The sequence below is a fragment of the Zingiber officinale genome, chromosome 6B, assembly GCF_018446385.1.
Source record: "Zingiber officinale cultivar Zhangliang chromosome 6B, Zo_v1.1, whole genome shotgun sequence".
Classification (NCBI taxonomy): domain Eukaryota; kingdom Viridiplantae; phylum Streptophyta; class Magnoliopsida; order Zingiberales; family Zingiberaceae; genus Zingiber; species Zingiber officinale.
The window spans coordinates 102,841,670-102,913,758 of record NC_055996.1 but is presented as its reverse complement, the minus strand read 5'-3'; the positions used below and the strand labels follow the sequence as shown (position 1 = coordinate 102,913,758).

Here is a 72,089-nt window from a genome sequence, read left to right as displayed (position 1 = left end):
ATCGAAATCCTTTAATCGACAAACTATTGCTAGAGTTTCTTTTAACTCACTATTCTTTGTTAATAGTTTTTTATTTTTAACTTCTAATTCGCAAAAATCTTCCGACAATATTTTGATCGAATTAAGCAATTGGTCAGGAGGTGGAAATCGTATCTGACTTACCTTGTCGACTGTTGATGCTCCCTCTGTTGAGCTGCTTTCTTCTGAAGACTCTCCCCCTTTATCGATGCTCATCTGCGATGAACTTTCTATGTCCTCAGGAGGGAATTTGGCTGTTAGGGTTGTCCCAGCAATTTCCTCGGTCTCGGATTCTTCTGACGATGTCTCAGTATCCATCGAGGAGTTGGATTTGGCTTCAAATGGTTCTTCGTATAGCTTCAAGAACTTTTCCAAAGTTCTTTTGTACTTTTGTATTTTCTGACTCTTTCGAGATCCTGGGCAGGTAGTATACTCAGAAGGCGCGATTCATCCTTATCGTTTGTCATGAATTCGTCACGTTGCTCGTCAGTCCATTGATGCTCCTCAAGTTCTTCTCCTTTTGTATCCTTTGGAGCTTCATAACCATATTTCATTATTAATAACATATTAAAATCGGTTTTAAAATAAACCTCTATTCGTCGCTTCCAAAATGCGAGCTCCCTCTCGAACGTTGGTGGATAGATGTTAGCTCCAGCCATCTCGTTGTTTCAGTCGACGGTTAGTCCTTCTGAGACGTCCTTGCTCTGATACCACTTGTTGGGGACCGTTGGTGGTCGTCTATCGGAGGGTTGACCAACACTGCACAAATTAAAAGAAATACCCTTCTCAAACTTTTAAAAGAACACTTGCATATAATTAAATAAAGAAAGAGACTAAAAGAAGAGGCTCATAGTTTTGACTTGGTTACAACCGAGGAGGTTGTTAATCCAAGGAATGAATCGCACACTAAAGATCTTCTTCAGGCAGAGAAGCCTTTTACAGCAATGACATACAAGAAATGAGAAGCTAAACTAGACAAGAGAAGCGCACAAGTGTAGAATTTGTTATTTCTTGTTCTATCTAGCTTCTTGGACCAAGGCTATATTTATAGCCTTGGTTGGGGCGCCTGGAAGCATTTCAGGTGCCTAGAAGGGGATAAAACTTTATCCCTTTCGCATAGATCATATTTGACCGCGATCTGGATAAAATCCAGGTCCGGGCGCCCAAACGAAGAAAGTCAACAACATTGACTTTTTCGATCCGGGCCCTCTACTCCGATTCAGCTCGCCTCGGTCTGGGTCTTGCGCTCCGACTCCACTTACTTGGGTGATCTCGGCCATCCGGAATAGGGCTCACCCGAACCAACTTCCGGCCTTCTCGAGCAGGCTTCCGCTTCGACTTCTCGTCCCTCATAATCGTCGTGTACTTCCTTCTCGTCCGCCAGCGTACTCATTTGTAGCTCTTCGTCCCTCGAACGCACCGAGCTCATCAGCTCTCTCTCCTGTGCTGACCTTCACGCTAGCTGCATCTCTTGCTCCCCGAGCAATCTTCCGCTCCGACTTCTCGTCCCTCGAAAACACCACACGCTTTCTTCCGCAGCGCCTCATCCCTCAGATGCACCGAGCCCGTCGGCTCTCTCCCGTGTCGTCCTTCTCACTAGCTGTATCTTCCACTCGACTTCCTGTGCTCCTAAGTTCTTGCACACTTAGACACAGGATTAAAAACACCATAGGACCTAACTTAACTTGTTTGATCACATCAAAACAACCCTGGGGTTCCAGCACCCTGCACCAACAAGTTCAACCCTCAACCTTATTTACCGGGAAGAGCAGGAAGAACCACATCAAGTGCCTTGAGTGTGAGAAAATGGGACACTATAAGAGTAGGTGTCCTTTGCTCAATAAGGTAAAGGAGGTACACCTTAAATCCACTAAAGTTCATTTAGAATCTAATGTGGATTATAGGAAGGGTGGTGCCAAGAAGAAGAAGTGGCACATCATTTTCTTCACGTGTGGTAAAATGGGGCATCACCACATAAAATGTCCAAGTAAGGGAGCGCTCATGAAGATGGATCGATTGAAGCAATGGAGGAGAATGAAGTCATGTGGATGCTCATGTCAAGGGGGGTGCTCTAATGGTAGGTAGGAAGGTAATCCCTAACTTAATCTTTAATTCTAATATTAATTCAAGTTTTAGAGACATGCATGCTTGAGATAACAATGTTGGTTATTTACCCATGTATAATTTTGGATTTAGGTATAATGATAGGAATAGGGTTAACAAGGTGGATAACACTAGGAAATCATACTCTAATATTAGACTTAACAAAAAATAATCCACTTTGCCTAAGGAGAGGAAGGTGGTGGAAAACCTATGTATTTATCCCAAGAAGAGGAGACGCATGCCTAAAAAGGGTAGGTCTAAGAATATCCATGGTGAATAAGTTAATTCTAGGATTAGAAACCTATAAGTGGAGAATAAAGCTTTAAGGGAAAAACTTGATAGGTTAGAGAAATCCCTTGAGAGATTCAATGTTGAATCTAAAGGATTATGTATGTGTTGGTCCCTTGATGGCTAGCAAGAGAGGGTGAATTGTCCTGTAAAAAATTAAAAAAAACATCATTCTCAACTTTTTAAACTAAAATAAGACACACTTGTTTAATAGTAAACTAATTAACAATAGAGAAAGAAAAGGCAAATCTTTTTACTTGATTTGCAATCAGAAGATTGCTAATACTAGGCGTTGAAAGCTTACTATCGAATCTCCTTCAGGCGAAGAAGACTCTTACAGCAGTTAAAGTACTAGATCACAAAGTAGAATAGAAAAGAAAATTGTTTGCAAGTGTTGTTCTAACTACTGAAATCAAGGTTATATTTATAGCCTTGCTCCAGGTGCCTGGAAGGGTTCTGAGCGCCTAGGTGTGGATAAACTTTATCCACGATGCAACAGATTGCAACAACATGATCTAGATAAATTTCTTTGGTTCGGGCACCCGGACCACCTTTGCACAGGGGTGCCTCACCAAGGTGTCCCGGCTAGACAAAAAATCGATCCATGCGCCCGGAGTAGCTCCAAGTGCCCGGACCATAGTCAACTCCTTGTTGACTTTCTGTCCGGGTCTTTCGCTCCGGCTCTGGCTCCGCTCGCTTGGGTAATTTCGACCATCCAGAATAGCGCTCACTCAAACCCATTTTCCAATCTTCTCGAGCAACCTTCCACTCCGGCTTCTTGTTTGTCAGAAACGCCGCGCACCTCCTTTTCATCCGCTAGTGTACTCTTCCACAACGTCTCATGCCTCAAACGCACCGATCCTGTCAACTCTGTCCCGTGTCATCCTTTTCATTAGCTGAGTCTTTCGCTCGACTTTTTGTGCTCCTAAGTTCATGCATACTTAGATACACGACATCAAACGACAGCAGGACCTAACTTTGACTTGGTTGACCACATTAAAACTACCACGGGGTACTTATAATTTTCTCTTTTGGATGCGAGCAATACAAGTTAAGTTAGGAAAAATCAAAAACAAGTAACAGTAAGGTAATAAGTATGAATTTTACAATTTAAAAAAATATGCAAAAATTGAAGATGTACCCTCCCCTAGACTTAACCTTTAATTTTTCCTCTTTGATCACATTAAAAATAGGGGTATAACTTGAAATAAATTCAAAATATAATCTAAGGGATAAAAATATAGTGACTATCATCCAGAAAAATCATGAACTTTAAATTTTAAAAATCTAGTTTTTTACCATTTATAAACCTTTTTAAAAAAATAATTTGAAAAAATATTTTTATTTGTGGGAAAATTCTAAACATTTTAATAATGGTTAAACAGATATATCCAAATCATAAATAAAATTTTCATGAAAAATAAAAATTAATTTAAGTAGTAATAAATTTTTTTCTACATAAAAACATATTCTTCTTTAAAAATTGTTTAAAAATATTTTTCAAGTTCAAAAAATCTTGAAAAAATTTATGAAAGTGTAATAGAGAAATTGTTTTATCAAAAAAAAAAAAAAATCAAAAATTACATGTTTAAGAATTTTTTATATTAAAAATTAATATTTTGATAGGAAATTCATAGAAAATTCAATAATGGCTAAAAAAATTAAAAAAATATTTTTTTTGTTAGAAAGCATGATGAAATTTTATAGAAAAATAAAATTTTCAAAAATAACTCTATAAAAAAATTTAAATTGAAAATTATAATTTTTGTTAAAAAATTCATAAAAAATCATCTAATGAACAGAAAATTGTAAAAAAATTTCTACAGATAAATAATTAAATCATCTTTCTTTGAAAAATTAATATTTAATTAATTTTGAATATAAATAAATGAAATAATTTATTTAGAATGTTAATAAAAAATACATAAAAATTTAAAAGTAAGACATGCATAAACATTTAATCTGAGCAAAATTTTGAAACCCAATATAGATTCCTTTCTACCGGGTTAATCAAAAATTTTCTCGGAATATATTTTTGTGATATTCTTCTAATTTGACCCTTATGATATCTAAAGTGTCAGTTTAGTCTTTTAAAATTTGGAATAGTTATATTCGAACATGTAGAATTTTTAAAAATTTTATTTCTACTTTTAATTTTTAATTTTTAATTTTTAATTTTTAGTTTGTAGAAATCTTCTAATTGACAAGATATTGTTAAAGTTCATTTTAACTCATTATTTTCTTTTACTAATTTCTTATTATCATTTTCTAATTGATAAGAATTTTTTTGATAAAATTTTAATAAATGTAAATAATCGGTCAAGAGGTAGAGATTTTACTTGACTTACCTTGTCGATCTCATAATCTGAAACTCCCCCTATAGTGCTGCTTCCTTATGACATTATTCCCCCTTCATCAATACTTTCAATGCTCATTTCGAATGAAATTGCTTTGTCTTCTTCTTCTTGGTGACTTGTAATCAGCGCAAGTCCGACGTGGGCTTCGATCTCCGATTCTGACGATGTTTCATCCCACGTCACCTTTAGGTTTCTGTATTTTGTCTGGGTTGACTTCTTGTTCTTTTCCTTGTTCTTTAATTTTGGGCAGTTGTCTTTGACATGTCTTTCTTCATTGCATTGATAACATCTTACTTTTCTTCTCATTTTCTTGGCCTGCACTTGATTAAAATTATTAGTTTTAAAAAAAAATTTGAACTTCCTTACTAGAAACGTCATTTCGTCATCGTTGAGGGATGTCTCAGAATCTGATTTGTCCATTTTTACCTTTAAGGAAATGTTGTACTTAGTCTTCTTCTTCAGATCTACACATCTAGTTTCATGTACTTCAAATGTAAAAAATAATTCCTTTAAAGTACTTACCTATAGGTCCCTAGAGATGCAGTATGCATCTACTAGGATTGACCATTCAGATGTTCTAGGGAAAGTGTTAAGTACATAGCTTAGTGAATCTCAATTTGTTACCTTTTCTTTGGGATTTATGAGTTCGGTGATGAGTTCTTTGATTCTCGAGTGAAGGTATTATTGGTGCGGTTAGCACTAACGGTCTAACTCAAGTTTTGATGAATGACAAATTAGGTTAAGTTAGGTTTGTCGTTGTCTAACACTCTGATCGAGTGTGCAGGCGAAGTCCAGACAGGTCGACGGGCTGACCGGATGTCTGGCACGAAGTCCAGCTAGGTCAATGGGCCGACTGGATAGCTGGCACGAAGTCCAAACGGGTCGACGGGCTGACCGGACATTTGGCACGAAGTCCAGCTAGGTCGACGGGCTGACCAGATAGCTGGCACGAAGTCCAGACGGGTCGAAGGGCTGACCGGACGTCTGGCAGGTAAGTAAAGGTAAGTCACTGGAGGGGAGTGACTGTGAGGACACGTTCTCGGGAAGGGAACTTAAGCGTCGATCCGACTTAGAACCATTTCGGGACTCTAAGTCAAGATCTTGACTAGATTTCGGTCTCAGAGAGATGAAATCTAATTAATACTCTTTTTGTCAAATTATAAACTGTGCTAACACTTTGTTTTACAGAATATACATTGCCTCGGACTAACCTTGTCTTGCAGGAGAAGGAGTTTCTGGAGAACGGTGGTCCGGGCGCTCGGAAGGGATTCGGGCGCTCGGAGGCAAGTTTTATCCCCATCACGGCGTCGACATGTGGAGCTCCCTGGTTGGGTCAGCTATGTCACACCAGGGCGCCCCGAAGAGCTGCGGGCGCCCGAGCATCCTATAAAAGAAGGGTCAGGGGTGAAGCTTCAAAAAGAACTCAGAATTCAAGATCCACTTCTCTGTGCTCCTGCGACGCTGCGAAAAGATCTCCGACTCAGTGCTTTCTTTTATTTTTTATTCTATAGTCGGTATTTTCTTTCTATCAGTTCTTGTACCTTAATCTTGTAATTCTATTTTCGAATTGATAGTGATTGCCCATCGAAAGCATTCTCGTGTGCGGGCCTTGGAGTAGGAGTCGCCAAAGGCTCCGAACCAAGTAAATCGTTGTGTCTTCGTTGGCTTGTCTTTTGTCTTTCTGCTGTGCTTACTCTTTACGAAAGTTTTCTGTTATCGATATTTACCCCCATCTATCGAACGATCATGATCCAACAAGTATGCAACGGTTTTGCCTTCTTCTAACCAGAGGTTGTTGATATGGTTCTAAAGCATATCCCGTCTCACGAGTTTTGCCTCCGAGGTTCCTTCGTGTAATTCTAAGAATTTCTTCCAGAGCTCCTTGGATGACTCATAGGCTCCGATCCAGTTTTGTGGTGGTAAAACACTCAGTAGATGAAATTTTATCTTGTCGTTAGCCACGAAGTTAGCTTGCTCCTTTTTTGTCCATTGATATTCTTCTTTGTTGTTCCCTTGCTAATCCTTCAGTGCTACAAAACCATACTTCATAATTTTAATAATTCAAAATTGGTTTTGAAGAATGCCTCTATTTTCTTTCTCCAAGTCATGAATTCCCCCTCGAACTTAGGTGAGTAGATGTTTGGTCCGACCATCGTCTTCTATGCTTCGGTCGGTGGTTAGTCCTTCTGAAGTGGTTGGGCTATGATACCATTTGTTGGTCCTTTGGCGGCGGGCAAGAGGGGGGTGAATTGTCCTGCACAAAACAAAAAAAAACAAAAACCTTCTCGACTTTTCAAACTAAAATAAGACACGCTTGTTTAATAGTAAACTAATTAACAACAGAGAAAGAAGAGATAGATCTTTTTACTTAGTTTGCAATCAGAAGATTGCTAGTCCAAGACATTAAAAGCTCACCATCAAATCTCCTTTTGGCAAAGAAGCCTCTTACAGCAGTTAAAGCACTAGATCATAAAGTAGAACAGAAAAGAAGATTGTTTACAAGTGTTATTCTGACTACTAAGATTGGGGATGTATTTATTGCCTTACTCCGGGCGTCTAGGTGTGGATACAACTTTATCCATGATGCAATGGATAGCAACAGCTCGATCTAGATAAATTTCTCTTGTCGTGGCACCTGGAACAACTCCGGGTGTGAGATACGGGAAATAAATAATAAAGGGTTATAAGAGAAATAACCTAATCGTAATTTATGAAAATTTTTAGATATTTTTCTGGATTTATACGGAGATCGTATAATATAATTTAAGGGGATGAATAGTTTAGATGTGAATCCTAGTATGGAATTAAGAGGGAGTTGATTAGGGATTAACTTAAGATTAAATCAATTCAACCCTAGCTTTTTATAGGATGCAACAGTGACCTAAAGAGAAACGTTGTCCCTCTTCTCCATTTCATCTCCCAATTTCACTGACTGTCCTAAGCCTTAACGCGCGCCTCCGCACCTGATCGTCTCGGTGCTGCTCATCTCGATGCTGGTCAAGCCTTTATCTCCTCTACTCCCTCACCTGAAGTCCACCCGTGGTTCTTCTCGTCAAATAGTCGCTCCTCGCGTGTCATCTTCGATCAAAAAGGGGTAGGTTGGAGCCCTAGATCCGCTGGAGTGAAGCTCAGGTTCCAACGACAAATCTTTGGGTTGTAACCGACATTCCAGAGGGTTGCTTTTTTTTTTCCTTCCGTGGCCTAACAACCAGTTTACACCGTCGACGGTATATAGTTTCAAACCAGCACCAACCAACCTCGTGTTAGTGTTAGTCTTTTAAGACCAGCACCAGCATTAGTGCTGGCTAGTGCTGATTTTAAATCAACGTTGGTGCTAGTTTGAAACCAGTTGATGCTGGTCTTTAAAGACCAACACCAATATGGTGTTGGTTGGTATTAGTTTTAGACTAATGTGGTGCTAGTCTTTAAAGACGAGCATCAACACCGATTTCAACACTGGTTTTAAACTAGTACCATGTTGGTGCTGGTCTTTCAAGACCAACATTAGTCTTGGTGCTGATCTTTAAAGACCAGCATTGGTGTTGGCTGGTGTTGATTTCAAATCAGAATTGGTGTTGGTTTGAAACTAATGTTGGTGTTGATCTTTAAAGATCATCATCAATATAGTGTTGGTTGGTGTTGATTATAAACTAACATGGTGTTAGTCTTTAAAGTCCAGCATAAACATGGTGTTGGTTGGTGCTGGTTAAAGATCAGCATCAACATGGTGTTGGCTAGTGTTGATTAAAGATCAACATCAATGTGGTGCTGATTTCAAACTAGTGTTGGTACTGATTTCAAACCATCATTTGTGTGCTAGTCTTTAAAGGCTAAATGCTTTTATGCTCGTCTGGGTTTTGCCCCGCCGAGCGCACATAGAGAGTCTTATGTTCGATTGACCTTCATCTAGCCAATTGTATGTTAAGAGTTATATATAAGGCTTAAATATGTAGAGCCTAAATAGCCTTTCGTCCAACCAAACTCTTCTAAGTCCGACTGACCATCAACTAACCAAGCGCCCTATTTCTCATTTTCATCATAAAACCTTAGAGTTATTATATTTCACCAATCTTGCAGCCGGTCGGCCCTATACGAGCATTCTACTTTGGAGCTACGCGGACGAGATTTAAGGACTCCAAGGCCAGGCGATCAATAAAACCAAATAATGAATATCACTCTATCTCCACTTTGACTACCACCTCATATTGACTTTGATATCCATGTCATATCCTGAATCCATTCGTCATAACCCGTATCACTAGCGTCCCCTTCAAGTCTAGTCGAAGGAGGTGTAGCCGATTGACTAGACTCAAGTTCTACTCTCGTTCACTCCTCTGTGATTATAAATGCTGCTTCTTTTTCGAGACCATTTATTTTTTGTTGACCCACTAATCCTGAGAGAAAGATGTTTTAACTCCCCAAAAGATCAAATGATATTAACATCCAAATTTCTCTTTTTAAAAAGGAGGGCATAACTATTGGTGCAATTTTTCTAGGTCAAGGTTGACCAGTTTGACTAAGCTTGAGTTTGCTCAAGCTTGAGTCTTGATGTTTGCGTTTTGATGTTTGACAATGTATGGAGATTGCATGAGCAATTGTCCATTTGGAGAGATTGGTCAAGGTTGACCAATTTAATGTGAAGAAAAGTCAAATAGGTCAAGGTTTACCGAATACTTGACTGGGAAGTCCTAATTAAAAGTTAGGTAAGGAAAGTCCTGATGAGTGAAGCTAGATAATTGAAAAGTCCTGGTCAGTAAAGGCAGGTAGTTGAAAAGCCCTAGTAAGTGAAGCTAGACAGTATGAAAGTCCTAGTAAATGAAACCAGGCAGTTGGAAAGTCCTAGTGAGTCAAGCTAGGTAGAAGGAAAATCCTGGTGAGCGAAGCCAGGTGAAAGACTTAGTGAGTGAAGCTAGGTAGGTGGAAATCCTGGTGAGTGAAGCCAGGTGAAAGACCAAGTGAGTAAAGCTAGACATATGGAAATCTTGGTGAGTGAAACTAGGTGAAAAGACCTAGTGAGTGAAGCTAGGCAGCGATGAAGTCCTGGTGAGTGAAGCCAGGCAGTAGAAATCTAGGTGAGTCAAAGTTGACCTGACACCTGGTTATTGAAAGTCTAAGTGGGTCAAAGGTTTAACTAGACACTTGGTGAAGAAGTCTTAGTAGGCCAAGGTTGACCAAATGCTAGGCAATGAGAGGTCTCAACAGGTCATGGTTGACTGGATGTTTAGTAGATGAACCTTAGACTTCGGTTAAGAAGTTAGGGTTTGATAATCTACTAGGTTAGTCGATTACCGAAGCTTAATCGATTAAGGGAATCGATTAAACAGTGCTTGCAAGTTCACAGAGAGATTCATAATCGATTAGGGTAATCGATTATGAAGGCTTAATAGACTAGGTCAGTCGATTAAGCTAAGATTTTGCGAATGCACAGAGAGTTTGGTAAGCGATTAAGCAGGGAAGCTTAATCGCTTACGGCTTATTCTTGTGCAAATAGAAGCATGCCTAATCGATTAGGCTAGTCAATTAGGCATGGGTAATCGATCAAGGCAATCAATTACGCTTAAAAACTAGCCATTGTGCAGGTAGAAAAGGTGTTCGCGTGCACTGTTCTCACAACCACTCTCTGATCTTCTTCACCGAGTTCACGCAGACACCACCGCCAGTTCTTGTGGCTTCTTGGAGACAAGTGCTACTACACTTCCAAGGTTAAGAGGCATTCCCAAATAAGAAGAAGAAGCAAGCTAGGGTTTCATGTTGTAAATCTTGTAAGATTTCATTTTGTATTAGCTTGTATTTTCCTCTTCTTGTATCTCTTTGTGTGTGAGCTTGTACGAGGCTTCGTCGCCTCTAGATTATTTCTGAGAAGTAGTGTTTTGATAGTTGATGAGTGAGTGAGGGTCGAATCCTTAGATTAGTCACCTCCTCTTGAGGTGGATACTAAGTAAATCCATATTGTTAGCATTGGAGAGCTTGTTTCGAGTATTCCGCTGCAAATCATCATCATCGAAGTGCAAGAAGTTATTCACCCCCCTAGCTCCGAAGTGACCCAACAATAACGTTAACCACTATATATTTCCTTCTACTTTCCTTAACCAAAATCCTCCGTTACCCATGGCCTGTAACTCTGCAGCTGATTCACTCCAACAACTTTGACAACAAGTGGACCAACTGCATCTATTGCCTGCTCAGAAAGAGATGGCCCTGGGAAAAGCGCTAGAGACTAAAGATTTAAAATGTACACAACGGAAGGATATAGATGGTTCCATGCCCGATAAGGTATGTGATAAAAACACGTTTCGTAAATATGCATAGTGGAAGATATAATAATAAATAAACTAATTTATTACATCACACACACACCACACTTATGCAAGATACAATCACACAGATAAGATTATAAAATAAAATAAAATTGAATAACAACTATTCTAGGTATATCTTATGAATGACCTATAATGAGAAGGGCATCAACCTTTTAGAACATTATTTAACCTTGCCTCTATCAATATCCACGCCGAGCTTTTTAAGACAACTCCAAGAGAACAAGCTTTACCTTCGGAAAGTACTAGTCACAAGTGAAAGAGAAAGATCAAAGAGTAAGAAGAAGCAAAAAGAAGATCTTCTTCCTTTGGGTGGCTCATAGCAATAAGAGGAGACCCTCTTGTTGTGGTTGGCAGCAAAAGAGAGGGAGAGGGAGAGAGGTATTAGGTTTAGGTTTCTAAAATCTAATCAAGCGAATAATGAATTGTTATTAATTCTCTCTTAACCATATCAATATATAGTCCTCTTTAATGAATTGGATTAGAAAGCCCAAATCAAATCATCATGCCTTAACCAAAAATTAGCCCATTTAACCCTTAGTTTGGTTCACAACTAAATCAAGTTGGTCATGATTAAATCAAATTGGTTCATGACTAAATCAAATAGGGTCCAACTCTTTCATAAGAGATGTGGCTCATCCATATTTCTATTCCGAAAAATATTTTCATATATGTCTCACATAGGGTGTCACGCCCTAAGAGTATACTTGTCTATCAAATCGAATGGTAACCCCTAGTGACAATATAGGAAAAATGGTATTGAATCAATTCAAGCTAATATAACACACCAATGAGATATAATAACACCAAATCACAAATAGCAATAATGATAATGCGTGTATGTATGCATACACATGTAAACATATTAAATTAACCAAAGCATAACCAATGACATAAACATTCAATACAAGAGGAAGCCAAACTATAAGCAGCGGAAAGTAAAGTAACAACTCATATAGAAATCCAAATTCAAAAATCAGAACTCGAGTGGGACTGGTAGTCAGGACCTCTGATTGGCACACATCGTTTATCTATTAACCTAGGGGATCAAAGAAAAACAACGAGTAGTGAGTATAAAAAAAATATACTCAGTGGATAGAATAAAATAGTGCATAGATAATGTGCTAACAAGATATCAAAAGGATGCAGTCTCAGGTAAAATACTTACTCACCAACATAAGTGTCCTAACATAATCACCAGCTAACCAAAAGTAAAATCAATAATATAACACTTCACTAACCTACTCAACCAAGTATAACCAAAAAATCAGAAGTGCATACAATACCTCCAAATTGGCACGAATAAATATATGACCAACATATAATAAGTATATAACAAACACTGACTGTAGGAGAACTATCTACCACAGATGGTCCCGTGGGCAGTCAAGGAAAATGACTAGTCATTGTCTGCGGGATAACGCTCTACCACGGATGGTCCGTGGGCGGACATGGTAAATAACTAGTCACTGTCTACAGGAGAACGCTCTACCACAGATGGTTTCGTGGGCATACAAAGTATATACCAATGGTCACTAACGACTCTCTCTCTCACCCATGCATGGGAGACAGGATATACTAACGGTCGCTGACGACTCTCTCAACCATGAATGGGAGACAATGGTCGATAAGATATACCAATGGTTGCTGATGACTCTCTCAACTACGAATAGAAGATAATAGTTGACAAGATATAGCAACCAAGGGGTCTAGTAGGATCCTCGAAATCCTGCACTATGGTATAATTCTACTAATGTATAGGCATGAGCCTATATAACAAGGGTCTACTAGGATACTCGATACCCTATGTTATGATATAATCCTATGAATATATAGGTAGAAAATAGTCCATCATGCCCCCACATTACTAGTCACCTAGCATTAATAGCTCGACTAATTCCGTGAAGTCCTCTCGGATATAATAAACAATGGGATCAAGATCAAGTAATCATAGGGGCTGATTCAAAGGGGAAAGCCTAGTGGAATATACTACCCTTCTTCTAGAGAGTGATTTCCATCAAGTGTAGGTTAGTATAATCTCACTAATATATATGCCCTCGCACTAGTATACAACTATACAATATATAGCATCAGTGACCTATAGGCACAAGTATAAGTATATAACTGTATAATAATATAAATTCATGAACATAAGCTATAGATCTAAATGACAACAAAGGTTTATTAGGATACCCAATATCCTATAGTACAGTATGAAGTAACAAACAAAAGTTTAGCAAAATGTTCGATATCTTATACTATAGTATGATCATCCTAACAATAAACACAAAGTCATATCATCTACTAAGGGGTCTAGCAGAATATCCAATGTCCTACACTAGAGTCTAGTAATATCATGCATATACATATAAACACAATCATGAATAATAAACAAGACTACATAACTATCAACAATATGTCAACATATAAGGATATAAGGACAATAATAAGGTATCAAACTCAGAAGGAATATAGCACATAGTTACGGTAAGTAAGTATCTGCGACCCAATCAAAACATGACAGTAAACAATCATGCACTATAATCAAAGCTCGCAAAAGATAAGCAAAATCTACCCACCTCATTGTAGATCATCTTCAAGTCAAAGGGTCCGCTTCGAACTTGAATCCATGAGTAAAGGATACAAAAGAATCTGTCTATCCGTATATCAATCAAATTACCAAACGTCCATAGTGTTGTCGACACCGCCAGTGCCGCCTTCACCACCGCCGACAGCCTGCCCCCGAGAGGCTACTCTCTGGTAAATTTTGAGTTAAGCAAATAAATTAATGTTTCAGTTAAGTTGATTAATATGGATTAATTAATTGGTTAGTTAGATTAGTTCTCATTAATCGATTAATTAAGTTAATAAATGGAATAATCAGATTTCCTTGATTAATATGTTAAGTTGATAGATTTAAGTTGGTTATGATTTATTATTTAAGGTTAATTAATTACTCAGATTAATTAATAGATTTTTAATTAATTGTGGCAAAAGACGAATACGCTCACCCCAGCGCCCCATTTGATTAAGTGGATAAGTTAGATAATTGGTTGTCATATGATGGTTAATTAAATTAATGGAGTGATTAATTGATAAATTGATGAGCTGATTAATTAATAAATAGATTAATTAATTAAGAAAGATGTTAACCTATAACCGATCAATTAATGAATTAGATGATTAAGATAGAATTAATGGAATCATTAATTGATTGATATACCTATATTGTTCTCTTCCGATGAGGACAGTCCACCTTAATGTCCAAGTCTTATTTCCAATTATTATAATTGAGACTACTAAGTCTATTCTATAGTACAACAGCTAGGGGATTGACAAACATTTGAAATCCTAAGAATCACAAAAATATTTGGTCAAGACCAATACCTCAAAATCCCCATAAATTTTGTATGCTACGTTAGTGTGGGCGTATACAAATTCAAACTTTAAGAGGAGATTTTATCCATTAATTTTACCTTGTCAACCTAACTTTATGACAAATAAAATTAATAGTTGATTTGTCTTTGATCAAATATTTGGTCAAAACTTTGAATTTAAAATAATATTGATTCCTCAAACAATATCATTTAAATTCACTAACACCTCAAACACCGTGAATATTGTATGTCATGATAGTGTGGACATATACAAATTCAAACATTTGTAAGATGAGGGTTTTACCCATTAATTATCTTGTCAATATCTCTTTATGACAAATGAAATTACCTCAAACACCGTGAATTTTGTATGCCACGATAGTGTGAACGTATACAAATCCAAACATTTGTAAGAGAGGTTTTACCCATTAATTTTATTTTCCTGTTAACTTGACAAATAAAATTACCTCATACACTGTGAATTTTGTATGCCACGATAGTGTGGACGTATACAAATCCAAACATTTGTAAGAGGGGTTTTACCTATTAATTTTATTTTCTTGTCATCCTGACAAATAAAATTACCTCATACATCGTGAATTTTGCATGCCACGATACTGTGGACGTATACAAAATCACACATTTGTAAGAGGGGGTTTTAATTTTATTATCTTGTTAACCTATCTTTATGAAAAATTAATAGTTGGCTCTCCTTCGGCCACACAAATAATAGCAGTGACTCCGATGAGGAGGATACTTAATCCATTAAATAAGATTGTGCCCCTTTCGATGGGGAAGATCACACGCTCCTAATTAATTTCTTATAACCATCCATAAAGGAAGTTTGATCTAGTAATCTGCAAACAAACTCATCCGATGGGGAGGGAGGCACTCAGAACCAACACGTAAGTTTATCGCATCACCTACAAACTAGTAATGGAGACCGTGGAATTTATTTTAAAAATCCCTCTCCCACTTAGTTATTTAAGGTGAGGAATTTTAACTATGCAAGCATCACACACATCACAGTAAATAAAAGCAATAAATATCAAAATTAATTTTCCAACTATTATGGCCTTTTCCATCACTGTTCTCTGTGTGCTGTCAACCCTAGTTGCTGTCATCTTTAGCCACCGCAATCGGGTCTAGTCACCGCATCTATCTTGCTTCCTTTTCCGCTGCGCCTCTGGTCCACAAATAGTACTACGCCTTGCAAAGATACGATCCGCAACAAAAATAGAATTTTACATATATCGATCCTATATTCCACAAAGGAATGTACATGTAATCTAGATCGAAACAAAAATATAAAATCCTAATAACTAATATAGCTCCTGCTGTATTTAATATTACAATCATGCATACACAATAAAATGTCCTTGACATGTCCAAGGGTCCAATTACACACAATATGTATAAGCCATAATTGTTGGAGCCTGCAACCACAAAGTTAGCACATCCTACTATTATCCTGCCTAAATTATGTATGACATGTGCATAATTAAACTGAAAACCAAACACACAGAGGCAAACCCTAGCTCTGATACCAATTGTTGGTTGTTATGCGGAATATCATAACGGTTCCCCTGTACAAAAATTTTGTACAAGTCTTGAACTTTTACTAACAACCTATTATGTTTTTTAGAAATTAAATTAGGAATCGCAAACGGAACTTAACATTATTGATTCCAAATTTAACTTATCTGTTCTTAGTGGTTTAAACTTGGATCGCAAATGATGCTTAACATTATTGATCCAAATCCACCCATGTTACAAATTCAATTAAATATTAATTTCTAAAATTGACTTCCAGGACTGCATGGCGAGACACTAGGCCTTCTTGGGTATGGGATCATCCACCACCGCCTAGACAAAGCCTTTTAAAAAAATTTAATATTTAATTTCCTTATATAACCCTAGGTTTAACCAAAATGAACAATCGAATCACAAATTCGAAACCTAGAATCATATGCCTCTTGTGTTTGGTATTTCAAAAACTATACAAAGAAAACTAGTATGATACGGAAAAAATTATTAGTTATATCTTTCTTTGTAAGCAACAACCTCTTGATCTTCTATCGTATTCCTCTTCTTATCTCGGACGTCGTGTGGGTGATGATCTACCAAGACAAGAACCACCCAAGCTACCTTCTTCTCCAAGCAAGTTTCAGCCACCACAAGAACTCCAAGAGAAGATGAGGTTCGGCCACCACCAAGCTCCAAGGGATGCTAAGAAACAAGACCTCCTATCTCTCCTTCTTCCTTAAGCAAGATCCGGCCACCAACCAAGCTCCTTGAGATGAAGATGCCGCCGGCCAAGGAAGAAGAATAGGAGAGGGAGAGGATGTGAAGGGCCGGCCACCAACCAAGGAAATAGAAGAGAGGAAAACTAGAACATAAGTTGTGAGGTGAGGCACCTCTACCCTCTCTTTTATATTCCTTGGTCTTGGCAAATAAGGAAAGTTTTATAAAAACTTTCTTATTCTCTTTGCCAATGAAAGGAAAGTTTAATAAAAAATTTCTCTTTCAAACTCAATGTGGCCGACCACTTCTTAATCATCCAAGCAAGGAAAGTTTTAAACACAAAATTAAAACTTCCTAATTTGTTTCCGGAAATAAAAATTTCTCTTTAAAAATTCCCTCATGGTTGGTTATAAAAGGAAACTTTTATAAATTAAAATCTCTCTATTAAACATGTGGATGATTTATAAAAAGGAAAGTTTTATCTAAAATTAAAATTTTCTTTTCAATCTACAAATAAAGAAAGATATAAAATCTTTTCTTAATCTTTTGTAGAGACTATAAAAGGAAAGATTTAATTTTAAAACTCTCTTTTAAATCATGAGGATGGTTACAAAAAAGGAAAGTTTTAACAAAAATTAAAATCTTCCTTTTAACTACAAATAAGGAAAGATATCAAACCTTTCACTTAATCTTTTGTAGAATGTTATAAAAGGAAAGATTTAAATTTTAAACTCTCTTTTAAAACCATGGCTTCCACATAAGAAAATTTTTAAAAAATAAAATCCTTTTAATTTTATTGTGGCCGACCACCTAAGCTTGGACTCAAGCTAGGGCCGACCACACTTCATCCCATCCAAGCCATGTCTTGGTCGGCCCTTGCTTGGGCTCCAAGCTTGGCTTGGCCGACCACATAAGGATGGGTAAGAAGGTGGGTATGGGTGAATATAATACTTTATAAATAAGAGGCTACGATAGGGACCAAGAGGAGGAATTGGTTTTGGTTTCCCGATGAAATTAAGCTTCCCATGTTCGCCCCGAACACCCAACTTAATTTCATCAATAATAATTCATACAACTAAAGAATTATTATCGAACTACCGCACCAATCCCAAATTATATTTTGGGCTCCTTCTTATCATGAGTGCGTTAGTCTCCCTGTGTTTAAGATATAGAATATCCACTAATTAAATGAATTACTGACAACTCACTTAATTAATATCTAGCTCCAAGAGTAGTACCACTCAACCTTATCGTCATGTCAGACTAAGTCCACCTGTAGGGTTTACATGATAATTCTTATGAGCTCCTCTTGGGGACATCATCAACATAGATTACTAGGACACAGTTTCCTTCTATAATCAATAACACATACTATAAATAATATCATTTCCCAACTTATCAGGTCTATTGATTTATTGAACTAAATCACACCCTTTGATAAGCCAAAGAAATAAATACTAGATATATGTGCTTGCTATTATATCAGGATTAAGAGCACACACTTCCATAATAACAAGGGTCTTGTTCTTTTATGTAGTCAGTACAAAAAAAACTTACCTTAAATGGTCATGCTTAATACACTCAAAGTGTACTAGTGTAATTTTATAGTTAAGATAAACCAATACCAAATTATACTATGACTATTCCAATGGTTTGTTTCTTTCCATCTTAGTCGTGAGCTACTGTTTATAATTTACAAGGAATTGATAACATGATCTTCTGTGTGTGACACCACACACCATGTTATCTATAATATAAATTAATTGAACAACTACACTTAACTTATAAATGTAGACATTTGACCAATGTGATTCTTATTTTAAATAAATATTTATACAAAAGCTAGACTTTTAGTATACACTCTAACAGGTGCCCCCAATTCTTGCCTCAATACAAGCCACAGGGGGGTATACTTTCGTGCTCAACGAGTCTGCGGGCCATATTTTCACTTCAAGTCTGAGTTAGCAGTTCAAATTTTAGCCTCAAGGAAGCGCGCCTGTATGAGCCATGACTTCCCAACCCTTATGGTAAGAAAAAGGTTTGGTAAGTAAATTATCCTTTCTAGCAAATCTTTTCTAGCAAATTCTCTTGGGACATGCGTCTATGGAACATGATAATAGAAGAGACAAAGAAATACAGACTCACACCCTAATAGGCAGATAGTGCGTAGAACATTGTTTACTGAAACAAAGTTGAAGAACATTTTTCAAGAGGTCACATTATTACAAGAGCAAGACGCCTGGTTTCTCTTCGCTAGATGAGCCTGCGCTTGAGCCAGTTCTTCCATGATAAATTGGATGCTGCTTTGTAGATGGGCAATGGTTTCATCTTTTATTCAACTTTCCTCTTACAGGAGGGTTACAGTATCCTCGTGCTTCAGTTTCAGATAGGCGATAAAATGAGTCTGACTCCTCAGGTCTAAATGAGCCTTATGCTTTAGAGCTACCTCGACTCGAGTCCTGGATTTAGTCGCTAGCCAGAGTTCTTCCATTTCCCGACGGAGAGAGGATTGAAGGTCCCTACTATGCGTCAGCTCAAGAAGAGCCTCATCTTTATGAGTTAATAACCGGGTCAAATGAGTGAGCTGGTGACGCAAAGAAGATACTTCATCTGATTCCATGAGCAAAGAGGAAGGGTGCCTAAGGAAAGTGAAAGCAGCAATATACGCGACCCCTTTTTAAAGAGAGGAATGTGAAGGGTGAATCTTGGAGCACGCAACGATGTTTGGGAAATAGTGTGGCATTTATGGAAAAGTAGCGTGATCGAGGATGGGAAAATGAACGCGAGTACAATAAAATCCCACCTATCATTTATGGAAGGTGATGAAGTTTGAATGGGATATTGGGAAAAGGGTCAGCAGCTAAAGAGACACAAAGGCAATGTCAGGTAAGAACGGGATTTGGGTCTAGTGAGTCGGACTGGAGCCTCCTTCGACTAGACTTGAGGGGGAGACTTGTGATACGGTGCATGAGAGTAGGATCGAATAGTTGACGTGGTCAGAAGTCAAGCCCATGGGGCGGTCGGAAGTCAAGGCCACGGGGCGGTCAGAAGTCAAGCCCACGTGACGGTCAGAAGTCAAGCCTACGTGGTGGTCAAAAGTCCGACCTACATGGTGGTCAAAGGTCCAGGTTACAGGATGGTCTCGGTCGGGCATAAGGGGTAGTTAGAGGCTAGGCCTACAAGGCGAGTAGAAGCTCGGAGGGTAGGACATACAGGTCGGGATACGTGGACCAAAGACGTACAGGTCCAGATATGTGAACTAAGGCTTACAAGTCAGGATTTACTGATAAGATATGCAGAACAGGATACGCGGACCAAGACGTACATGTCCAGATATGCAGACTAAGGCTTACAGGCCGGGATTTACAGGATAAGATATGTAAAACAGGATACGCGGACCAAGACGTACAGGTCAGGAAATGCGGACTAAAGTTTACAGGTCAGGATTTACAAGATCAGATATGCGGAATAGGATACGCAGACCAATGACGTACGGGTCGGGATACGCGGACCAAAGACATACAGGTCAGGAAATACGGACTAAGGCTTACAGGTCGAGATTTACAGGATCAGATATGCAGAACAGGATACGCGGACCAAGGGCGTACAGGTCGGGATATACGGATCGGGATGTACAGGATAGACGACATAAGGCTTGCAAGTCCAGACTCACAGGATAAGATAGACAGAACAAGAGACATGGATCAAGACGTACAGGTCAGGATATATGGACTAGGACGTACAGGTCAGGACAAGAGGACTCAGGCTTACAGGTTATGGCTTATAGGATACAGTTTCGGACATACAAGATAAAATACAGAGCAGGGTTGTGCATATGGAACGAGACTTAAGATAACGATAAGCGAAGGCCTCAACTGGCAGGGCAGTAAGCGAAGGTCTGGATTTACCAGGATCTACCGAATGGCAAATGGAGGGCTAGATGTACGGATCTGGATTTACGGGGCGACAAACACAAGCCAGGGAATGCACCAAGAAATGCACCAGGGAATGCAAGTATGTGCCCACAAGTCCAGATTTACAGGTACGAGGATCCAGTCTAGGGTTAACAGACTGGGGCAGGCACACTATACGACAATCAAGCCAGGGAATCGTAACAACCTGTCAGAGAATAATCACCGCATGTCAGGGAATATGCTAATGGTCTAGGGCTCATTGCACACCAATTCCTCCTTATACTAATAAGAATATGCCATATGTCATTCACCGCTAGACAAATCCTGACACCCGGCATTCCTTGACACTCGTCAGACTCCAGAAGTACCCACTGCCATATAAAAAGGGAGGCCTTATCTCTACACAGGTATGCTCACTCATCTTTTCACACTCGTCTTTTACTTTTCGTCCTTTGACTATGCTTCTGGGGAAAAAGTACCTGACTTGAGCGTCGGAGGGCCTGACCCGGGGACTTTTTCCTTGGTTCTTGGTCTCTAACGACCTGGGTGCTTGTTTGAGTGTGCGCTGGAGATCCCCACCTCGTCAACGGTCCGGAGGTACAGCGTCAGCCACGCATCTCGACGACCCTTGGTGTTCCAGACTCTCGCCCCAGTGTGAGTTATAAGTGAGCATACTCTCACGCCCAATAACTTTCCTAGGTCGGTGTCCCAGACTCTCGCCCTAGGGTGAGTTATAAGTGAGCATGCTCTCACGCCCAACGACCTTCCCAGGTCGGTGTCCCAGACTCTCGTCCCAGGGCGAGTTATAAGTGAGCATGCTCTCACGCCCAATGACCTTTCCAGGTCGGTGTCCCAAACTCTCCGAGATGCATGGTTGACGTTGTACCTCCGGACCATTGACGAGGTGGGGATCTCCTGCACACACTCAGACAAGCACCCAGGCCGTTAGAGACCAAGAACCAAGGAAAAAGTCCCCGGTGTTGGTTGGTCCTAGGAAGATCGTACCTGTTCCACTGTACAAAAATTTTGTACAAGTCCTGAACCTTTCCTAACAACCTATTGTGTTCTTTAGAAATTAAATTCGGAATCACAAACGAAACTTAACATTATTGATTCCAAATTTAACTTATCTGTTCTTAATGGTTTATGTAGGATCGAAAAGAATTTAGATATCTCCACAATTGCATGATATTGTCCACTTTGGGCCTAAGCCCTCATGGTTTTGCTCTTGGGCTCTCCCCAAAAGGCCTCATGCCAATGGAGATATCTTTTCTCTTATAAACCCATGATCTTTCCCATGTGTTTCCAATATGGGACTATGTTTGCAACCTTGCAACCCCAACAGTTTAGACTTGGATCGCAAACGATGCTTAACATTATTGATCCAAATCCACCTATGTTATAAATTCAATTAAATATTAATTTCTATAATTGACTTCCAGGACTGCATGGCGAGGCACTAGGCCTTCTTAGGTATGGGATCATCCACCACTTCCTAGACAAAGCCTTTTAAAGAAATCTAATATTTAATTTTCTTATATAACTCTAGGTTTAACCAAAAGGAACAATCAAATCTCAAATTTGAAAAAACAAAACAAAAGAAACACAACTTCGAATATCTAATCCGAAAATCTAGAATCACTAGCCTCTTGTGTTTGGAATTCATACAAAGAAAACTAGTATGATGTGGAAAATAATTACTAGTTATACCTTTCTTTGTAAGCAATAACCTCTTGATCTTCTACCGTATTCCTCTTCTTATCTCGGACGTTGTGTGGGCAATGATCTACCGAGATGAGAACCACCAACACCTTCCTTCTTGCAAGATTCAGCCACCAACCTTCAAGCTCCAAGGGATGCAAGAGCAAAGCCTCCTTTCTCTCCTTCTTCTCCTAGCTAGAACTGACCTCCAAGGACTCCTCTTATGTTGATGTCACCAGCCACCAAGGAGGAAGAGAAAAGGAGAAGAGCAAGGAACTTATGGCCGGCCACCACCAAGGAAGAGTGGAGAGGAAAATAAAATAGAGTTGTTTCTCATGAAGGCACCCTCTCCCTCTCTTTTATAATTCTTGGTCTTGGCAAATAAGGAAAATTTAAATAAAACTTCGTTATTTTATTTGCCATGAAAAGAAAATTTTAATTGATTAAAACCAATTTTCTTTTCTTAAATAATCATGGCCGCCCACCTCATAACTCCAAGCAAGGAAAGTTTTAATAACACAAGAATTAAAACTTCCTAATTTACTTCCGAAATTTTTAATAAAAATTTCTCTAATAATTTTTTTCTTCATGGTTGATTATAAAAGGAAATTTTATAAATCAAAATCTCTCTATTAAAACATGTGGATGATTTCCAAAAAAGAAAAGTTTTCTCTAAAATTAAAATCTTCCTTTCAATCTACAAATAAGGAAAGATATCAAATCTTTTGTAGAAACTTATAAAAGGAAATATTTAATTTTAAAACTCTCTTTTAAATCATGAGCATGGTTACAGAGAAGGAAAGCTTTATCAAAAATTTAAATCTTCCTTTTAACTATAAGTAAAGAAAGATATCAAATCTTTCACTTAATCTTTTGTAGAAAGAATGATTTAAATTTTAAACTCTTTTTTAAAATCATGATATCCACATAAGAAAAGATTTTAAATAAAATCCCTTTTATTTTTCTAGTGGTCGACCACCTAAGCTTGGGATCCAAGCTTTAGCCGGCCACCTTAAATTGGCTCCACCCTTAGCTTTGGCCTTGGCCGACCACCTCAAGGTGGGTATGCGGTGGGTATAATTCTCTATATACAAGAGGCAACGATAGGGACCGAGAGGAGGAATTGGTTTTGGTCTCCCGATGAAATTAAGCTTCCCGTGTTCGCCCCGAACGCCCAACTTAATTTCATCAATAATAATTCATACCACTAAAGAATTATTATTAAACTACCGCACCAATCCCAAATTATATTTTGGGCTCCTTCTTATTATGAGTGTGTTAGTCTCCCTGTGTTTAAGATGTCAAATGTCCACTAATTAAATGAGTTACTGACAAATCTCTTTAATTAATATCTTAGTCCAAGAGTAATACCACTCAACCTTATTATCATGTCGGACTAAGTTCACCTGTAGGGTTTAACATGACAATCCTTATGAGCTCCTCTTGGGGACATTATCAACCTAGATTACTAGGACACAATTTCCTTTTATAATCAACAACACACACTATAAGTATTATCATTTCCCAACTTATCGGGCCTTTTGATTTATCAAGTTAAATCTCACCCTTTGATAAGTTAAATAAATGAATACTAAATATATGTGCTTATTATTATATTAGGATTAAGAGCACACACTTCCATAATAACTAAGGTATTGTTCTTTTATTAAGTCAGCACAAAAAGAACTTACCTTAAATGATCATGCTCAATACACTCAGAGTGTACTAGTGTAATTTTATAGTTAAGATAAATTAATACCAAATTACACTATGACTATTCCAATGGTTTGTTCCTATCCATCTTAGTCATGACCTATTGTTTATAATTTATAAAGAATTGATAACATGATCTCCTATGTGTGACACCACACACCATGTTATCTACAATATAAATTAATTGAACAACTACACTTAGCATATAAATGTAGACATTTTTTACCAATGTTATTCTTTATTTCAAAATAAATATTTACAAAAGCTAGGCTTTTAGTATACACTCTAACACCCGGGTCAGGCCCTCCGACGCTCAAGTCAGGTACTTTTTCTCCAGAAGTACAGTCAAATGACGAAAAGTAAAAGACGAATATGAAAAGACGAGTGAGTGTACCTGCGTAGAGACAAAGCCTCCCTTTTTATATGGCAGTGGGTACTTCTGGAGTCTGACGAGTGTCAAGGAATGTCGAGTGTCAGGATTTGTCTAGCGGTGAATGACACATGGCATCTTCTTATTGGTCTAAGGAGGACTTAGTGTGCAATGATCCCTAGACTGTTAGCATATTCCCTGACATGCGGTGATTATTCTCTAACAGGTTGTTACGATTCCCTAGCTTGATTATTGTATAGTGTGCCTGCCCCAGTCTGTTAACCCTGAACTGGATCCTCGTACCTGCAAATCTGGACTTGTGGGCACATACCTGCATTCCCTGGAGCATTTCTTGGTGCATTCCCTGGCTTGTGTTTGTCGCCCCGTAAATCCAGATCCGTACATCCAGCCCTCCATTTGCCATTCGGTAGATCCTGGTAAATCCAGACCTTCGCTCACTGCCCTGCCAGTTGAGGCCTTCGCTTATCGTTATCTTAAGTCTTGTTCCATATGCACAACCATGCTCTGTATTTTATCATGTATGTCCGAAACTGTATCCTATAAGCCCTGACCTGTAAGCCTTAGTCCTCTTGTCCTGACCTGTACGTCCTAGTCCATATATCCTGACCTGTACGTCTTGATCCATGTCTCCTATTCTGTCTATCTTATCCTATGAGTCTGGACTTGCAAGCCTTATGTCATCTATCCTGTACATCCCGGTCCGTATATCCCGACCTGTACACCCTTGATCCGCGTATCCTGTTCTGCATATCTAATCCTGTAAATCCCGACCTGTAAGCCTTAGTCCGTATTTCCTGACCTGTATGTCTTTGGTCCGTGTATCTCGACCCGTAAGTCCTTGGTCTGCGTATCCTGTTCCGCATATCTGATCCTGTAAATCTGACCTGTAAACCTTAGTCCGCATTTCCTGACATGTACGTCTTGGTCCGCGTATCCTATTCTGCATATTTTATCATGTAAATCCCGACCTGTAAGCCTTAGTCCGCATATCCGGACCTGTACGTCTTGGTCTGCGTATCCTCTTTGTATATCTTATCCTGTAAATCCCGACCTGTAAGCCTTAGTCCGCATATCCGAACTTGTACGTGTTGGTCCGTATATCCCAACTTGTACATCTTTGGTCCACGTATCCTGACATGTATGTCCTACCCTCCGAGCTCCTACTCGCCATGTAGGCCTAGCCCCTGACTACCCCTTATGCCCGACCAGGACCATCCTGTAACCTGAACCTTTGACCACCACGTAGGTCGGACTTTTGACCACCACGTAGACTTGACTTATGACCGCCACGTGAGCTTAACTTTTGACCACCTCGTGGGCTTGACTTCTGACCACCCCTTGGGTTTAACTTCCGACCGCCCCGTGGGCTTGACTTCTGACCATGTCAGCTATCTGACCCTACTCTCATGCACCGTATCACAAACCTTGGATCACATTCTCAGGTCTAATAAGCCATCATGAGTAGAAGATCTCACCACAAGAGGATCAAAGCTAAGGCAAGCTGCTCATTGATTCAACAATATTGAGCAGCAAGTATTCCCTCCATGGGCAGTGCATGTCTTCATTAGAACCTCTCCTTTCTCTTGTTCACATAGTTATCATATGCCCCCTCGGGATGGTCTAGTGGCTAGCACATGAGGTCTGGGGTTCGAATCTCGGTAAAGCCGAGGTAAATGCCTCCCTTATGTGCTAGTCAATATTCCAAAGGCTAGTAGCCGCCTGTGATTTATCTTCTCCGTGTTGACCCTGGGACGGATTGACGGGGGCGCTGAGGGCGAGCGTATTCGTCTTTTACCACCACATAATTATCATATGTTCTCTCTGCTACATCAGGATGATTCATTTTACCTTTGGAGCAAAGCTTTGGTGAACTAAGGTATCATGATTATTAACTCTTCAACCTCTTTTCTCTGGTGCGCCCATAGACTGGCATAGCTGATTTATATACGAGTGTTGTTATCAATAGGTCTGGAGTCGATTCACAATAGGTACAGAATACCTCATTGGTTGCCTTAACCCCTCTTTACATGTGTTGCTATTAGTGCGATGATTTATCTCCTTTCCAAATAATGAGGAGCCACCCTAAAAGGGCCGCCAAGGCGATGTTTTACTTTTTTACTATTAGGATACACAATGGATATTCGGTCGACCTAATGAATGAAAATGCATAATAATATTCAAACCATGGTTGACAATTTTTTGACGTAGTTTTATAATATATCAAGTTCATTCATAGTAAAAAATGATGTTTCTTTGAAAGAAACATAAATATATGTTTCTTCTCGTAGACTATGCAAAGTATTCTATAACATTTTTTTGAACATTAACGGTTATGGTGGATTTTAATTTTTTTTGTAAATTCAATCGAGACCAATAATTTAACTTATTATGCAATCGAAACTGAACTAATGACTTAATAAACCAAATTTATCTTTTTTATATCCTCAAAGAATTAATTTAGGCAAGTATATAAGTTAATAAATACCACATATAACAAAATTAAATGACACTCGCCAAAATAATTTAGGTAGATACTTATGTTTGGGTGAAAGGGAGAAAAAGAAGTTATTATTTGAGTTACCAAAAATTAGTGACAAATGGAAACTTGCAAAATAAATAAATAAAATTAAAATGGTGCTTCTTCCTATTTCTACGTTATATAATTGCTATATATAGATATAGATATAGATAAAGATACGGATATAGACATAGATATAGATATAGATATAGATATAGATATAAACTATATTATAATTTTAAGGATGGTTTCATTCCAAATTTTTTTCAAATCTTCACAAAATTAGACATGTAGAATTGTAAGGATGATTTCTTTCTAAATTAAATGGAATAAATTATTACGATTCAATTTAATATTTCGTTGATTAGATCCAATCATGCATAGTTTCATAATTCATATTTCTGGGACGGGTTGGCGGTGTTTTGCCACCATAATTCAAATAAGGTTTACATTGACTTGATATATATCTATACTTCTTAAGGAAATTTACCTCAGTTGGCAAGTGAGGGGATAGGTCCAAAATGAACCACTATCATCCATTTCTATAAAAACCTATTAAGAAGACCTAAAATTGATCTGAGATTTGAGGAGAAAATGTCGATGGAGAGGATTTGCGTTGTAGTTTGTGGTGTGTTGTTGTTGATGTCAACTGCAATGGCATCGGTTGTATCGGCTCAAAACCCCGATTACAAGCTCGCGCTGAGCAAGAGCTTGTTGTTCTTCGAAGGGCAGCGATCAGGGAAGCTTCCTCCTAACCAACGCCTGACATGGAGGAAGAACTCGGCTCTACGTGATGGCCAAGAGGGTGGTGTAAGACAATTAGCTATACATACACGCCTGCCTATTCTTGTGTCTACGAGGAACTAGTTGTAATTAATCGATGATCTATTTGTTTGTTTAGGTTGATCTGACGGGCGGATACTACGACGCCGGGGACAACGTTAAGTACAGCTTTCCGATGGCGTTCACGGCGACGTTGTTGGCGTGGAGCATCATCGAGTTCGGCGACGGGATGGCCAAGGGAGACGAGTGGATTAATGCTGCGGAAACTCTGAGATGGAACACAGATTTCTTGCTCAAGGCCACGGCCAACTTGCCCAACACCGTCTACGCCATGGTGGGCAACCCCTACAGCGACCACGTATGCTGGGAACGGCCCGAGGACATGGACACCCCGCGCCCCGTGTACGCCGTCAACACCACTCACCCGGGCTCCGAGGTCGCCGGCGAGATCGCCGCCGCGCTGGCTGCTGCCTCAATCGCCTTCAAGACCTACGACGCTGCCTACTCCGGGCGCTTGTTGTCTAAAGCGAAGGGGGTACGTATTTGAAACCCTGAAAATTAATAATAGAAGTGATTAGGGTTATATTGGTGGCAAAAGTGAATACATTCATCCCCAGCATCCCTACTAACCCGTCTCAGGGTCATACACGGAGGAGGTAAATCACGGACGGCTACTAGTCTTTGGAATAGTGACTAACACATAAAGGAGGTATTTATCTCGATTTTATTGAGATTCGAACCCCAGACCTCATTGGTGATAACATCTCATGTGTTAGTCACTAGATCCATCCGAAGGACAAAGTGATTAGGGTTATATGAACGGTATTGTGATAGTAATTTATCGCTATAAAAATGTATATAATTTCAAAGATTTTAGGATTATGTACGTATAAAAGTTCTCCTACACATACAGAACTAACTTCGACGCTTATTTAAATTCAACACGCACACGCATGCAAAATACGCCTGCACTCAATTATCGATGCTTAATTAATGTTCTAACGCATATAAAAGCATACAATTTAATTTATTTGTTTTTTTATAATTTTTTTTGCAGGCGTTTTATTTCGCAAACACCTACCAGGGCTCATACAAGAATAGCATTGGCGACGCAGTCTGCCCATTTTACTGTGATTTCAGTGGCTACCAAGTAATTATAATTAATATAGTTATTAATTAATTTCTTTTATTTCTAGTAAAATATTTATATAATTATTCTATGAACAGTACTAATGGCTAGAATACTAGTTAGAATTGACTTTTAAAGATTTCAAATAATATCATATTTTATTTGTCGTCAATTATATATTTTTTTATTTATTTTCATATTTAATTTTTAAAAAATATCCCTCTCTATATTAATAATTAATTATATTTTTAAAATAAAATATATTATTTAAACACTTGTATTTATTTTCTAGCCGGCTAAATTTTAGCCATTAAAATTTACCCATTATTATATATGTTGCAGGACGAGTTAGCTTGGGCTGCAGCATGGTTGAATAGAGCCACCAACAGCAGAAAATACCAAAAACATGTTGATACAGCCATTCGAAAAATGAAGCTCATGGCAGAAGTAACTGAGTATTATGACGTTGACACTGAGTTTTCATGGGACAATAAACATGTAGGAATTTACGTCCTCCTAAGCCAGGTATTAATTAATTTTCATATATCTATTAATGAATATAAATATAAAATAAATATATTTATTCTTTAAAATAATTTTTAAAATTATAAACTGCCTTTATTTTTTTTACTTGTGATAATTTTTTTAACAAAATTGCAGATTGGTCAGTACGAAAAAGAAGCTCAAACCTTTGCATGCGCCGTGCTACCAGAATCCCCCACCAGGACCACCAAATTCACACCAGGTTCGTCAATTAACTAATAACTTCTCGTGTTATTAATTATCATATTCTCGATCGATTAAAAAAATTAATTAAATGACAGAGTGAAATAATTTTCTGGCTAGGGCGCAATCGGTAAAAATAAAATTATCTCTCAGATTGGAAAATATCTTATTATTTTATTGAAAATATTGACTCTAATGTTTTTAATGAAGTCTAAAATTAAATTAGTTAGAATAAATTTAAAATTTATTAGTATTTTTTTATAGTTATTTTTTATATAAAAAATATACATATCATTATTCTCTTTAGTCCCACTTATCTTAGAATTGACAACATCACGAACAGAAAAACTTTGATAAATACTATGAGCTGACGATTTTAGGATATATTTGCTTGAGGATTATCCTTAATAATCTTGGTTATCCATCCAAGATTATCAACGAAAATTTTGTTTGGTTTAGGTAATCGATGATTCATGAGTCATTACAATCCGAAATCAGAAAACTAAATTTTTTTTTTTTTTGGGTTAACTAATTTTTTTATCAAAAATATCCTCTGATAAGAGAAAAATATGAAAAATAAAAAAAAAAAAACTTTAAACAAAGAGAAAACACATAAAATTTTAAAAAAATAAAAAAAAAATGTAAAAAGAATAAAAAAACGTAAAAATAAAAAAAAAAACATAAAAAATAAAAAATAAAAAATAAAAAATAAAAAATGGATTTTTTTTAAAAAAATCTTAAATAAAAAATAAAGTAATATATATGGTTAGTTTTTGTAACTGAGGAAAATATAATAAAATATTAAATTAGGTTATTTATTAAAATTACTAAATAAATAAGTTTTTATTGTATTATCTAGTTGAACCAAATAACATTTAATTATATTTTATCTAATAATCATATAACTAAAATTATACAGGATAATTTGAACTAAATATACCTTAAAAAATATATATTTCTCAATAACTAAGATGAATTAAAGTATTTGATTTTATTAATATAATATTTAATATATAAAATTAAATTAATTTTTTATGAGAAAAAATCTTTTACATGTACGTGTCATAACTAGTATATATAATTGTTATTTATGTGCAGGGGGTCTGCTCTTTAAGACCCAAGGGTGCAACAATCAATTCGTCGGTGCACTTTCCTTGCTTGCTCTTATCTATGCTAAACATCTAACGCAAACTAATCAAATCATCACCTGCGGCAACACCCAATTTCCCCCTTTGAAGCTGGTAGAATTTGCAAAAACTCAGGTAATTAATTTACCATAAAAAAACTCAGGGGCCTGAGGGCCGGCATTATCGATCGTTACTTTCTCTGAAAATTTGCAAATGTTTATTTGTTTGTTTGTTTGTTGATGTTATAGGCCAACTACATCTTAGGTGCCAATCCAATGGGAATGTCTTACATGGCCGGTTACGGCCCCAAGTTCCCTCGACATGTTCATCACAGAGGGGCCTCCCTCCCGTCCATCAACACGCATCCCTCTTTCATCGCATGCAGAGACGGTTTCTCTTACTTAAACGGACCCAATCCTAATATGAATGAGCTGACTGGAGCTATTGTCGGAGGGCCTAACGATGGAACAGATTATTTTCACGATGACCGATGTCAATCGGCGCTAACTGAGCCCACCACTTATGCCAATGCGGCGTTTGTTGGTGTGTTCGCTTACTTCGTTGATCATAATTAGAAGTAAAATTGTTGAAGTTTGAAATTGAATTGTTATACACGGAGATCAATAAATGTACGTTCAACATTTTACCAAATGAAGCATCTTCAAAGGCCGGCTTATTATACTTTGGTGTTTCGTTGATGAATTTGAAAATGAGAGAATGAAATAATAGTAAAAGATAATGTTTGAATTGTGAGTTTGAGAATGATTTCTAGATTTATGAGAATCAATCAACTCCATATAATTAGTTGAATTTCATTTCCATTCTCATTCTCATTTCATCTTATTATCAAACACATATTCATAATTATTCTCATCATTTAACCAAACGTGACTTAATATTACTAAAAGACACATTATATATATATATATATATATATATATATATATATATATATATATATATATATATATATATAAATTGAAAAAGGTTAATAATGGTTCAGTGTACGTAATTAATATCCCATCTCACTTTCATCATTTCCTAAGTTACATGGACCACCACGAAATAATATTAGAATGAATAATTATTATGATAATTTCTTGATATAAATATGGTTATAAACACTTTCTAATGACATTTAATATAAAATTTATTAGAGTATCTATAACGATAATTTTCACAAATATCAATTATTTAACCGTTAAATCTAATTATTATTATTTTTTAAAGATATAACTCAGTTAAAATAATTCAAGATAGCCATAATAATAAGGCAGATGCCAGAAAAAGGCATCTTGAATTTTTTCTAAACAGATCAGTTTAATTCCTTTAAAATCACAATTAGCTCGGTGTGTCTCATTGCTTGAGGCAGTGATTAGTTGAAACATATATTTGAGGACTATCTTACAATCGTCTTCTCCAAGTGATCTTACCCAATTATTGCCACCATTAAGCCCAACCGGTCATGCAAAGCCAAGTCGCCTATAGTAACGGTGAGTAAAATTTGATTTCGATTAAATTGAATTAACCAATTTAATCGATCAAATTTAAATATTCAGTTTGATTATAATAAACTAATTTATTTTATTTTCTCTTGTAACTATCACAATTGTTAAGAATTTGGATAAGGGATAATATCCAATTTTATGATTTTACATAATCTCTGATGATATCACGTTATCAAAGTTATCACTAGTAATAAGAAGTATATATTCTCAAAGTTAACTATTTAAAAAGTTAAAACCAGATAGAAATATATATTATTATTGAAAAGTTTGATTAATTCGATTAAAAATTGAATTAACTTATGATACGGGAATAGGAAAAATATTTTTAATCTTTTTTATTAATTTTGTTGAGTTAGGTTTTTAATGTTATTTTAATCTTTTCCATATTTAAGATTAGAATCTATATATTTGACCTGCTTAGTTGTTTTGAAGAGTTTTGGTTTAATTATATTTTGAACTGTGGTCTTCTTCTTGGAACAAGGTATTTTCTCTATTTTTTGATATTATCTTTCGAATCAATAAATTGTATAGAAGTATCAATTTTGATATTTGTACGCGAATTAAAGGAGTTGATAATATCCATTGCGTTAACAAATCAGTTCAATTTGTTTGATTTTTATTAAAAAGTTTGATCGGTTCAGATAGTTCAAAAAAAAAATTCAATCTATTCAGTTTTGATTAAATTGGTTGGATTTGGAATTGATTACTAAGCCTCAACCTATAGTTTGCAATCACTCAATTGGCTAGTAATATTCATCAAATATTCACCACTATCATCCCATAAATTACTCTTAATTATTTGTGATTGTCATTGAATAGACATGAGGATCTGTATTAATAGGAGCTTTGTGCACGACCTTTCCTGTGTCATCGGACATAACTAAAATATTGATATGTGTATCAATATCATGCTAATTGGTCATGTTTTAATCATATTTTTATCAATCTTAATCTAAGCATATTATTTAGTATTTATCATATCAACAAATAATAATAATAACTAGTCGTCATTTAGATGCGTTGCATATATATTTTAATGCATTAAAACACGTAAATTAGTACCTGGACCTATAAATTGGACTTAGTAAGAGTGTGCTAGGCTCATGCTATAGTACAATATAAGGGACGACGCTCGAGAATCCCAACAGTAGACTACTTTTCCATCATATGTGTGTCCTAGTTTCAGATGACACAAGTGATCCGGAGCTATCGACTGGTAGGGAGAAATCTATCTGGATGATGATTCACATCTCAACTTGCGTCTTCAAATAATACTCCATCCAACATTTTTAGTATTTGAAATCCTCACTAGAGAAAAGAGACAGCGCGTATGATACTGTAGTCTTCTTGATAAGCCATTTAATAATCTTGCACAACAAAAATGAAAAATAATGTATACCAAGACTTGATCTTGGATTAGTAGTACGGGAGTAGAAAAGACAAAAAAATGATTCGAGTGGTGTTGTACCAATTTCAAAAAAAGTTGAAGAATCGATAAATTTGTCTAGAGAGGTTAATTATTAGACCAATTTTGATTTACGATGAAAATTTAAAAATGGAAAAAAGTGTATAAAATTATCATATGGGAAAAAAGACTTTTTATCAAGATAGCCTTTTATATTGTTGGTACAAAGCTTACAAAATTATCCATTTTTGATGTCTATCACAAGAGGAATGTTCCCTAAGTTAAACAATCTAGTAACCTTCCCACATTGATAAAACCCTTAAGACCCAAGTTTAACTTAATAAAATTGTCAAATATCAAAAAAGGAGAAATTATTGGTGTAATCAGCCTCTAGGATTTCAATGTTTGACAATATATCTAAGTTTGGTCAGATTGACCAAGGATTGATCCAAACATGACTTGATGTTTGGAAGAGACAAAGTCTAGTTAGGATGACTAGAAAGGGCAAGTCCTAACTAGAGGTTAGGAAAGACAAAGTCTAGGTAGATTTGTAGGACTGAATGTCTGGCAAGGGCAAGTCCTAACTGGATGTTATGCAAGACAAAGTCCAAGCAGGTTATTAGGACCGGATGTTTGGCATGGGCAAGCCCTAACTGGAAGTTTGGTAAGGCAAAGTCCAGGCAAGTTTGTGGGATCGAATATCTAGCAAGGGTAAGTCCAAGCAGGTCAAAGCTAACCGGATGCTTGGCACAAGGAAATCCTAGGGGAGTGAACCTTGGGTGGTAAGATCCAAAGGAGTAAGTCTTAGGTGATAACGTATTGGATGTAGTCCAAGCATGAAGCCTAATAGGTCGGATAGAATTAAAGGAGTGCACTTGATCCTAAGGGATTAACCCTTAGGAGGTAGACTTGGAGGAGGGACCCTCAAGGAAAAAGTAAGCCTAGTAGGTCAGGTAGACTTACAAGATTAAGGATTAGGTTACTTGTTTGTTGTTGTATGTGATAGGACCCTTGGGCGGCCGACTAGAGGGGGGTGAATAGCCTTGCAAAATTAAAACAACCTTTCTCGGACTTTATAAGCTAAATTACACTAAAACTTGCATATAATAAATAAGAGACTAAGAGAAAGAAGAGGCGTAAATGATTTACTTGGTTACAATCGGGGAAGTTGTTAATCTAAGGCAGTTGAAGCTCACTATCAAAATCTCCTTTAGAGGGAGGAGCCTCTTACAACATTGATGGCTCACAATAACAAAGCTAGAATCAAGTAGAATCAATTACAAGTGTTTTTCAAGTCTTATTCTAGCTTCTGGGACTAGGGCTGTATTTATAGCCCTGGTTAGGGCGTCTGAAAGGGTTCAAGACACTTGGAGGGGGATAAAACTTTATCTCCATCATAACAGATCACGTTTGACACATTCCGGATAAACATAACCGTCCGGGCGCTCGAAAGGGTTACGGGCGCTTGGGCCAAAAAGTCAACATTTTGCTGACTTTTAGTCCCGGTCTTCCACTCTAGTTCTGCTCACTTTGATCCGAGTCTTCCACTTCGACTCTGCTCACTTGGGTGATCTCGGCCATCCGGAATAGGGATCACTTGAACCCAACTTTCGACCTTCTCAAGCAACCTTTCGCTCTTGGCTGCTCGCCCCTCAAAATCATCGTGTGCTTCCTTCTCATTTACCAACGTACTCTTTCGCAGCACCTCGTTCCTCGAATGTACCAAGCTCGTTGGCTCTATCCCATGCCATCCTTTTTGCTGGATATGTCTTTTGCTCGTCTCTTCGAACAACCTTCTGCTCCGGCTTCTCGTCCCTCGGAAACACTACAAGCTCCCTTCTCGTCCGCTTGCCTACTCTTCCACAGTATCTCGTCCCTCGGACGCACCAAGCCTGTCGGCTCTCTCCCATGTCGCTCTTCTCGCTAGCTGCATATTTTGCTTGACTTCCTGTGCTCCTAAGTTTCTGCACACTTAGACATAGGGTTAAAAACCAACAGGATCTAACCTGACTTGGTTGATCACATCAAAACTGCCTTGGGGTACCAATAATCTCCCCTTTTTTGTTATGATCAAACCTAAGTTAAGTTAGGGTAAACAAATAGCAGTTTATAAAAAAGATTTGCAAGTATAAAAAAATTTTACAAGTACAAAAATTAAAATTTAAAATTTTATATTGCCCTCCCCCTAGACTTAATCTTTACTACTCCCCCTTTTGATCACATTAAAAGTGAGGTATGTTAAACATATTACTTGGAATGTCAAAAAAGTCTAAGGGTTTGAAAAATCTAAAAAAAAAAATCAAGAAGTTTAAGTAGTTGAAAATCTAGATTTTTAGACTTGTAGAAAAAAATCCTGAAATTTTTTTATAATAGTAGAGCAAAAAAGAAAAAATATATAATGTTCAGCAAAGATAACTTATGGTTTACATAAAGTCAGATCTTAAAAGAATGTTTAAGCATAGTTATTAAAAAAAATTGAGATATTTTCTGAGAATATATAATAGCAAGTGACTTTACAGAAATATAAAATTTCAATAATTGACTTTTCGAGTGTTTATAGAAAATTCACCAACAAAAAAGTTCAAAAATGTTTTCTTTCTAAAAAAATGAAGTTCTAATTAATTTCTAACATAAATCATGCAAAGATATTTGATTTAACCATGATTTTGAAACCCAATATAGGTTCCTACCTACTTGATTTATCAAGAGTTTTTTAGGAACATGTTTTCTAGATAATTTTATAATTTGTCCCTTGTGAAATTTATAATACCAATTCAGTTTTCGATGATATTTGAAATTTCTTTCTGGAGCAAGAGAAACATTTATGCATGAATTATCCTTTTCTAATATTTCTATTTTATCTTTTAATTTCTCAAATTCTTCTTTTAGACATGCAAATTCTTTCTTTGATTTGATATACTTTGTTCTCTTCTTATACAATGATTTACTTAGCATTTGTACAAATTTATATAATTGCTCTAGAGAAAGTTTAATTACCTGACTTACCATATCAATTCTTGATGCTCCCCCTGTAGTGATGCTTTCCTCTGACGATGCTCCCTCTTCATTGATGCTTTTGTTGTTCATTGAGGATGAGCTTGCTTCATCTTCTGGTAGGTACTCGGCTATTAGAGTTGTTACGGTGATTTCCTAGATTTCATATTCTTCTGATGATGACTTGGTGTCCATCAAGGAGTTAGATTTGGCTTCTTTTGGTTCTTCATGGAGCTTCAAGAACTTTTCCCAAAGTTCTTTTGCACTTTGATAGTCGCCGATTTTATCAAGATCTTCAATCGGTAGTACGCTTAAAAGATGAAATTCAACCTTATCATTTGACGTAAAATGGTCGCGCTACTTTTTGGTCTAGAGGTGTTTTTTAATTTCTTCTCCATTCGTGTTCTTCGGTGCTTCATAATCATATTTCATTATTAATAAAACATTAAAATCTGTTTTAAGAAATACCTCCATTCGTCACTTCCAAATTGCGAACTCCCCCTCTCGAACGTTGGTGTGTAGATGCTAGCTCTGGCCATTTCTTGTTTGCTTCAGTCGGAGGTTAGTCCTTCTGAGACGTCCTGGCCCTGATACCACTTGATAGGACCCTTGGACGGCCGACTAGAGGGGGGTGAATAGCCCTGCAAAATTAAAACAACCTTTCTCAGATTTTACAAGCTAAATTACACTAATATTTGCATATAATAAATAAGAGACTAAGAGAAAGAAGAGGTGCAAACAATTTACTTGGTTACAACCAGGGAGGTTGTTAATCCAAGACAGTTGAAGCTCACTATCAAAGTCTCCTTCAGGCGGAGAAGCCTCTTACAACGTTGATGACTCATAATAATAAAGCTAGAATCAAGTAGAATCAATTACAAGTATTTTTCAAGCCCTATTCTAGCTTCTGGGACCATGATTGTATTTATAGCCTTGGTCGATGTGCCTGCAAGGGTTCCAGGTGCCTAGAGGGGGATAAAACTTTATCCCCGTCATAACGGATCTTGTTTGACGCATTTTGGATAAAAATCATGGTCTGGGCGCCTGGAAGGGTTCCGGGCGCCTCGGACTGGTCAGAGCGCCCCGAACTGGGTCTGGGCGTCGAGGACCAAAAAGTCAACATTTTTTTGACTTTCGATCCCGGTCTTCTGCTCTGGTTCCGCTTGCCTTGATTTGGGTCTTCCGCTCTGGCTTCGTTTGCTTGGATGATCTTGGCCATTTGGAATAGGGCTCACCCGAACCCAACTTCCGGCCTTCTTGAGCATCCTTCTACTCCTAACTTCTCGTCCCTTGGAATTGTCTCGTGCTTCCTTCTCGTCTGTCGGCGTACTCTTCCGTAGCACCTCATCCCTCAAACACATTGAGCTCGTCGGTGCTCTCCCATGTTGTCCTTCTCGATGGCCGCATCTTTTGCTCTTCTCCTCGAGCAACCTTCCACTCTGGCTTCTCGTCCCTCAGAAACATTGCATGCTCCCTTCTCGTCTGCCTGCGTACTCTTCCACAACATCTCGTGTTGGTGCAGGAAGCACCAAACGATCAAACCTGAGTTTTGATTATGTCAAAGGGTCCAAATTTAAGTTATCTTATGATCTAACAAGGTTGATTGAGCTTGTAGGAAAGTCCTAAATTGTCTTAGGCGAAAGTCCTAGTGGATTCTAGGCAGGTGGAAACCCCTAGGGGGAGGTAACCCTAGGTCATAGGAGGTGGTAACCCTAGGTGATGGAAAGTCCTAGATGCGGTTGGCAAGTGGAAAACTCTTGGGGGTGGTAACCCTAGGTCCTAGGGGGTGGTAATCTTAGGTTATGGAAAACCCTAGGGGGAGGTAACCCTAGATCCTAGGGGGTAGTAACCCTAGGTTATGAAAAACCCTAGGGGGTGGTAACCCTAAGTCTTAGGGGGTGGTAACCCTAGGCGAAAAGTCCAGTCGGTCTAAATGATCGGTCTGGCAACAAGTAATATCTCCTGAGAGGAGTAGGTGAGGACGTATTCCCCGTTGAGGGAATAATAGGTGCCAGTTCGACCTAGGGTTTTCAGAGAAAATTCGAAGTCAGAATCGGACAGTCCGAAGATTGTCAAGTTAATAATGATTTATATATTATTTTCTATTTTGTCTAACTCTATTTTGTAGGAATCTAATAGTTTTATAAGGTCAAACTTAGCCTTGATCGGTTGACTGAACCAGGGATCGGTCGATCGATCAATCGGTCAAACAAACCTCCAAAGCAAACAGATAGATTTCCAGCCAGATGAACGAGTTCGACCGAAGGATCGATCGACTGAACCTAGGGTTCAGTCGACCAAACAGTGGATATACGATGATCAAAATTAGGCCAGATTGATCGGATCATACCAGATAAGCCAGCCAGGATAGCGGGATTGGTCGACCGAACGAGGACTCATCCGAAGCTGAATCTGGATAGGAAGATGGACCGATTCAAGCAAGATCGGTCGACTGAACCAGGGGATCGGTCAACCGATTAGCAACAAGTCAAAACCTGATCCCGAGATTAGTGGATTTAGATCAGGCCTAGCTTTGCTATTTAAGGAGGGCTCGACCAGTTGCTTCAACAACACAATTTCCGAAATCAAGAACGAACAACTACTTCTTTCTTCAACGTTGCCCCGACAATCGACGAAAGACTTGTACTTCTATTGTTGTCGGTAACTTTGTTATATTGTACTTCAAGTTTTGTAATCTTTATTTGAATTATTAGTGATTGTCCACTGAAAGTGATCAACGATAGTGGGCCTTGGAGTAGGAGTCGTCACAGACTCCGAACCAAGTAAAAGAAGTTGTGTTAGTATTGCTTTTGTCTTATTCTTTATTTCACTGCTTTACTTTGAGTTTTCCAAAATGAATGAATTAGCCACAAGAACTATTCACGCCCTTTAGCATGTCATCGATCCTACATCTCATCCCTCAAACGCATCGAGCTCGTCGGCTCTCTCCCGTGCTATCCTTCTCTCTAGCTGCGCCTTTTGCTCGACTTTCTATGCTCCTAAGTTCTTACACACTTATATACAGGGTTAAAAATCAATAGTATTAATGGAATCCCAAGGTTATTTTGATGTGATCAAACAAGTTAAGTTAGGTCATATTGATTTTGATCCCTGTGTCTAAGTATGCAGGAACTTAGGAGCACAAGAAGTCGAGCAGAAGACGTAGCTAGCGAGAAGGATGACACGGAAAGGGAGCCGACGAGCTCAGTACATCCGAGGGACGGAAGGGTTGTGGAAGAGTACACAGATGGACGAGAAGAACGTGTGCGACGTTCGAGGGACGAGAAGCGGGAGCGGAAGCCTGCTCGAGGAAAATGTCAAAATTGGGTTCAGGTGAGCCTTATTTTGATTGGCCGAAATCACTCAAGCGAGCGGAGCCGGGGTGTAAGATATGGATCGAGGCGAGCAACACCGGTGCAAAGGGTCCGGATCAAAAAAGTCAACTGGGTTGACTTTGAGGGGCCAGGCGCTTGGGCCCATTCCGGGCGACCGGAGTCCAGGCATCCGGAACCCAACTTTTATCATCATCGATGTGGACATTGACCATTGCGTCAGGGATAGAAATCTATCCCACTTCAGGCACCTGGAACCCTTCCAGGTACCCCAACCAAAGATATAAATACAACCTTGGTCCAGAATCTTAACAACAACAAGCAATTTGAGTTCCAACACTTATGCGCTTCACTTTGTTAGTTTAGCTTCATCTTTTTGTGCTTTCACTACTATAAGAGGGTTCTCCGCCTAAAAAAGATACTTAGTACGATTCATTTATTTGGATTAACAACCTCCCTAGTTGTAACCAAGTAAAATCTGTGAGCCTCGTCTTTTAGTTTATTTCTTTATTTTATTTTATGCAAGTGTTATTTTAAGTCCGAGAAGGGTTTGTTTATTTTTAATTGTGTAGGGCTATTCAACCCCCCTTCTAGCCGTCCAACGGGTCCTAACAAGTGCTATCAGAGCCAGGATGCTTCAAAAGGACTAACCACCGATCAAAACACCGAATTAATGGCCAGACCGAGCATCTATCCATCAAAATTCGAGGGGGAGTTTGCAAGCTGGAAAAAAAGAATGAAGGTATTTTGCAAAACTGATTTCGATTTATCATTAATAATGGAATTTGGTTTTGAAGCACCCGAGGGCAAGGAAAAGTATCAATAGATGAAGAAGAAACAAGCCGACTATGTGGCATATGGCAGGGCAGAGTTTCATCTGCTAAGCGTACTACCACCACAAGAAGTCAACCGGATCGGACCTTGTGAGTTCGCAAAGGAGCTCTAGGTGAAATTCTTGGAACTACACGAGGGAACCTCGGAGGCGAAACTTGCGAGACGGGACCTACTTCGCAATCAGCTCACCGACCTCCGATTTGAAGAAAATGAAACCATACCATAGCACACCTTCACTCGAGAGTTAAGGAGCTCATCACCGGACTTTCGAATCTCAGAGAAAAGGTAAGCAACCGAGATTCACTAAGGTACGCACTTAATGCATTCCTTAGAAATAAGAAATGGGTATCATTAGTAGATGCCTACTATATCTCTAAAGATCTAGAAACTATTACCTTAGAAGAGTTGTTTTCAACTTTTGAAATTCATGAGTTGAGATGTGCAGATATGAAGAAGGAACCGACGCACAACATTGCCCTTAAGGTAAGGATGGAAGAACAAGATTCAGAATCTTCTCTCGAGGATGAAGAAACAACAATGATGGTAAAACATTTTAAAAAGTTATTTAAATCAAGAAAAACTAACCATCAGCATGGTAGAAAGAAAAGGATGATCAGATGCTACCACTGTAACGAAGAAGGGCACGTCAAAGACAACTACTCCAAGCTTAGGAACAAGGACAAGGACAAGGACAAAGGAAAGAAGCATGTCCAAACAAACAAGTACAAGATTCTAAAGGTGACGTGGGATGATACGTCGTTTGAATTGGAAGTTGAGGTCTTCTCCAGACTTGCATTAATGGCAAGTCATCAAGAAGATGAACACGAAGTAAGCTCATATGAAATGAGCATTGAGAGCATCGATGAAGTGGGGGCTACGTCGGAAGAGAGTAGCTGTTCAGGGGGAGCTACGGATAATGAAGTCGACAAGGTAAGTCAGGTACGATCTCTCCCACCTGATAAGTTGTTTAAATTTATGAAAGTATTAACCAAAGATTGTTGTAAACTTGAAAAAGAAATTTAAAATTTAAAATTAATTTTAGCAAAATCTTGCCCATTAGAAGAGTTTGACAAAATAAAATTAGAAAATGATATTTTACAAAAAGAAATAAGTAACTTGAAAAATCATGCATGCTCATATAATACAAGTTTTAGAAAATTCAATAACCTTAATTGGTATTTTAGATATCACAAAGGATAAATTAGAAATATGTTCCAAAGAAATTCCTAATTAATCCAGTTGGCTGGAACCTATATTGGGTTCCAAAGTCTTGTCTAACTTGAACTTTAATTAGACTTAGCGCTTTCAGCAAGAAAATTAAGCGTTTAATTTCCTTATGAGACTTTGTTTAGAAGTGATTGATGATCCAATAACCAAGAAGGCATAGTGTCTCGCCATAGCTTGGAAGCCAAATATTGAAATAAAATGTTTAATTGAGATGAAGCATTAAAATTGAAATTAGATAATGCTTTGAATAGTTATTCAATTTTTTGAAAAATTCTAAATTTTTCTATACAATTTTTTTAAAATTAAAGTTTTTTTCTTGTGCTTTATCAAAATGTATTTTACATGTTGCGCAAATTTTTAACTTTGAAAAATTTTTTCTCTTAGAATTTTTTTTTACTTAAAGTTTTTTTTTTCAGATTTACTTTACCAAAATTTCTACAAAAATTAATTCTTGAATAATTATTTAACTGAGGAAATTTTTTATTTTTTTTGAAAATGTTATAAAATTATTGTATTATTAACGCTATTAAAATTGTTCTCAATATTTCCAAAATCAGAGTTTACTTAGAAAATTTTTAATGAAAATAATTTTTAAAATTTTCAAAAATTGACAAGTTTTTTTAAAATTATTTATCAGAATTACCCTTAGATTTTTCTTGATACCCCATTTTTTATGTGATCAAAAGAGAAGAAGGAAAAGATTAAATCTAGGGGGAGGTAGTTTGTAGCTTGGTAGCTTAAAATTAAATTTCCTACTTTTTGTGCTTTATTGCAAAATTTATCTTCGCTTTAACTTTATTTGTTTACCCTAGCTTAACTTGGATTGTTTACATCAAAAAGGGATAGATTGTTGGAATCTCAAGGTTGTTTTGATATGATCAAACAAGTTAAGTTAGGTTCTGTTGGTTTTGATCCCTGTGTCTAAGTATGCAGGAACTTAGGAGCTCAGAAAGTCGAGCAGAAGACGCAGCTAGCGAGAAGGATGTCACGGAAAGGGAGCCGACGGACTCGGTGCATCCGAGAGATGGAAGGGATGTGAAAGAGTACACCGGTGGATGAGAATAATGTGCACGACGTTCGAGGGACGAGAAGCTGGAGCGGAAGTCTGCTCAAGGAGAAGGTCAAAATTAAATTCGGGTGAGCCTTATTTTGGTTGGCCGAAATCACCCAAGCAAGCGGAACTAGAGCGTAAGATCCGGACCGAGGCGAGCAACACTGGAGCAGAGGGCTCGGACCGAAAAAGTCAATGAGGTTGACTTTGAGGGGTCGGACGCCCGGAGTCCGGGCGCCCGGAACCCAACTTTTAGCATCATCGACGTGGGCGTTGACCGTTGCGTCGGGGATAAAAATCTATCCTACTCTAGGCGCCTGGAACCTTTCCAGGCGGCCCCCTCCAAGACTATAAATACAACCTTGGTCCAGAAGCTTAACAACAACAAGCAATTTGAGTTCCAACACTTGTACGCTTCACTTTGTTAGTTTAGCTTTATTTTTTTGTGCTTTCACTGATGTAAGAGGCTTCTCCGCCTGAAGGAGATACTTAGTGCGATTCATTTTCTTAGATTAACAGTCTCCCTGGTTGTAACCAAGTAAAATCTGTGAGCCTTGTCTTTTAGTTTATTTCTTTATTTTATTTTACGCAAGTGTTCTTTTAAGCCCGAGAATGGTTCGTTTCTTTTTAATTGTGCAGGGATATTCAACCCCCTTTTAGCTGGCCAACGGGTCCCAACAAATAGGACTTAACCTGACTTAGTTGATCACATCAAAACTACCTTGGAGCACCAATAGTATGATTGCTTTGCATGAACTTGGAGTTGAAAGTAAAACAGTAAGTAGACAAATGTAAATGGTTGAACCGGACTTGATTAGGATTGAACTAAACTAGTTTAGAAGATCGAACCAGTGGTTCGACAGACCAACTGGGTTCAGTTTAGGATTGCTAAGTTGTAAGAAATGTTGACATGTAATCTGATTAGGTTCAACTTTATTATGTGGATGTGGATGAGGATAAGGATAACTCAGATTATGTGGATAAAGATAAGGCTTAATCTAGATATGACTTCACCTAGATAGAGTTGATTTAGATATGACTTTATTCAGATAAGAGTTGATCTAGATAAGAATCTTATCGAATTCTATAAGATGAGACAAAGGATCTACATTCAAGATACTCATTCTTCCATTACTCTATCTCTGTGCTTGAAAGAAAAGATATCAAGGTGAAACTCTGCGATTGGGGAAGATTCAGGAGGGGTGCGCTACGCTATGCTCAAGACTTCTAGATCGATTGTCAACTAAGTTTGTTTGTATTTACAAGTCATACTTTATCTTACTATCTTTGTGCTTCTCATTTAAATCAATAAGTGGTTTCTCCGTCTTCCGAAAAGTTTTGAAAAAGAGAAAAACTAGTGAATAGAAGCCTTCTGTACTTAGGCCTTGAACATATTGACCCTGGCGGGTTAGGAACCAAGTAAATATGTGTGTCTCTTTTCGTTCATTATTGTTTTTATTATATTCCACTGGGATTAACCTTGATAGAACGAGCATGATAAAACAAGTAAAATAAAAGTGATGAATCGATATTCATCTCACCTCTATCGACGTCACTGATCCTATAATTACTTGAGTACCATAGAGAAGACCACATGCCAGAGAGGACGACATCGGTGATAGGGAGAGAGATCAGTGAGATAGGGGAAAAGTCAAGCCAGGAAAATTCTAAATTTACAAAATTAGTGACGAAAATTTAATTCCGTTGATAATTAGAGATGAAATTAAATTTCCATGATAAATTTTGTGATGAATTTTATTTTTCATCACTAATTTAGTGATAGGATTAAAATTTCATTATTAAATAAGCTCAATTAGTAATGAAAATTTAACGATGAAATATTAATTACATCGCTAAGTTGCATCCAAAATAATATTCGGTAATTAAATTTTCATCATTAAATAAGCGAGGTAAACAATTAGCAATGAAAATTTAACGACAAAATACTATTTACGTCATAGTTTGCAAAATCGCGATCCGGATCGTAGGATCGTACGATCCTAAGACCCAAAATCGATCCAGGATTGTGCAGAATCGAGTTTTGCAGCAGGATCGGTAGGATCGTAACAGGATCGGTGGAAGCTTTGAGAGGTCATAACTTTTGACTCGGATTGAACCACGGGGCCTATAATATATCAAATCAAAGCTCGTTCAGAGATCTTTAATAAATTTCAAAGTTTATCCTTAACCACCCTATTTCAAACCTAAAAAATATTATTTAAATCCTTTTCGGATGCCTAGAAGATTTTATCTTTTTTTATTATATTTTTTTCATCTTGTTAGGGTTTTAAATTATTTAAACATATATTTAATTATTTTTGAGTTAGTTTTTTATCAATAATATTCTGTCATTTTTCCCCCAAAATGATGAATTTTTGGATGTCTATTGTCTAGTATTGTGTGACATCAACCAATCTTTAGAAGATTATTTTCGACGTTCATATTTGAATCAAAGGATCCAATAACTTCTGTTATGTATGTTAGGTGCTTTATTGACCTTTAAATTGGATCATCTTATAAACCAAGGAAATATTTTTGACGTTGAATGTGTTATTATTATTGTGTTAATAAAAATTTTATATTCTTTCATTTTATGATATGAAAATATAAATATTATTACTATGTGAGAATAGTAGTTAAATTACTAGTTAATTTAAATTTGTACATGTAGTAATGTAATCTAAGGTGTTGAGTGTAAATGATTGCATATATATGCAAAATTAGTTATCTATTTATATGTAAATGAGTTTTTTAAGCATTTTTTCTTATTATTAATCATGTATGATAAGATTTTAAGAATTTTTGGTAGGATCGTACGATTCTACGATCCGATCCTGACCGATCCGATCCTGACCGATCCGATCCTGACCCTAAATCGATTCTATGTAGGATCGCGATTCTATAAACTATGATTTACGTCGCTAAGTTGCGTCTAAAATAATACCTGGTCGTTAAAATTCAGATCATTAATTGTAGGTGTTTTTCGTAATACCTAGGTAGTTGTGCAAATAAGATATGAGACAAATATATCAAAATGTATTTCCCCACTTGAGTCAACTAAATACATTGAGATACGAGCCAAATATGCTATGTGATTCAACCATTTAAAGTGACAAAGCATGGATGAAAGATGAAATCAATTAGACCCACAATAGTAGATCAGATAGATTGGGCAACAATTTCTAAGAGTGAGAATGTTAAACTAAAATAAGTAGCTCAAATTGTAAATTAGATGACCCATTATTCAAGTGGGCCAAGAGATATTGTAAAATTATTTTAATATTATAAGAAATAATTACAAATAAAACAGACATGGATTATAATTTAAATTTTTTAAAAGAAAAAAAGGGATAAATACTTGTCCATGCAATATTCATACATTAAGATGCAGATACGAATATGATAATTAATAGTTATATAAGAAGCTTCCTTTGCTTTATATATATCATCATCACTCCCAAATGATAGTTATTGACTTCTAACCACAATCCTCACCGGGAAACACACCTCAATTGCCCTTCGACAGTCGATGACAACGCCCCATAATCACTCCTTCACTTGAAACTGATCCTGAAACTCTTCTTTTTGTTAACCTTCTTGAAGGTTAAGCTTCTCGGAACTACATGTGCAGAAACCACTCTGGCACGCCCAACTTTGCGTAATAAGTTTCTGCTACCTCACCGATGTTGGCCACGGTCCTCGTGAAGGTCACTGCCCTTGCCTTATTTGCCGACAATCGGGCGATGGTGGAAAGATAGTTGAGCTCTCCTTCTGGGATGCTCTTGATCGACGAGCAATTGATTTTCTGGTGGATGATGAACCTCACATCAGAGACATTGTAGACAAAGGCCGCATAGTATGGATAATAGTCCATTGGAGAGATGTCATAGATGAGTTCTGGGTCAAGGACATTTAGAGGCATGACGTGGTTGGCTCCCACCGCGATGAGGTCGGTTGGAAGGTTCCTCTCGTTAGAGATGGGCTTGTTGGTGTTATCTTTTACGTAGGTCGTCATCATTATGGTGGATTTGATAGTTGTGGGCGACCAATCGGGATGGACTTTCTTGATGAGGGTGGCGATGCTGGAGAGATGGGGCAGGACATGGAGGTGCCAGAGATAACGTTGAATTTCTGTGTGTTCCAAGCGGCAAGGACGCTGACACCAGAGCCGGTGATGTTAGACTTGAGGATCCCCGCTGTATTTTGGCAAAGCCCATGGGAAAAGAAGGAAGTTATTGCCGGAGAGTGGGGCACATGGGTAATGGTGCCTTTGAAGATGATGGTGGTCGTTGGGAGGACGTGGATGAGTTGATGTAAGCCTTGATCTTAGGTCTAAAGGCGTAGGGAATGTGCAACGCCGGCAATGCGTGGTGATCGGCAATAATGCTATAACCGTCTTTTGGTGCATTGATAAGCACTATGCCGGCGCCATCGGCTTGCTTGACGATTTCCCCCTTCTTGATCCGCTCGTTGATGCCATGGTCATAGAGCACAATCTTTCCCTTCATGTCGATATCGTTAAGGGAACCATTGAGACATAAGGTGGAAGCGCCACCAAGGAACATGAAAGGATACTTCTTCGATGAGAATCCCTGTGGCTGGTAGATGTTCTCGCCGTGGAACTCATTGCTGTTGTCGAGCTTTATGGTGGCTAAGAACTCATTGTCCATAGTGATGGCCGCCACTGTGAGTAATTAACCACGACGCGTCATTGGATATGGTGGAATTAAACGACCCCGAGTTGTCGACCGAGTAGATAATGAAGACTCCCTTGCGCATGGCGTTAAAACCGATGATCGCAACTAGGTCAAGGTAGAACAGACCAGGGTCACCACCGGGCGAGACTAAGTGCACGTCGACACCGTCTTCCACTACAACGTCCATCCCAGCGAGTATCTCGTGCCCCTAACACTCATCATTCGAGCAAACCTTGTAAATGGCGATATGCGCAAAGGGGGACACTCCGATCGCTAGTCTCCTAGCTAGACCGTACACATTAGTGTGCTTCATGAATGCGCTAGCGGCGATGCTAGACGTGAGTGCCGTGGTCGTCATTATCAATAGGTGAATTGGTCAATCCATTAACGAAGGACCGAGCGTTGATGAGCTTATTGTTATAGAACTGCACAGCCGACAATGATGTATTCCCGAAGTCGCAACGACCCTTCCACTTGGCTGGAGGAGGCGGCATGCCATGGTCACTATACGAAGGGTGGTCAGGGTGATGCTAGAGTTGAGGGCGCCTATGATGATGCCTTCCCTCATGTTGGTCACGTTCCACACGCTGTGAGTGTCATGGTGCAGTACTAAAAATAAGGGCGTGTGGGTGGTCAATGGATGGTAAACCAAGCTTAAAACAGCGCGCATGAACCAATCGACCTTCGACATAGCCGCCACATCCTTCTCCCTCAGCCTCATCAAGAAGTCGGTCATAACATTCTAGTAGGAGTGTATAACCCACAATGTCGCATCATCTTCTTGGATCTCTAATGTTCTGGCCAGAAGGAAGGTGTAGTAGTCTCCAGAATCATAGGTGGAAACATCCGATTAAACTTCAACATGAACAATGTTAACTTTAAGCTCTTCATTGCAGGTCGCCCCTCCGGTGGACAAGACAAAAGAAACAAAGAGAAAGAAGAAAAAGATGGAGGTCATTGGTGCAATAATTGAATGCCACTCTTGTTAGTATTAGTTCTAGTCTAATTATGAGATGATTGATAAGGGTACTCTTGTATCATATTTTAGTTATTAATAAAAAAATAAAGTTGGTTATTATATTTACTTCAATTTAGTGTTGAATGAATAAGTATAATAATGTCCTAAAATATAAGGTTTTAGTCTACAACATATCAATTGGTTAAATTAATAGTGGATATTGTGGATATATAAAACGCTACTCTTAACTATTCCTAGTTAAGTATTAATATATAAGGACAATATTAATGCGTTGAGACTAACATGTAGGTCAACGGATGACTTAATCTTACAAGTTATGGATATGAGATATCAGGTCAACATATGTATATATATTATAGAATATGAACTGAATGCCCCACCATGAAAATGTTTCATGGATTGTTATATGAGTATCATAAATATTCTCATAGTGACTATTAGTATGAATAATCCTTAGACTTGAAGTCACTACGGTTCCATATAAAGAGTTGTGTACTTTGGTATTGGCAAATATCACTTGTAACAAGATGGACAATAAAGTTGATCACTGGATATACAATAAGTTATGCGGAGGGATGTGAATGATGTATATGAGATCTATCCCTTCCATATGATGGAATCGATATCTGTGGGCTCCTTGATTAGTAGGATACAAGAATGCATGACCATACTTAAATGAGTCAATATACGATATTGAGCTTATTTGATTGAGTGTGTCGACTTAAATATCGATAAACACAAAGATTGATAAGAGGATAACATGATTTATGTCTCATTGATCAATCTAGATATAAAGGATAGAAAGATTGAGTCATACAAGATAATAAACACAGAAAGGTTAAGTTGGATCTCGATATTCTCGCCGCTTGAGTAACAATGATGCCTTGTTAGATGTCACTCATTGTTTATGTATCTAAAATAGTTTTAGAGATATTGCCAATGTTACCAAAACATATTGGGTCACACACAAAGAACAAATTGATTTAGAGATGAGTTCATATGATGGATTATTGGATTAAGTCTAATTCAAGTTAGACTCAATTTGATCCAACTATTGGATTGAGTCCAATTTGAATTAGACTTATTGAGTCAATTCGGATTGATGATGATTAATGAGTTAGACTTATTGAGTGATGTGATGAATCTAAATTCATTATGGAAGAGGAGGGTTCAATTTAGAATTAATCATGCATTTGATGAAGAGTGGTCAATTTTGAATTGAAAATGCATTGGATGAAGACAAATATTAATATCAATTAAGGCAATTGACATTAAGGCAATTTTATGAATGACTACAAAAGGGGGTTTGATTCATTTTCATAAGGAGATTTTGTGTTCTTGCTCTTCTTCTTCTTCCTCTACCTTGGCTGAAACTTCTAAAGAGGTTACTAGCACAACCTTTAGTTGTTTTTTTTTCTCCACTTCGTGAGTTCGTGAGATGGGTGGAAGGGTTATTTGTGTGGATACCAAAAGAGGCACGAACACATGATCATGCTGAGATCTAAGCTATTGGGAGTTCGTGTTCACACACCAAAGGTATAACTCCCTTTAACAAAATTTAGTATATGATTTTACTTCACATGGATCTTCTGGAAATGAACTAATTATTTTTCGCTATGCTTTCTGCATGTTTAGTGTTTTAGTTCCTTACAACTCTTCTCCTTGTGGATGATTTATAGAAGAGAAGAGGTGATTATTTATAGTATCCAATTAGCAACGATTTAGTGTGTGATTTGTTATTTTCGGTTTAATTTGATAACTAATTAAAAAAACTTACTATAATTGCCAAAACTGACGCATTATGATATGCAGTTTTGAATGTCACTCTGATATGCGGTTTTGAACGTCACCCTTATCCTTGTGGATGATTTACAAGAAGAAAAGAGATGATTATTTATAATTATAGCAACCAATTAACTAAATTAACTAGCATTCATTGTAGTTTATTAGTTATTAAATATATTTTACATGTTACACGTTATATATATAATATATTAATCTTATATATTTTTTTCTTATTTTTATTTAATTAATATTATTTTGTATGGCTATAAAAATATATATTTGAGTATAAAATTAATATTTATATCCAATAATTTTCTTAATAAAGTTGATCAAATTAAATTCCATAAATGTAAGCTAACTAATTAACTAAATCTATATATTTAAACTAATAACTTTCTTAATTAAATATGAATTCTAATTAAATATAATTAATCTAATAAATAACCTTAATTAAATAAATTTGAAATCTAATTAAATTGTAATTAATCCAATAAATCCTCTTAATTAAATAAATCTAAATTCTTATTAAATTATAATTTAATCCAATAAATATCATTAATGAAATAAGCGATTTCAGACACTACACTGGCATATTCTGTGTATGATTTGAACAAATAGAGAAATGTTTTGTTCTTTAGTCATAAGCTAGCCTTAAACATATATCTAGCCTAAAAGTAACTTTCAATTAGGTCAATTACTTTCAGTATAAATATACATCTACCTACACAAAATGTACAAAACCTACATAAAATATCTTCCTTTGAACTTACACAATAGTTCAATTTAGTAGCACGTATGTAGATAGACCCAAGAAATTCCTAGGAAGCTTACTCAAATAGACAATCATTTGATTAATCTTAATAGCTCAAGTTTAGGCTTATCAATCTATAGATATTATATGGCAATCGATTGACAACAACCAATCGATTACACCAATCGACTTGAAAGCCTATTGCATCCAACTTTACGACCATCAATCAATTGATGGTGTGTGTCAATCGATTAGTATCATCAATCGTTCCCGCTAATCGATCACAGAACCTTCTATATTCAACATCATACTGAGCAATCAATTGTTGATTCCTAGCAATCAATTGGTGATCGCCAATCGATTCGCTAGTAAATCCAAGAGCCTTTTGTGCTTAACTTTAGAATTGACAATTGATTGTTGAAAATGAGCAATTGATTGCCTCAATTAGGAGTCGATTCGGCTAATTGATTTAAATTGATTCTGTGTTCGACTTCAAGGCCATGAATTAATTAGTGAAAATCACCAATCGATTGGTGTCGACTATCGATTTGGCAGATCGATTAAAATTGGTTTTGTGTATGACTTCAAGGCTATCAATTGATTAGCAAAAATGGCCAATCTATTGGTAGCTATAGTCAATCGTGCTAATCGATCAAAATCGATCCTGTGTTCGATCCAGTTGTGCCAATGGATTGCTGAATTAAAGCAATCAATTGGTATCAATGGATTGAACCGACTAATTGATTCCCGTTGATCTATTCGCTACTTTAGGCTTGCAGTCAATTGCCAGACCATGGCAATCGATTGATCCATGATGATTTGACTTAAAAATGGATCAAACATGACAATTTTCCATGAAAATAGTGGTGGTTATCATTGTTCATCATGTTCTTTGTGAAAAACATGAAAAACTTGGAAAACCAAGCTTATTCTAGGTTTTCTTTTGATTTTTGATGATCTAATATTGTTTTATGTTAGCAAAACCTATTCTTGTATAAAAACTTTAATAAATCGTTGAAAAATCCTAACTTTATTGTCATAGCATACGATGAAACAACTATAGCTCTGATTCCATTGAAAATTAGAATTTAGAATAGAATAAAACCCAGAACAAACCAAGACATACATACCACACAAAAAGACCAAACAAACCGACTAACTAGCTAGATAAATAGATAGACAAACCCAACTATTTGTGTAGGATAACCCAGGGATATTTTTTGGTTATTTGGCATTAGAAGTTTTTATCTCAGGCAGACATAAATTCCTAGCTGCGCCATTGAAAATAAGCCAACCCAACTGACTTGATTGATCACAGAGACAAATAAAAAAAAAGAATATCTGATCACGTGCTCTCCAAGTTTTGTATTTAAGCTGAGACTAAAAAGGTTTGATTCATCAATTTTAGAAAGAGTGTTGACATATTCAATAATTTTTTATTATATTTTTAGAAGGTATAATAAAAAAATAATAGTTTAGATATCGTCAATTTAATTTTTAGATAAACCTATTTAGTTTTGTTTGAAAAATTTATTAAAAATAATAAATCATGTAAAGAATGTATAAAAGGAGAATATTTGTAGTATCTAGAAGAAATCATTAAGATCCTAAAAGTTCAAAAACACACTAACACAGGGATTAAGATTTAAACTTAAACAGAACTACCATGTCGAACCCTTGATCATTGTGTTGCAACTCTACTAATTCCATAAATCAACCCAGAAAATTAAAGATAAAGAAGACATTATTATGGATCCAAACCTTGGATCACATTCTCAGGTCTAATAAGCCATCATGAGTAGAAGATCTCACCACAAGAGGATCAAAGCTAAGGATAGCTGCTCATTGATTCAACAATAATGAGCATCCCTTCATGGGCAGTGCATGTCTTCATTAGAACCTCTCCTTCCTCTTGTTCACATAGTTTTCAGATGTTCTCTCTGCTACATCAAGATGGTTCATTTTACCGTTGGAGCAAAGCTCTGGTGCGCCGAGGCATCATGGTTATTAACTCCTTCAACCTCTTTTCACTTGTGCCCCCGTGGATTGACATAGTTAATTCATATAGGTCTGAAGTTGATTTATAGCAAGTATGGAATGCTGGTTGCCTCAACTCCTCCTTATATGTGTTGTTGTTAGTAGGTAAAATCTCCGTAATTTATCTCCCTTCTAAATAGTAAGGAGCTACCCTAAAAGGGCTGTCAAGATAACAATTTCATCATTGATACACAATGGATATTCTGTCGACCAAATGAATGAAAATGCACAATAATATTCAAACCATGGTTGACAATTTTTTGACGTATTTTTATAATATATCAAGTTCATTCATAGTAAAAATGATGTTTCTTTGAAAGAAACATAAATATATATTTCTTCTCGTAGATTATGCAAAGTATTCTATAACATTTTTTGAACATTAACGGTTATGTTGGATTTTAATTTTTTGTGTAAGTTCAATCGAGACCAATAATTTAACTAATTATGCAATCGAAACTAAACTAATGAATTAATAAACCAAATTTATTTTTTTTATATCCTTCAAAAAATTAATTTAGGCAAGCATATAAGTTAATAAATACCACGTATAACAAAATTAAATGACACTCCCAAAATAATTTAGTTATATATAATTATGGGTGCATTCCCGTATATACTAACCAAAAGAATATTCCTAAGTGAAAGGGAGAAAAAGAAGTTAATTTGAGTTACCAAAAATTAGTGACAAATGCAAACTTGTAAAATAAATAAATAAAATTAAAATTTGTGCTTCCTTCCCATTTCTATATTATATAATTACTATTATATATAGAGAGAGACTGATGCTCATCTGGAAGTGATCCAGCCTCAATATTTCAGTATGTCATCTTTGAATCCTAAACCATAAACATTATATTTTAAATTTTATACACTGTAAGCACCTAAAATTTTATTTATTTTAATTTTTTTTTAGCTCGAACACTATACACTACAAAAAAAGAAGCATTACCGACAACTTATTCCGTCATAATTCCGTCGACGAAGACGTGTACCGATGGAATTACGATGGCAAATAATGTGTTAGTGTAAAATTCGTCGAAAAAGTATATTCCAATGGATTCATGTATTCATTAGTAATATTATCGACAGAACAGATATTCCATTGATAAATTTATCAACTGAAAAATATATTCCATCGATAGATTTATCAACGGAATAATATATTTTGTCAGTACCCGTAACTTAATTCAATGCTAATTGTTTTAGCAGTTGCTGACGGAATTTTTTCCGTCGAGGATCATCGACGGAATGACACATTCCGTTGGTGATTATCGATGGAATTAATTATCCCGTCGATAATCACTAAATGGAATTACCGACAGAATTGAGTATTTCGTCGAAGATTACTAACGGAATAATAATTTCATCGGTATTCTGACATAAATAGAAAAAAAATTCATAGATTATCTTCCTATTTAGGCCAAACATGTATACAATTTTTATACCTAAAGAGTCATAATAAATGATGATATTTTCATATATATAAATGTTATTCACAATCCACAATTAAATTTCACAATCCAAATAGTATCTAAAATAGCAATAGAAAATCCATATCCATCCATATACATAATAGAACCATTCTTACAAACAAAATAATATAAAAAAATTACAACATCTATTCATAATCCAAAAAGTACAATTATATCTCAAATTAGAATAGAAAATCATGTAGAATGGTAAATATGATAGATTTATATTATATTTATATATAACTAAAAATGTTGCATATATAACTAAATAAGTTTTGATACCTGGATAGGTAATATGAGTAAATGATAATCAAGACGTGAACTTCTGAAACATATAACAATACAAAATTTAAATATTAGTTTAGTAAATTATCAAAATATAATAAATATATTTTGCATGAATTATATATGATAAAAAAATTTAATTTATAATTGAACAAATCTCAAAAAAAAAATTAATTATCATGATTTGATAGATCATAAGTTGATGATTCAGACATAGTAAAAATTATTAATTCAGGCACAATAAAAGTTTTGTCAAATGAAAAATCACCAGAAGACTCAATTGATTCATACAAATAAGACTCTCCGTGACAGTACAAATTGTAGTAATTTTGTACAAAATCATTTCTACATATATGTACTTTCACAGTATCCTCATCACGAAAAATTCTATTTTGATAATTTTTTTATGATTGCATGGACATCGTAACTCGACATCATTCATATATTCTGGACAAATTATTTTACTTCAACAATAAAATTATCTCTAATAAATCATTTTTCTAATCGATTGTACATCTATATTTTATTCATAGATATTGTCACCTAATAGGAATACAATTTAAAACACTATTAAACTTGTACAATTTAATTTAACCTTAAATAAAGTAATCAAACATAATATAATGTGAGTAGTTTCAAACACAACATAATAGGTTAGATCAAACATAACGTTCACTTTCTATTGAACATTTAACTTAGTAGACCAAAAGAAACTTAGATTATTTTTTCGTATATTGAACATGTAGTATCTACCAAAACTAAAATCACGATATGACTATATCATCTTATATATCAAGATATTAAATTTAACCTACATCTAAAATCAACCATGTAAATTATACCTATATATATATATATATATATATATATATATATATATATAGTCTGACTGAAGAAGAGTAGCAAATACAGTATACTGCAATAGAAATAAAATTTAGCTAAAATTAATAGAAAAAATGACATGCTATGATAAATTCAACAAAATAAGCCGTTGTAAATAAGGCAATCGCGTGTTGGTGGCCGCTAGCCGCATGCTAGCGGAGGGCACAGCTACGTGCTAGCGGAGGGCATAGCTACGCGCTAGCGACGGGCATAGCCGCCAGCCGCATGCTGGCAGAGGGCACACCCGCCAAGCGCGTGCTGGCAGCGGCCGCCATGCACATGCAGGCAACGATAGCCAGCCGCATTCTAGCGGCCGGCACAGCACGCAGCTGGCGTGCTGTGGCGGCGGAGCGGCGTGCTGTATCGACAGCTAGTCTCCGCTGTCGTCGGGAAGAGATGGGAAGAGGGGAAACTTACCGAATCACCAAAGCTCAAGAGATCGGAGGAGAAGGCCGCGTGCATGAAGGGAAAAGGTTTGGCCGTGTGCCCTAGATCTAATAGACATTACCGATGGAATTGATATTCCATCGGTAATTCTCAAGGTTACCGATGGAATAACTCAATTCCGTAGGTAATTCTCAAAGTTACCCATGAAATATCAATTCCGTCGATATTTCTGTTATCGACGGAATATAAAATCCGTTGGAAGTCTTGAGAATTACTGATGGAATATCAATTCCGTCAGTACAACCCTAACATTATGCTTTATCCGACAACCATTTATGACAGAAAGAGTATAGCCATTGGTAATTTTCAACCATTATCAACGGAACAAGTTAATTCTATCAGAAAGCCTAAATATACTGACGAAAACAAAAGTTCGTCGATAATTCCGTCAATAATACTATTTTTTTTTCTTGTAGTGATAGCCCAACTCTCGAATAAAAAGACAAAATTTTATTAGCTTCCCCCAGTTTAAACAAACTGTTTATCAATTGGGGCCCCAAAATCAGATTTGATCTAGGCGTTCCAGTCACAGACGGATATATATATTACTTATTTTCTTATATCTTACAATAATAAGAATTGGCTGGACTTTACTTTTTGGCAAAGTCCCGCTAAGTGAGAATCTAATCAATCAATTATTAAAGACAGAACCCAATTCATAATATGAATGTAAAATAAAGCACCTACTAAATCCATTGCAATAATATCAGTTGCAATACCTACCAATTGGTAGCAACGGATATTAGTAGCAGCAAAAAAAAATGGAATTTATCATCAACCCATTATTAGTAGCAACGGATATTTTAAGTCTGTCACTAATAGCAACGATAATTAATAAATCTGTCTCTATATAGCTAGAGAAAGAAATTAAACGTGTGTCACTAAATCTGTCGCTAATAGCATATTTATTTTAGTCAACCAAAGAGGAGTTCCTCTAGAGTCATTTCCCCTACTTACTTTCCTCTATATATTTTCAAATGTTCACAAAATTAGACATGTATTATTGTAAGGATGGTTTCTTTCCAAATTAAATGGAATAAACTATTACGAATCAATTCAATATTTCGTTGATTAGATCATATCATGCATAGTTATATATATATATATATATATATATATATATACTTCTTAAGGAAATTTATTGCCTTATTTGGCAAGTGAGAATGTTGAACAATGGTGTCATGAACCACTATCCTATTAAGATCATCTGTGTCTATAAAATACCGATTAATTAAGATGACAAAGAATTGACTTGAAAGGAAAAGAAAATGTCGATGGAGAGGATTTGCGTTGTTGTTTGTGGTGTGTTGTTGTTGATGTCAACGGCATCGGTTGGATGGGAGCAAAAGCACGATTACAAGCTCGCGCTGAGCAAGAGCTTGTTGTTCTTCGAAGGGCAGCGATCAGGCCAGCTCCCTTCTTGGCAGCGCATGACTTGGAGAAAGAACTCTGCTCTACGCGATGGCCAAGAGGGTGGTGTAAGACAATTTAGCTATCTATACATGCCTGCCTATTCTTGTGTCTACGAGGACCAACTTGTATTACGTTTCTTAATTTTTTTAGGTTGATCTAACGGAGGGATACTACGACGCGGGGGACAACGTGAAGTACAGCTTTCCGATGGCGTTCACGGCGACGTTGTTGGCGTGGAGCATCATCGAGTTCGGCGACGGGATGGCCATGGGAGACGAGTGGATTAATGCTGCGGAAACTCTGAAATGGAACACGGATTTCTTGCTCAAGGCCACGGCCAACTTGCCCAACACGGTCTACGCCATGGTGGGCAACCCCTACAGTGACCACAACTGCTGGGAACGGCCCGAGGACATGGACACCCCGCGCCCCGTGTACGCCGTCAACACCACTCATCCGGGCTCCGAGGTCGCCGGCGAGATCGCCGCCGCGCTGGCTGCTGCCTCAATCGTCTTCAAGATCGCCGACCCTGCCTACTCCTGGCGCTTGTTGTCTAAAGCGAAGGAGGTACGTATTTGAAACCCTGAAATTATTAATACAAGTGATTAGCGCTATATAAACGGTATCGTGATAGTATTTTATCACTAGAAAAATGTATATAATTTCAAAGATTTTAGGATTATATACGTATATAAGTTCTCCTACGCATACAGAACTAACTTCTATGCTTATTTAAATTCAACACGCACACACATGCACAATACGCTTGCACTCAATTATCAATGCTTAATTAATGTTCCAACGCATATAAAAGCATACAATTTAATTTATTTGTTTTTTTTATAAATTTTTTGCAGGCGTATTATTTCGCAAACACCTACCAGGGCTCATACAGCGATAGCATTGGCGACGCAGTCTGCCCATTTTACTGTGATTTCAGCGGCTACCAAGTAATTATAATTAATATAGTTTTAATTAATTGCTTTTATTTCTAGTAAAATATTTATATAATTATGTTGCAGGATGAGTTAGCTTGGGCTGGAGCATGGTTGAATAAAGCCACCGACAGCCAAAAATACCAAAAACATGTTGACGCAGCCATTCGAAAAATCAAACTCATGCAAGAAGTAACTGACTATTCTTCTATTGACACTGAGTTTTCATGGGACAATAAACATGCAGGAATTTACGTCCTCCTAAGCCAGGTATTAATTAATTTTCATATATCTATTAATGAATATAAATATAAAATAAATATATTTACTTTTCAAAATAATTTTTAAAATTATAAACCGGCTTTATTTTTTTACTTAATTATGACAATTTTTTTTAACAAATTAAAATTGCAGATTGGTCAGTACAAAAAAGAAGCTCAAACCTTTGCATGCGGCGTGCTACCAGAATCCCCCACCAGGACCATCCAATACACACCAGGTTCGTCAATTAACGAATAACTTCTCGTGTTATTAATTATCATTTTCTCGATGGAAAAAATTAAATGCCAGAGTGAAAATATTTCTCAAATTAGAGAATATATAATTGATTTAATTATTTATATATGTCTAGGGGGTCTGCTCTTTAAGACCGAAGGGTGCAACAATCAAGCCGTCGGTTCACTTTCTTTGCTCGCTCTTATCTATGCTAAACATGTCAGGCTAGCTAGGCAAAGAATCACTTGCGGCAACACCAAATTCCCCGCTTGGAAGCTTGTAGAATTTGCAAAAAATCAGGTAATTAATTTACCATCAAAACTCTATTAATTGCTTTCTCTGAATATCAATGAATTAATGTTGTTAATTTGTCGATGTAGGCGGACTACATCTTAGGCACCAATCCAATGGGAATGTCTTACATGGTCGGTTTCGGCCCCAAGTTCCCTCAACATGTTCATCACAGAGCGTCCTCCCTCCCGTCCATCGATGTGCATCCCTCTTTCATTCCATGCACAGACGGCTTCTCTTACTTAGACAACCCCAATCCTAATCTAAATGAGCTGACTGGAGCTATTATCGGAGGGCCTAACAATGGAACAGATTACTTCGACGATGATCGACGTCGGGCGGCGCTAACTGAGCCCACCACTTATGTCAATGCTCCATTTGTTGGTGTGTTTGCTTACTTCATCAATCATAAGAAGTAAAATTGTTGAAGCTTGAAATTGAATTATTGTACATAGAGATCAATAAATGTTCAATATTTTACCAAAGGACTCGATAAGAGTGTATCATAATATGTCATACCTTTTTATATCAAATATAAGAACAAATATTACACTTGATCTTAGTGAAAAGATCAAGAAAGATCTACTTTTTTAATATCACCGACCTAATGTATTATAGAATCTTCTCAACTTGCAATATTACAGATATGAGACTAAAGAGAATCATGACAGTGTATATTTTTTATATAAAAAATAATTAGAAAAAATTACTAATAAGCCTTAAAATTATTTTTAGTATGAAAAGAAAAAAAAATATATTAACAAATATTATTTTCGGATTTACCAAAATTAATTAGTAAAAAGTTTAAATTCTTAATAAAATAATAAGATAAATTAGTGCACTAGGCCCATACATTGTAACGATCTCTATCTCATAACAAATTAATTTAATTTTTTATTTCAGCCAAAAGGGCAAGAAATATATACTTTCTAAAATCATTGACCCAAGGTATTTATAGAAACTTCTCTACTCACGTTGTTGTTAATCCTAAGATATGAAACCATACATATTTTTATATAAAAATAATCAAAGAAAATTATTAATAAGGTTTAAAATTATTTTTAGTAAAAAAAAAATATTAATGTAATTTTATTTTAGACTTTAACAAAATTAGTGAGTAAAGAGTACATATTCTAAATAAAATAGTAAAATAAATAAATAAATACAGTAAGATAGTAAGATAAATAACCATTATAATAATTTCTTGAGATAAATGTGGTTATAAACACTTTCTAATTACATTTAATATAAAATTTATTAGAGTATATAATTTTCACAAATATTAATTATTGCCTTCCTAAACTTGTTAACCTTTAAATCTAATAATTATTATTTTTTAAAGATAGAACACGATTAAAGAAATTCAAGATAGCAATAATAAGCATTCCGTAGGGCAGATTTCAGAAAAACATCTGCCCAAGGTATTTGATTGTTTGATGCATTGATTAGTTGAAATATATCTTTGAGAACTCATCTTCAAAGATCTAACCGTCTTCTCCAAGTGATCTTTCCCGATTGTTTGCCACCATTAAGCAAAACCGGCCATGCACAGCCAAAAGTAGCCTATAGTTAACTTGCAATAATAGCTCAATTGACTAGTAATCGCCAAATATTCACTACTGTCATCCCATAAATTACTCTTAATTATATGTAATTATTATCAAATAGATCCAATATGATCCCATCCTCTTCGGCATCAATTAATATTATGGTGATTGGCCATATTTTAATCATATTTGTATCAATCTTGATTATCACATTATTTTCTAGTTGATCATATCAACAACATAATAATATATAATAAAAAAAGAGCAAAAAAAAAAAAAATGAAGGATGGTCGATGTCTTCGATTCCTTCTTCATCTTTTTTACACATGGTCTTTGCGATTATCTTGAAGCATTGTTAATTTGTTTTGGTTGGGGGCATTGAATAGACGTTAGCCTACAGAAGATTGATTTTGAAATCAAGGAGAACGCTTTGATAAATAAACTCGCTAAAATAGCAATTCAATTGTTTACTTTATAGTACAAATTCCTTGCATATGCGTGCTCATTCTACAACTCATAGCAACGTAACTTACCATGGGGTATCAGAAATTATACTTGACCATTAAGAAATACTAGTCATATCAGTCTCACTTCTGGGGGATAATGACCTTGCTTGCGGCTGAGGCTGCGTCGTTGCTCACGGCGGCTGCCGCATGGAGACAACGAGCTGATGTTGTTCATGTCATTCGAGAAACCCAATGTTGCGCAAGAAAACCTTTGAAGATTGAATTACCTAACGCACGAAAGCCTTTGCTTCACTAGAAAAAACATGGATTTAGTGATGAATTTTAATGACGAACAAAATTTATCACAAATTCATAACAAAATTAGCGATAAAAAAGAAATCGTCACTAACGGTAATGAAATTAATAACAAAAAAAATAATCACATAATTAGCAACAAAAATTTTCATCACCAAATTCATTGCAAATTATCTTCATTGCAAAATTTGCAATGAATATTAATATTCAACGAATTTTGAATTAAATTTATTATAAAAAATTGACCATAAACTCCTCTACTATAGATCCATCCCTAGTTTAGAACCGACGATTCGATGATTCGAAATTGCTGATTCGATGGTTCTTAGGGGCCGACTATTAACCTAAATTGTCTAAAACGATTACGATTTGAAACCGCTAATTTATAGTTCGTGCACAATTCACCATAGCTCAAAATTATTATGTTATTATTTTTAAAAATTATAAATTTATAAAATTATTTGTCGGACTCGATTGTCCTGGGACTTATTGAAAATAATTATATGGTAAAAAATATTAATTAGTTATTAAATAATTAATTAATATAAAAAATTATTATTAAGAATAATAATATAATAAAAAAATTATTGATTAATTATTAAACAATTAATTAATATATAAAATATTAATAGCTATAGTGCTTTTCATTTAGAAGACTATTCCAATCTGATTACTAATAAATTAATTTTTAATATATATATATATATATAACTTCAATACATATGTGTTCAGCTTATTGACATTCGTGAATAACGTTCGTGAATAATATTAATGAACAATATTCATGAACAATATTTATGAATTATGTTTATTAATAAAACTCTTATTAAAATTGATAAATAAAAAAAATAAATAAATAAGTTTGAATTATCAAATTCAATAACCAATCAAACAATCAAACGACTTGAATTGAGAGTTTGATAATATCTAAACGAACGAAACTCAAACTAAACTTGAATTGAGAGCTTGATAACATCTAAACGAATCAAACTTAAGCCAAACTTTAAACTAGCTTAAGTTCATAAAAAATAAACCAAGACAAACTTAAACAATCATTTCAAATACTTAGTTAATTTTAAACTCGGCTTATCATTATCCTACTTTTAAAAAAAAACTTGATCATGCCAAAGCTCAAATAGACTTGTTTACGACCCTAAAACTGGTACAGTCCTGAGCCAGGAACCTGGTCAACGGGTTCCAGGCTGGGACCGAGTTGGACCCGGTTCGGACCTGGCCCGGGTCGCTACTCTCTTGTACTCGACTTCCATTTCGCAGCTCCAGCAAAGTGGGCCAATCGTCTCCTCTCTCATACTAACTTTCTATTCTGTCGCTACTATCCTGCCTCTTCCCTCCGTTGATCCTTCCCTTTCCCTCCCCATCGACTTCTACCAGGTACCCGACGGTCAATGCCACTGTCACCTACTTCAAAAGCAAGTTGCTTGTGACGCCACCGTCACGTACTTCTACGATTTCCCAACTCTCACTGTCGCACGTTGTTAGTGATGCCTCTGGTGATGCCAATCTCTCTTTCATCTCAAGTAAAGTAAGTAAGTAGGCCTGAATGGAATGGATGCTTTTGGATTTGGGGTCGGTGTTGGACGAAGGGAGACAACGCAATTGGACGCGGTCGAGGACGTGAGACTCTGGATTGGTCAACAAATTCTGCAGCACCTACTCCAGTCCTTTGTGCTTCCTCGTCTCCTCTTAGCGTTTATTGCCTCTTTTGATTGTCTTCCGTGGTTTGATTCATTGGTTGGCCTTTGCTTGTTCCTCACTGATACGGATATGGCTTAAGGGTAGGGAGGGAGTTAGAAGAAAGGGGAGGGGCAATATGATCCTTTCACTATTTAGGGCATACGAAGGGAAGGAAGCACTGTTCCAGGGAGGGCTTGGTTCATGTTTTGCTGCCGCCGCCATGGGGATCTCGCTCTTCCTACCAAGTTCCTCGCGGGCGCCAATGCTGGCCGCCGACCTCCACTTCTTCTCCTCTCCCTCTCTTCTTCCTTGCGTGTCACCGCTGTCAGACCGGCTACTGCCCCTCCCCTCTTCCTCATGCTCCGCTCTTCGCCGGCGCTCGCCACTGCTCCTTCTCCTCACGACGACTGCCTCTCCATTTCCTTCTTCTCTTCGCGACGTCGGCATCGAATAGCTTCGTCGCAACTCCTCTGAGCAGCCTTCTCCGTCGCCTAGTGCACAAGAGGTCTTCCGCAGGTCATTCTCTGTCGCTGCCATGGGGCTGGCCATGCCGCCCTCGTCGCTTCCGACCACCACCTCTTCCCTCTCACGCTCGCTTCCCCGCTGATGCCTCCTCTCTGCCCCCTTGCACCCATCGTGACCCCGTCGCGAACGCCGACGCCACTTCCTCTCTTGACGTCATAACCTCTTCCCCTTTCTCTTCTCCACGCTGTTGCCAGCCTTGCTTCTCCCTCCCGCTAACGCCGTCGACCATGAGCGGCCACGCCCACCACGTGCCTTCGCTCTCCCTCCGTCCCCGTTGCACTCCAGCCATCCACCGGGGCTCCGGCAGCAACCCTAGTGCCGCTTCACAACCCTCGTCACTGATCTGGCCTCTAAGCCCTCGCTGTCGTGGGCCCTGCTATCACTGACACGACCGTCTCCACTTCCATTGTGTTCCGTCCTTCGTGTCGATTTGGCTTGTATGCTGTCTTTCACTGATCTGGCTTGTGTGTCATGTTTTGGGCCTTCGTGTAGTTATTATTTTATCACGGTCTGCGTGCCAATGTTCTATCCCGGCCTGTGTGCCGATGTTTTATCCCGACTTGCGTGCCGATGTTTTATCCCAGCTTGTGTGCTGATGTTTCGTCCCGGCCTGAGTGCCGATATCACAACTCGGCTTGCATGTTGAGGTCACATCCAGCTCCGTGCCGCGTCTCGCTCTACGTCATCAGATCCAGTCCTCTATCCTGATCGGGTGTCGTCTACTCTTCCGGGTCCCGACAACTCGAGCAGCGTCCCATCCGAGGGCGCCCCTGGACCAAGGTACGTTTTCCGTGTTGGTGCGGGAAGCATCCGATAATCGAACCCAAGTTTTGATAATGGCAAAGGGATTCAAAGTTAAGATTACTTGTTGTCTAATGTGCTTAAATGAGGTTTCAGGAAAGTCCTAACTGCGGTTAGGCAGGTGGAAAAACCTAAAGGACGGTAACCTTAGGTTCTAGGGGGTGGTAACCCTAGGTGAAGGAAAATCCTAAGGGGCGGTAACCTTAGGTCCCAGGGCGTGGTAAACCTAGGTGAAGGAAAATCCTAAGGGATGGTAACCTTAGGTCCTAGGGGACGGTAACCCTAGGTGGAGGAAAATCCTAAGGGGGGGTAACCTTAGGTCCTAGGGGTGGTAACCTTAGGTGGAGAAAAACCCTAGGGGGCGGTAACCCTAGGCAGAAAGTCCAGTCAGTTTGGAGGACCGGACTGACATCAGGTAATCTCTCCTGAGGGGAGTAGGTGAGGACGCGTTCCCCGTAGAGGGAACAGTAGGCATCGGGTCGACCTAAGGTTTCCGGTTGGAAATCCGAAGTCAGACCCGGACAGTCCGATTACTGTCGACTATCATCTGTTATATCATTTCTGTGCTAACTTTGTTTTATAGGGTATGTGTTTGGGACTAACACATTTTGCAGGAGCAAAGAAGCAACTTTAGCCTCGGATGAACAGTGTCCGAGGCGCTTCCATGGGGCTTGTAGGCGCCTCGGGTGCAAGCCGAAGCTAGCTATCCAGAGGAGCTAGAGGCGCCTCGGATGAAGCTGGAGGCGCCTTGGACCAGGGCTTGAAGGCGCCTTGAGGACGCTTGAAGGCGCCTTAAACTTGATAAGGTGTGACCAGGTTTGCGCTGATCCACCCGTGCGACTCGGCGGCCTAGAGGCGCCTTGGACAGGCTTGGAGGCGCCTCTAGCACAATATAAAAAGGGGGTCAAGGCAGCAGCTCAAAACAACACCTACCGAGCAATCCTTACGCTACAAGATGCTAACGAGGCGATCCTGAAGTGCTGCAACATCATCCCGACGACCCAGAGCTTCAAATTTTCATCTCTTTGTTGTCGGTATTAACTTAATTACTATTTTTTCTGTACTTAGATTGTAATAAGTCTCATGATTATAGTTGTTGCCCAACGTAAACGCTCAACGAGCGTGGGCCTTGGAGTAGGAGTCGTCATAGGCTCCGAATCAAGTAAACGATCTGTGGTCTTCTGTGTTTGCCTTTATTTATTTCCGCGGCGTTTTCACTCGACACGTTTTAAATTAAAAGAAATAGCCACGAGCGCTATTCCCCCCCCCCCCTCTAGCGCTTCTCGATCCAACATTCCGTACTCGCCCCTCATTTATTTCATTATTATATTATTAGTCTATTATTTATGTATTCGTTGGATCCGCTTCGAGCCTCGGGGTATCAGGGACCGGGGGGACCCGGTCGCTGGCTGCAGATAGCATTGACCGGAGGACTTCTGAAGACTTGGTCAACACATAAGCCATCTCACCACATCCCCCCTCCGGGATGTCGCGACTCGGTCAACATTCTCGCCACCTCACCCGACGGTCCATCCGACTCAGATTTCGGACAAGATCAAATTTAGCGCCGTTTGTGGAAACACATCCACCTGTTTTGGGATGTGAAGATGGACGACGTCGGGAGGTTCTCTGCAATTATCACAGTTCTGGAGGATCCCGACAAACATATTACCTTCTACCCTCACTCCATCGGTATTCGGGAGTCGAGGGATCGAGTAGAGCTTTAGTTGGTCGACAGGTCAGTTTTTCCATTATGTTTTTTCCCTGACTCCACAAGTATTCGGGAGTCAAGGGACCGAGACAAACCCTTAGCCGGTTGGCACGGCTCCCCGATCAGGTATGTTACCAACTTTGCTCCCTTTTTATAGTTATAGGAGCAGCTATAGCTCCCTGATAAGAGAGTAAGATCCTAGTACTTGATCAAAGACTAGGGCCTTCAATTTTTGATCGGACACTAGGGGCTCAGCTCCCCACTCATACACTAGGGGCCCAACTCCCCACTCATACACTAGGGACACAGCTCCCCGCTCTTACACTAGGGACATAGCTCCCCGATCATTGACTCGCAGTACGACTTCCTGATCAGGATCTAGGGGCCTCACTCTTTGATTACAGACTAGGGGTCTTACTCTCCAATCAAGGACCAAGGGCTCAGCTCCCCGATCAGGTGTACTACAGGCTCTGCACTCTTCACCATGAGGGTCTGTATCCTCTTACTGCTACAAGATCTGCACCCTTCACCATGAGGGTCTGCATCCTCTTATTGCTACAGGCTCTGCACCCTTCACCATGTGAGTCTGCATCCTCTTACTGCTACAGGCTCCTTTACCATGGGGTTCTGTATTCTTTTATTGCTATAGGCACTTCACTCTATTATTACTATATGCTCTGTATTCTCCACCTGTTTTGCGTGCTTTTTATGTCTACAGGCTCTGCTCCCTTCACCCGCGGTGCTCTACTTCCTTCTATTGCTACGAACTCTGCTCCCTTATATGGCTATGAGCTTCACTCCCTTTGACGGTCGGGGCTCAGATTATTCTTCTCCCTGACTCCGCGGGCATTTGGGAGTCAAGGGATCGACACTATTTCTCTTACTAGTTGTACGGGCATTTGGGATTCGAGCCAGCCGGTTAACATCACTTCGCCATCAGGTATGATAAAGGCTCTGTCCTCTTATATTGCTATGGGCTCCGCTTCTATGGATTTCAAGGCTTATCCTCCCTCGGTCGGGGTCGAGTTATCGCCACTGGTCTCGGACCAGAGTATCACCACGGGTCTCGAATCAGAGTATCGCTAACGATCTCTCGGTCGATCTTCCAGACCAACTCTTGGTCGAGCTTCCAGACTAATTCCTGGTCAGGTCTCCAGATCAAGTCTTAGTCAGACCTCCAGATCAATTCTTGGTCAGACCTCCAGATCAATTCCTAATTAGGCCTCCAGAATGCTTCTTGGTCAGACATTCAGATTGTTTCCTGGTTAGGCCTCCAGATTACTTCTTGGTCATGTTGGAGTGTATACTGAAAGCCTAAGCTTTGTAAACATTCATTATGAATAAAGAATCACATTTGGTCAAATTGTCTACATTTGTTTGTAGTTGTTCATTTAATTTATATTGTAGATAACATAGTATGTGGTGTCACATACAGAAGATGATGTTATCAGTACCTTATAAATTATAAACAGTAGCTCACGACTAAAATGGAAAGGAACAAACCATTAGAAGGTCGTAGTGTAATTAGGTATTAGTTTATCTTGACTATATAATTACACTAGTACACTCAGAGTGTATTGAGTAGGACCATTAGAGGTCGTTTCTTTTATACTGACTTTATAAAGGAACAAAGACCTCAGTTATTATGGAAGTGTGTGCTCTTAATCCTAATATAATAACAAGCACATATGTTTGATATTTATTTCTTTAATTTATCAATGGGTGAGACTTAGTTCGATGAATCAATAAACCCGATAAATTGGGAAATGGTATCACTTATAGTGTGTGTTGTTGATTATAGAAGGAAACTGTGTCCTAGAGATACTAGGTTGATAATGTCCCCAAGAGGAGCTCATAAGGATTGTCAGGTTAAACCCTGCAGGTGGACTTAGTCCGACATGACGATAAGGTTGAGTGGTACTACTCTTGGACTTAGATATTAATTAAATGAGTTGTCAGTAACTCACTTAATTAGTGGACATTCGATATCTTAAACACAGGGAGACTAACACACTCATAATAAGAAGGAGCAAAAAAAAAAAAAAAATGTAATTTGGGATTGGTGCGGTAGTTCAATGATAGTTCTCTAGTGGAATGAATTATCATTGATAAAATTAAGTTGTGTGTTCGGGGCGAACACGGGATGCTTAATTTTATTGGGAGACCAAAACCAATTCTTCCTCTCGGTCCCTATCGTAGCCTCTTATTTATAGAGTTCTATACCCACCTATACCCACCTACTATACCCACCAATAAGGGGCCGGTCAAGCTAGCTTGGGAACCAAGCTAGTGGGGGCCGGCCAAATTAAATTAAAAAAGAAATTTAATTTTAATTTTTATTATTATGTGGAAGATATAATTTAAAGAGAATTAAAATTAAAATATCTCTCTTGTAAAAGATCTACAAAAGATTAAAGAAAGAGATTAGATCTCTTTCCTTATTTGTAGATTGGAGAGATGTTTTATTTTCTCTTTAAAATTATTCACATGTTAATAAAATTAAAATTATAGAAATTTCCTTTTATTAACCATGAAGATATTTTTAAAGAGAAATTTTATTTTTTAAAATTTCCGGAAACAAATTAGGAAGTTTTAATTTGTTGATTGAAACTCTCCTAATTTGCTCCTTTTGATTGTGGCCGGCCATTACAAGTTGATTGGGAAATTTTATTTTATTTTTCTCAATTAATTCATGTCAAGGAAAATTAAGAAAATTTTATTGTAATTAAATTTCCTAATTTTCCTAGGCCAAGGAATATAAAAGAAGGGGTGAGGGTGCCTTCATGAGACACAACATCTATTATTTCTCTCCCTCTTTTGTTCCTTGGTGTGGCCGGCCATCATCTCCTTCTCTTCCTCTTGTGGTGGCCGAACCTCTCCCTCTCCCTTGGAGCTCTTGTGGTGGCCGGATACTACTAGGAGAAGAAGAAGAAGAAGGAGAGGAAGCTAGCATCTCTTGGAGCTTGGTTAGTATTTTGGTTTTTCTCCTTGGTGAAGTTTTCCTTTGTGGCCGAACCTTGCTTGGAGGAGAAGAAGGTGGTTGGTGGTTTCTCATCTTGGTAAATCGTTGCCCACACAACGTCCGAGGTTAGAAGAGGAATACGGTAGAAGATCAAGAGGTCTTTCTAGAAGGTATAACTAGTAGTTTTTCCTTTTCCGCATCATGCTAGTTATTTATGGAAATAATACCAAATACAAGAGGCTTACATTCTAGTATTTCGAATATGTTTTTCGATGTTGTGTTCTTTTGTTTCTTTCTTTTCCTTGTGATTTGATTGTTCTCTTAGGTTAACCTAAAGTTATTTTAGGAAATTAAATATTAGCTTTCTATTAAAGGTTTTGTCTAGTCGGTGGTGGTTGCTCCCATATCCAAGAAGGTCATGTGCCTCGCCACGTCAGTACTGGGAACATTTTATGGAAATTAATATTTAATGGAATTAATAACTTAAGGAGACTTGGGTCGAACGTGTTAAGTTCCGCAGGAGATCCAAGTCAAAACCTAAAAGAACAAATAGATTAAGTTTTGGATCAAACGTGTTAAGTTCCGCAGGCGATCCAAAATTTAATTTAAAAGAACACATGGTAGCGAGGAAAAGGTTCAGACCTTTGTACAAAATTTTTATACAGTGGAACCTATAGGTTTTACGAGTAGCAACCAACAATTGGTATCAGAGCTAGGGTTTTGCCTCTGTGTATTTGATATTAGGTTAATTATGCACATGTCATACATAATTTAGGCAGGTTAATAGTAGGATGTGCTAACTCTATGGATGCAGGATCCAACTATTATGTCTTTTAGTTATTATGTGTGTGATTGGACCCTTGGACATGTCAAGGGTATTTATATGTGTGTGCATGATTGTGTTAAAATACAGCAGGAGCTGTATTTAGTTTTATTAGGATTTTATTTTTGATCTAGATACATGTACATTCCTTTTATGGAATATAGGATCAAAAATGTAAAATTCTATTTATGTCGCGGATCGAATCTTGCAAAGCGTGGAACCTTCTAAGGACCAGAGGCGCAGCGGAACTAGGAGCAAGATGGATGCGACAGTTAGACCCGGTGGCGGTGGCCAAATATGGCAGCAGCTTCGGATGACAACACACGGAAGACAATTAAAGATAAAAGCCATAATAGTTGAAAATTAGATTTTCTATTTATTGCTTTTATATTGTGCTGTGTGTGCATGTTAGTTTACAAGTTTAGTAGGCTAGCATAGTTAAAATTCATCATTTATAAATAACTAAGTGGGAGAGGGATTTTTAAGTAAATCCCATGGTCTCCATTACTGGTTTGTAAGTGATGCAAACAAGCTTGCGCGTTGGCTCTGAGTGCCTTCCTCCATAACGGATGAGCTTGTTTGCGGATCACTAGAACAGACTTCCATTTTTGGATGACTATAGGAAGTTAATTAAGAGCGTGTGATCTTCCCCAACGGAAGGGCATAATCTTATTAATGTACTTAGTGTCAAGTAATGGTGTACACTTAGACACATCTAATAGTATCCTCCCCAACGGAGTCACTGCTATTATTTGTGTGACCAAATAATACCAACTATTAATTTTATTTGTCAAAAAGTTAGGTTGACAAGATAATAAAATTAATGGGTTAAAACCCTCCTTTTACAAATGTTGAAATTGTATACGTCCACACTAACGTGGCATACAAAATTCACGGTGTTATGAGGTGTTGGTTAATTTAAAATAGTATTGTTTGAGGAATCAATATTATTCTAAATTTAGAGTTCGACCAAAAGTTATTTGTGATTCTTAGGATGACTTTCAACCCATCCATCATACTTCAACAAAATAGACTTCTGGACCAAATTACATAGATTGGAAAAGAAACCGGATATTGTTCTAACTGCTGAAAGCTATAAATTTATCTGATGAACCTTGTCCCGATGCACCCATTGAATCTACCCAAGAGGAGATTGAATATCATAAGAGATGGGTAAAGGCGATGAGATGGCGCGGTGTTACATTTGGCTTCAATGTCAAATGTATTGCAACATCAAGATTTACCAACAACTTATGATATTATGAACAATCTCAAGGAACTCTTTGGTCATCGGGATAGGGCTTCTAGACAAGAAGCTATGAGAAAGATAATGACCACCATGCAAGAGGGTACTCTGTAAGGATCATATCCTAAAGATGATGGCTTATCCGAACGACATGATCCTTGGAGGAGAAATTTATGGAAACCCGGATCGATATGATCCTCCAAACGCTACCTAGAAGTTTTGAGCAGTTCACTGAACTATAATATGAATAAGAGGATTTATTCATTAGGGGAACTACCTCAACAGAAGGATTATTTCGTCACAATTCTCAAATTCACTATGCTGAAAATGGTTCTACTTCTAAACCGAGAGGAAAGAAGAAGAAGAAACAAGCTGGTTCAGCAAAGAAAGTGAATAAATCTCAGAGTACAGGATTTAAAGCTGGAGTGAAGAAGCCGAAGGGCAAGTGCTTCATCTGCAAACAGTCAGGGCATTGGAAGGCGGACTGTC

The 72,089-nt window shown here is 37.4% G+C and overlaps 3 protein-coding genes across 3 annotated transcripts; 2 read left to right on the top strand and 1 right to left on the bottom strand.

Moving 5' to 3' along the window:
• Nucleotides 1–27,541: 27,541 nt before the first annotated feature.
• LOC121991305 (endoglucanase 8-like) lies at nt 27,542–31,281 on the top strand. The gene is made up of 7 exons (XM_042545318.1): nt 27,542–27,751; nt 27,843–28,259; nt 28,782–28,874; nt 29,196–29,381; nt 29,514–29,598; nt 30,678–30,841; nt 30,955–31,281. The coding sequence occupies exons 1-7, from the start codon at nt 27,542–27,544 to the stop codon at nt 31,279–31,281; spliced, it is 1,482 nt and encodes a 493-aa protein (XP_042401252.1).
• A 15,395-nt stretch (nt 31,282–46,676) lies between these two features.
• Nucleotides 46,677–47,727, bottom strand: LOC121991304 (subtilisin-like protease 4). The gene is made up of 2 exons (XM_042545317.1): nt 47,297–47,727; nt 46,677–47,139 (listed from the first exon to the last, which is right to left on the bottom strand). The coding sequence occupies exons 1-2, from the start codon at nt 47,725–47,727 to the stop codon at nt 46,677–46,679; spliced, it is 894 nt and encodes a 297-aa protein (XP_042401251.1).
• Nucleotides 47,728–57,669: 9,942 nt separating this feature from the next.
• Nucleotides 57,670–59,948, top strand: LOC121991303 (endoglucanase 8-like). The gene is made up of 7 exons (XM_042545316.1): nt 57,670–57,873; nt 57,959–58,375; nt 58,666–58,758; nt 58,831–59,013; nt 59,158–59,242; nt 59,375–59,538; nt 59,619–59,948. Exons 1-7 carry the CDS (start codon nt 57,670–57,672, stop codon nt 59,946–59,948), a joined length of 1,476 nt encoding a protein of 491 aa, XP_042401250.1.
• Nucleotides 59,949–72,089: the final 12,141 nt, after the last annotated feature.

What these genes read in the sequence shown, in the direction of transcription:
- LOC121991305 (XM_042545318.1), top strand. Translation starts at nt 27,542, where the DNA reads ATGGAGAGGATTTGCGTTGTAGTTTGTGGTGTGTTGTTGTTGATGTCA. An exon ending in GACCACCAAATTCACACCAG is followed by an intron (nt 29,599 to 30,677) that starts GTTCGTCAATTA and finishes ATTTATGTGCAG; the next exon opens with GGGGTCTGCTCTTTAAGACC. An exon ending in TAGAATTTGCAAAAACTCAG is followed by an intron (nt 30,842 to 30,954) that starts GTAATTAATTTA and finishes TTGATGTTATAG; the next exon opens with GCCAACTACATCTTAGGTGC.
- LOC121991304 (XM_042545317.1), bottom strand. Translation starts at nt 47,727, where the DNA reads ATGGACAATGAGTTCTTAGCCACCATAAAGCTCGACAACAGCAATGAG. An exon ending in CCCATGTGCCCCACTCTCCG is followed by an intron (nt 47,140 to 47,296) that starts GCAATAACTTCC and finishes CCATCTCTCCAG; the next exon opens with CATCGCCACCCTCATCAAGA.
- LOC121991303 (XM_042545316.1), top strand. Translation starts at nt 57,670, where the DNA reads ATGGAGAGGATTTGCGTTGTTGTTTGTGGTGTGTTGTTGTTGATGTCA. An exon ending in GCGATGGCCAAGAGGGTGGT is followed by an intron (nt 57,874 to 57,958) that starts GTAAGACAATTT and finishes TAATTTTTTTAG; the next exon opens with GTTGATCTAACGGAGGGATA. An exon ending in GACCATCCAATACACACCAG is followed by an intron (nt 59,243 to 59,374) that starts GTTCGTCAATTA and finishes ATATATGTCTAG; the next exon opens with GGGGTCTGCTCTTTAAGACC.